Below are 72,089 nucleotides of genomic sequence, written 5' to 3'. Positions count from 1 at the left end.
CCTCCAGATAAGGGTCACTGGTGAGCCTTCCAATTCTGGATTGTAGTTCATTCCAAATAAGTCAAGTTGACAACCAGGAATAGCCACTACACTGGTCCAAGGTCATCCAGCAGGCAGATAGTAGATCTAACTGGGAAGAAATTATTTTAGCTATCATTAAGTTCAAGGATCAGCAAAATGTATTTTTTAATAAAGTATAAGTGTATAACTTTAGGCTTTGTGTTGGGTACAGTTATGAGGCTTTTAATCCAGTTATGAGAGAGGTTAAAAAATGATCACTAAATATCATGTGTTCAAGTTCAGCCTAGACACTGTAGTCAGCTACATATTATTTCAACAAAAGCTTAACTGTGTTGAAATGTTTTTAACTCTGCTCTTGTAAGTAAAAGGAGCCATAGATATATAATATATTAGCAAATAGCATAATTTATAAGCAAATCAGAATAGTAGGAATGCAATATTACAGCGTCCACATCAATCATTTACACACAGAAACATTGATGCCCAGAAGAACAGGGAACAATTTACAGTATCACAGAGAAGCAGAACTCTCACTGGTCTCTGTCCCAGATGTTTTAATTATACCCAATTCAAAAAGTTTCACCAATCAATATGGCAACAAACTACAACATAGTACAATAAAAGAAGTATAAAATCCACTTAATAAAAGCCTTAATATTATGTTATAGGCCTTTATGGACAATGCAGGCCAATTTTGAATTGGAACTTTCCTGCCTTTGGTGTTTTGCCTTGATGTTGTATGCATGGCTCTGATACTAAGCAGAAAGATTCAGAACACATCTCATTAAGTGAAGTCAGGAATGAGAAGACACTGGAGCTCAAATTGTCACAGACAGGACGATGAAGCTACCTGAATATTCTATTACCACCAGTGAAAAATTTAATTGTGTGGATGCAAGACACAAGCCCTTGCTCCAATCCCTCCACCTGCAGCTACTGTCCAGACTCTTTCGAAGGTTTCACGTAGACTCGTCCATACATTCCCTAATTGGAAAAGACACGTTTTCACTCTCTCCATCTCTGTGACCAAAATTCAAGGCCTCTGAAATCTCGCTTGAAATGTGATTGACCACAAAATTGAGTAACAAGGCTTGCAGGGTCTCACTCCTTGGAGCATTTTTCATCAAATTTCACTTAAAATTTTATCAAATAACAAAGCCACCAAGAAAAGAAAAGCTTTATGATGTGTCAAAGAAACAGCGAAGAGTTGATGGCAGAGGAAAAGAAAGTATCTAACAGCTGTCGTGATTCATAACAGAATGTTAGCAGCCAGTGTTTACTGCATATTTAATCTATGTCAGAAATTGCACTGAGGAGTTTGTAATTGATCCTCAAAAGCACAAATAGAGATGTATATGTTCCGAGAGGTAAAGTAACCTACCAGAAGTTGCCCAAAGTGGAAATATCATGGCTGGAATCCCAGCAGCTGACCTGAGAGTGTGAAAAATTGACATAACTCCAGAAAGCCTAAGTTCTTAAAAGCAGACCCAATGGCAGCCCCTGAGGTCCCCTTACCAGGTGATTTTGAATTGGATTCTGTGAGCCTGTTGCATCAATTTTTAAGATGTGCTTACTATGTCATGTTCCCTATAGTATTGGTGTTTACATCAATGAGTCAGCACACTAAGTGCTTAGCAACATAATTACTATAGAAGTAATATTACTAAAAGTTTAAATATATAAACATGGTCTGACATATACCTCTAAGACCATTAGTCTTTCTCAATTGACCAGATGTAATTTTTTTTCTTTTTACTCATTTGCTTTTAAGAAAAGGTCTCATTTCACAGCCCAGATTAACCTAATGCTAAGGCAGTCTCCATGCTTCAGCCTCTTAACAGTTGGTACTATAGGCTTGAAACTACCATGTCTAGATAGCTATTTGATTTCAAGTTAAGTAAACATTCCTATCTTCAACCAGTTGGAATACTACTCTGACAAAGGTCATATGGTGATACAAAGAGGTACTGCCTCCAGATATCTATCCAAAGACAGCGCCTTTGTCAGCCTTTTAAAATTGTAATGAAACATCCAAGGCAGAGTATATGTGAAGAAAAAATGTTTATTTAGTTCATGGATTTAAAGTTTTAAAGATCAAGGTCAGGGAGCCTGATTCATCCTACCGTGAGAATCACAGAGGGCAGCAATCATGATGGGCACACATATGGAAGCCAGCAACAGCATTTTCATCTAAGAAGTGAGAATGAGTGTGAAGGTAGGCTTGCTCTTTCTTGAAAACTGCCAAAGGTCAAGCAAGAATGACATCACGCTTTCAGTAACTTAAGGTTCTCCCCCTCAGGACTCACATAAAGATTCTGACAACTCCATAACTGCAGGAAACCAAGACTCCAATCACAAGGCCTCCTGGGGGAACACTCAAATCATATTCAAGCCATACAGAGAGAAACCCAAGAACCTTCTAGTCCTGTTCCAACTGTTTCAGCTGGGATAATCTCACCATGCTTCATTAGACCTTCATGGACGCTTCATAGAGCACTGTTCTGAGCAGCCTGTAAAATAGCTAATGGGGTCTTCACCCCTGATGGAGCGTTAAGCCTTCTGGGGGGAAATCACTAGAAAATGACAGAACTAACACTAAAGTTGATGCAAGAAGCCCCAGGGAAGCACTAAAGCTGGATATCAAGCTCAAGGAGTGTCTTTTAAAATCTAAGTGTTGGTTAGAACAAACAAAGCCAAACAAACAAAAAAAAAAACCTACAAAACTCAAATGTGCCAGGAAGGAATGTCATAAGATAAAACTGTGAAGTATACAAAGTAGAACTTTAAGACAGACAATGTGACTAGAACAGTCATCAAGGGGGACTAAAGGACAAAGCTGAAGAAGAAAGACTAGGAAGGGCAGTCGTTGAAAATGTTCTAAAGGAGGTAGGATGTTGTACAGGGTAGGATGGCACCACCAGGCCATCAGATTGTCATTTTACAAAGATTGCTCTAGGTCTGAGATGCAGTGCAATAGAAGCACATCCACCCAACATATAATCTTTGTGCAATTCCTCGTATGAGAGAAATGAAGGGGAAGGCACTAAGAAAGACAGAAGAAAGAAGAGGAAGAGAAGACAAACAATGGGACAAGGGTAGGAACACTCTGGGTGTACCTTCTTGCATCCTTTTCCATCCTATAATATTTTCTCCATATATAAAACACACCTCTGACCACTCAGACATTTAACAGGAAATCAGGAAAAATGGTTACTTTAATTATAACCAGCTGGTACATATTTACAGTCTTCTACCTCCCTTTCAGTCTATTCTAATTAGTAATTGCTCAACCATTGTTGACCTGTCCTATCACTCCCTAAAACCAAGGCTGAGTCTTTAATCCTTTTACATCTTCCATGTTGGTGAGGAGAGCTTTGTATAATTAGGTAATATTGGAAAAGAAAATGACACAAATTATTCTTGTCTTTTTGTTTTCCTCATTTATAGCTGATCTTAACCCACATTGCTTTATGTGGATTTAAAAATGCAATAGTACATCCAGGATAGCACAAATAAACCAGAGACAGAAACAGGCTGTTGGCACACATAGTGTCATCACTACTAGCCCAAATGATTCAGGACAATTATAAAAACACGGGACCTATAAAATCAGAAAGTGAAAAAAGGAAAGGTGAGTCAGCTGGGAATCGATGGCAGGTAGGCAGACTCCTTAACAAGAATAAAAAGTATAGCCAAACAAATACTATTGTTCTGCTAAAGGGACATAGCAATAAAATGACTCATAAGGACATTCTGCTACATCCATAGATCAGTGTCTCACTCAGCCATCATCTGCAGAGCATCCTTCTATAGTAGTTGGGAATTAATATAGAAACACACAACTTAACAATCTACTGAGAGTGAGAGACCTTGGAATACAGTCCTCACAGGGGTGTCTGTCAAATCCATCTCCTCAGGGATCAGGGAGCTATGTGGAAGAGAAGGGAGGAAGCTTGTAAGAGCCAGAGGGGATGGAAAACACCATGGAAACTGCATCAGACACTATGAAACTGACACTCATATGAACTTACAAAGACTTTGGCAGCATTCATAAGGCCTGCATAGATCCAAACCAGGTGGAGTCACAGTGCTAAGCTGGGAGTTGACACAAGCCCTTATCTCTAACCAAGAATTTCCAGTTAACAGCTATTCACAAAGGAAAAATTAATTTTGGCAAGCAAGTCTCACTGGGTATACAACCCACACTTATGCGCAGCAGCAGATGGCCAACAAAAAAGGAACTCAAAGGTATTTTTGGAGATTTTTTTTGTTTCATATTGTTTTGTTTGTCCATTAAAAATTTTTTACTGGTCTTTTGCTTGTATATGGTTTTTATTTTTTTTTTTTTTTTGGTCTTATGGAGTGAGGGGCCATGCAAGTGCATGTCCTAACACTGCCACAGGTATATGCATTTCTTGGAATCTTTCTTTGTTTCTCTTTTTTTCTTGTTTATTGGTTTCTTTGTTTTGTTTTATTCTTGCTTTTCTTCGCTTTATATATGCCGGTTTGTTTTTTTTTGAAAAAGAAAGAGGATTTCTGGAGTAGAAAGGGTAAGGGGTCAGGGAGAAGATGGGAGGAGATGAGGGAGCAGAAACTATGATCAGATTATATTGTATGAAAATATATTTATTGTCAATATTTTTTTTTTAGAAAATAGCTCACGTGAGGAAATGGCAGGCTATGTCTGGAAGGAATAAGCATACTCTCTGACCTGATGGCTCAGTGCACAAATGGCCACTTCTGTCACTCATCAGAGAAACACTTTGCAGGAAGGCAGGTAAAAGGCAGGTCATTTGCCAGTGAAGGGTTAATTAAACCAGTCCAGGTCTCAGGGAGATGGTGGCAGCTGTGACATTGGATCACTTGCTAGAAACAGCATAAAAACAGTGCCAAAGAAAGGCATTGCATTCACATGAGCATATGACGTGCCCATTTCTTATGGCCTAGTGACATTTCCTAAAGCGACTCAATGGAGTACACCAAAGGGGGTGTTATTGTAACTCAGTTCCTCAATGGAGTATAAAATTCCCATTTTTCCCCAAGTAGTTCTCTGATTTAAGAGGTGACTTGAATGTCTCTTCTGTGACTCATAACAGTGCAAACACTAAGTCGCTCTGAACCTGAGATAGATAGGTAGAAGCTGAATATAAGATGAAGGGATAGAATATAAGATAGGAGGGTGGGTCTGGAGTCTGAAAGGATGGGCAGCCCAGCCACTTGGTAAGGGAGGAGAGGAAGTCAGACAATAAGAAGTCATCCCAGGTTTGTGTTAAAATAGAAAAAAAAATAAAATCACTAAAGTCCCTCATACTGGCATTACTGTGACTGCAATGGAATTAATGTTCCTTAAGAAGAAAGAGAGTATCCATAATCTATCCATGCATGGGGCTGGAAGGATAACTTGTTCTTACAACAACTCAGATTGACTTCCAACACCCATACAGTGTCAAAACCATCTGTAACTCCAGATCAAGGGGTCTGATACCCTATTCTGATCTCCATGGGCAACAAGCACACATGTGGTACACTTACAAACATGGAGGCAAAACACTCATAAACATAAAATAAAGCTTTAAAATTTAAAAGAAAAAAACCTATAATTTCTTCAGACGTTTAGCACATGGCCCTAGAGGCAACAGTTAGTGAGACCTCCAATGTTATATGTTGAAAGCTACTATTAGTACATTTTTCTGCAGGTGCATAACCTTTGTTATTGTAAACCTTTTGCAGAGTTTGCAAATGGGTCAGGTTGGAAGTCATGGAATCCAGAAACAACTACTAGAAGAGAAAGAGGAGTTTTTTGTGTTTTAGATTCATGAGAACATTTCTTCAGTTTTCAGTAGAGCTAAATATGAGTGAAGGGTGAGAGAAAGCTTTACTGCTGCAGGCGAGTCTTTGGTCCTTGAATAAACCTTTGAGTACGCATCTTTTGCTGTGCCAGTCAATGGAGTTGAAGGCTGAAGGATCTTGACATGATGGCATTGATGATATGGATACTGATATAGGTCATCATAGTCATAGCAACAGCCACCTATTGGTTTTCTTATGAGCCAGGCCCATTGCTCCTATCATTTATGATCTTATTTTCAGGAGGTCACTTAATTTCAATACCTTCATCTTCATTGGTAGGACCAGGAATGTATCAAACACTCTTCTTGAAAAGTTTCTCCCTCAAAATATGGACTCTAAAATTTGCAAGATATTATACAGATCTGGTAGGAACCTGTGTAGTTTCAAGCAATCCCAAACAGACTTCAATAAGATCCTTTGAGTACTGAAGGGTTTGTTGAGTCCAGAGCAGGGTGGTTTTGCATTTGTATATTAAAGGATGAAAGCATGCATACATTATATCTGCCTCTGATATGTTGACAAATTGAATGCCATTTCTTTCTTTTTGTCTGTCAAATGCCCAGTCCAATATAGAAACCAAATAGGAAGATGTCCAACCTCATGCTGGTTAGGACATAAACCTTTTCAGGTTTCAAAGTCTGGATACCAGTAACCTCATCAAACAGCAAAGCTCATTGGATTTATTTTCATTTGAAGTCATTTGACACACAGTTCTACCTCCACTGTGACATATCTTATCTCACCTTCAAGGTCTCTTGTATGGACTTTGATCCTTCCTTTTCTATGTGTGGTTTCACAGTGCACATTATCTATAGTCAGGTCTAGCCAGTCCCAAGGAGCTATTTTCACATGGCTAAACTAGAATGATCTAGGACTGCAAAACATACACTGGGAACTGGGGGCATGGGCTCAGCAGTTGAGAACACATACTGCTCTTTCAGAGAGCTGGGGTTCAGTTATCAGCACCCACCTGGTGGTTCACAACTGCCTGTAACTCCACTTCCATAGGACCCAATGACCTCTGTTAGGGTCAGTGAAAAAATATATATACTCTGACATGCAAATCTTTACTCATACATATAAAACAAAAATAAATTTTAAAAAATGTATTGGGTTTTGAAGTCAAAGTAGGAAAAATATTAAATATATTAGTAATTTATATTAGTTATTGTTTAAATGATTTTTAATATATGAAATAAATCAAAATAGAACTTTAACCTCTGTCATAGGATCACGAGAAGACTGACCTATCCTGCGATTGAATTTTGAGGTTCACATTACATGTCTATCAGACAGTGGTCGTCTGTGTGCTTCCAACGCAGTGCAGTCCACAAACATGCATCATTTTACCTGGAAATATATCAGAGATAGAAAATGGAAGCCCTGTCCCTGACTGCCAGATTCAGATCACCATTTTGATTAATTTTTTATAATTTTGGCATATTTCTCTAATGTTGGTACTATTAGCATCTGCAGTTGTAGGTCATCTATGTCATGTATACACCTTGACCTACTTTTTAGTACAAACCATAATTTATACTTATTGTATGATTCTCATCATATCTAGGAGAAGAAATGTATACTTAATGGATACTGAGTGAAAAGCTACTGACATTGTAGTATTTCACACAATTAGCATCTTCCAAATAACTACAAGTCTTTTTCTTAACTCATTGGTACCAAGAAGACCATTTATATGTATTTGTACCAAGTAGAGAATAAGATGACACCATTGGCAATTTAAAAGTTACTGATTGTGAAGTCGGATGATTCCACTTTGTGTACACATAATAATTTTTATCTGTGTTCAAGAATATTCAAATTAAATACATGGAAAATAGTTCGGTTTAATTATCAGATTAAGCTCACTTATGTACTTTATAGCTCTATCTCAAAATTACATTTGGAGAATTGAAGGAAGAACTTACTAAAATTGTTCATTTTCATTGTCAGTTTGAAAAGCGACATAAAGTTACATTCACAAAAAAATAGCACATCATTTCCCCCTTGGAGTTGTCATCTGTCACCAAATCTGTTCTTTTCTTTTATTAAAGACTTTTTAAACATTTTTTGTGCGGATGGGCTGTCTGTGCATGCCACTGTGCATGCACAGAGATCAAGGACAACTTATGGGAGCCAGTTCTCTCCTCCCACCATATGAATTCCAGCGATGGAGTCATTTACCATCAGCTTGGAGGTAAGTTTCTTTACCTGATGAGCCATGTTTTAACCCTGCTCTCTATTTATAAACAGGGAAATAACTCTAGAAATAGACATCCATATCAGAAGTAATTATAGTCAAGGTTTCCATCAGTTGTGTACATTTTATGGATGAGAAAATGAATTATGGAAGAGGGAAACTAGCAAGTTGGATACAGTCAAGGGAATTTGCCACAACATTCATATATACTGGTGTTCTGCAGAAAAATACTGTAAGCTCATTGACACTTGAGGGAAACATTGACCAAAACCAACATGGGAGAGGAAAATACTTTTTTCATCTTAGATTAGATATGAGATTCTTATTTGATCCAAACTTCCCATTCGCTTGTAGTAATGACTGTAACTCATACATTATTATTCTCTGTGTGTAATATACAGAAGAAGTCCAACATTCCTTATTTTGTAAGGACAAAAGTCATCAGAAGATTGCCTCTTCATTGGTACCTCTGGAAGCATGAGGGTTACCCCTGAAGGTCAGCTGACCCCAAGGAAACAGATCCTGAGTGTCAGAGCCCCTTCTACTATGGCACTTCTTCATTTCCCTTACCAGTACAAGAAAGACAATGAGAAAGGTGAAGCTGTGGACAATCTGATAGTTCTCTTTAAGTGGGTTTATATAGTCTTTGGCAGTGTTTCTGGTACCAGAGTGCTTCACCATAAATATTTCCAAGTGGATACAAGCCTTTTCAACTCTTGGATGTCAAGAGTACCATCTTATGTGCATGTTTTTATACCCGGCAGAATAGGATGACAGAAACAATTTTATCCAGCAACTACATGACAGGCAAAGAACAGTACCCTAATCACAAGGAAAAAGCACCCTAGACCAAAGAGCTGCCTCTGTTTTAGACTATTAGGTGAAGTATAGTAGAGTTGGGACCTGCTGCAGAACTCCATCTGCATGCCAGAATGAAATCACCAGTGCTTCCCGGTATCTAAGGTAATGGTCTGTAAGTCACACCAGTTTCACTTATACACACACATACATAAACACATACACACTTAGGACTTATAACAAAATAAAGAATGTAAATAGGAGGAAAGAGTAGGAAGGAAGATGTGGGCTTGAGTTAAGCATATTCTAGACCGAGAAAGACAGAAAACTGGTATTGCTATCAGCTCAGGAGATGAAAGAAAGGGTCAGTAAAGGCGTTGGTAGCTTGGGCTGGAGGGGATGGGAAGTAATGAAGGGGCAGGATGGTTTATTCTAGAATATTCTAACATTGCTCCTTCCTCACGGTTCTTAGCCCCCTGGAACCACCAATGTTTGTAGCTTACAAACACCAACTGGCATTTTGGTAGCAAGGGAGGCAGACACGGAGCTGGAGGCAAGTATTATCTGTTTTAGTGCTGACTGTAATTGTGGTCTTTGGTAATTATTGCTTTTTTAAAAACTGGCTTGTTTTTAGCAGCACTGTGCATAATTTATTGCCTGTGGCATATCAATTGGAAGAAAGCTAAAACTTTAAATACTGGCTAACAAAATGAAAGCCATTTTATTACACAAAGGAAATTAACAAAAATAAACAAATACCCACAATTTACAAAGCTAGCCTTTACTTTTGCTCCAAACATTTGTAAACTACTTTCAACAACTCAGAAAACTCTAGCCACTTTAGAAGACCATTACTCCCTCAGAATTCCTACTTCTGACCTTGGTAATAACAAATAATCCACAGGCTTTAGTCTTCTACCCTGCTACCACCTCCCAAATATATATGCCTATAAAATCCCAACCCAGCATGCATATTGCTTTCTCTACTTTTGATCTATCGAAGCCAATTAAGTAGTTAAAGATCATTTGCACAGTCAAAATCTTTGCTAAATAAACAGCATTTCCATGGCCCATTTCAGCCAGAATGCGTAAAAAGAAAATGTCCCAAGGATATTGTCTTATATTTGTATTATGAATATAGAGAAAATAGTAAGCACAATAGACAATTTTTTGGATGATAGCCTTGGAACTGTGCAGCTAATGTTGGGACACACACACACACACCCCTAAGTGATCTCCAGGCATTCCCTGTTGCTTTCATATCATCCTCTTCTCTAAAGAAAAAAAAATCCATTTGGGAGACGAGAGATGGCTCTGCAGTTAAGAGCACGGAATGCTCTTCCAGACACCCTGGTTGGATTCCCACACTCCACATGACCACTAACTTCTATTTGTAATTCTAGTTCCAAGGTAATTCCAGTGCCCTCTTCTGGCCTCAGTGGGCTCTGCATGTATGTGATGCACATACAGACACATACATGTCTGTATGTGCATCACATACATGCAAGCAAAACACCCATACATGTAAAATGAATAAATCTAAAAATCTTCTTTTCAAAACTTTCATCTTGATATCTCAGGAGACAGTAACTCCATGCCTTTTTCATTATAACTGTCATTCAGTGACTTCCTCCCAAGTCCCCAGGCAACCCATTTCTCCTAACTTCCAAGCCTTGTCAGTCATAGCTCACACCCACCCTTATCCTGCCTGTCTTTTGGGTTCATATGCAAATTATCTTTCAAATTCATCCATCTTTCAGTGCTTTGGATTTTTTCAGCAGCTGTCCTCCACACTAACCCAGATACCTCTCTTTGGTCCCACTCTGATAAAATTCTTCTCTGATCCCAGTTCCACGCTTCCCTGGTCCCTCTAGTTCATTCCTATTAGCATCTCAACCCCAGCAGAAACTATAATTCTGACTACTCAGCCCTGTTTCATTGGTCATCAACTCTGACATCCTCTTTACCCACTTTAAACCATCTGGTCCTTCCGAAAGAATGCAGACTCCTTTTCATACTATGATCTCTTACCAATTCTGTTGAAGGGCATCTCCCCCCTCCACTACACCCAAGTACTCATGCGACTAGACCAAAATGTGCAACCACTTTAGAGGATCCTGCTACTAATTTGTGAATTACCTGTGGTGGTTTAATGGTGCCAGACAACCCTATCCTATATAGTACATTGTATTATATATTTGCTACATGTCACATCATAGAGTATAAGAATAAATATTCTTATTACATATATTCTAATTATTTTCCCCTAGTTTATTTACTTTTCCACTGGACTCAAAGACTACTTTGTAACTCTCTCTTCTATCTGGAAACTCCACGCCTCCTTTATTCTCCTCATTCTGATGGCTCTCAATCTATCATCACTAAAGAGTAAAAACAGCCACATTTTACAAATTCATATGTTCGACATGCCCACGATCCTGAGTTCTGCTTGTATATGAGTTCTCTACTCTACCTATGATCTTGCATCTACTGCCTATTGGCTCATTCCTACAATATGTATTTGCTACTATTATTCCCATCTTCAAAACAATTCTGATTATAAAAACCCCTTTTTTTACTTCAGTTTTCCTCTCTGCTACTGCTCTGTGAGAAACACACACACACACACAACTAAAACAACAGTGTCTACTCACCTCCATCTTTCCCTCGGGCTTCTTGAGGTCACTTGAATCCTGTGTTCTCCTGCCACTTTATGAAACATATACTTCTCTATCTTTGTTACCAGGGCATCTCTATTTTGTCACCAAGTAGTTAAATCTGATCTTCCCTTGTCCTTGTTCTACCGACTAAACAACGTTTAAAGAGATGATCCCTTCCTCCTCAAAACATTCCTTTCTCCTGATGTATAGAGGATCAAGGTTTTCTCAGTGCTGCTATATATTCTCATCACTCTACCTATCTCCTCCTTTTTTTTTTTTTTTAACAAAATCATCCTGTGGTAATACCACATGGCTTCTTACATTAAGAAAAAAAAAATTCATGTTGAGTTTTAAAAGTGCATCTGTATCCCAAACTTCTTTAGTATTTAGGCTTGTAACTATAAACCTCCATAACTTGTATATCATCAGGCACCTCTGATCAATAACTTGGAAAAATTATCACTCGAAGACCAAAGTATGCACAAGAAAGAAAGGCAACAGATAGTGTGATTTAACAATATATATTTAAATATGTCCTTAGTTCAGGTTCTCAGTCCAAGAGTTCAAAAAAAAAAAAAACATACTTAGAGTATGCAGAGGACCTGCCTCAGCTTGGGAGAAGGTCCTGAGGAAGGAGTGTTTGGGAGCAGCACAGAAAGTACTAGGAGTCAGTGATGGATTTAAGCTGACAGCTCTGTGTTCTACTCGAGGTAGCTCTCTGCTCAAGTTCGTTCTCTCTCTCTCTCTCTCTCTCTCTCTCTCTCTCTCTCTCTCTCTCTCTCTCTCTCTCTCTCTCTCTCTCTCCAATAGCTCTCTTCTCAAGATAACTGTCTCCTGCAGAGCAAAGCCCAGTCTTTTATTTTATATAAGCTCCTTCCTTAGGATTTGAATATCAATTCAACCATTTAATCCAGGTTCCCATAGGTTCCCTTATGATCTTAGCCTCTTGCCTCTAAGCCAAAGCCACATGGTGGAAGCTGCTGAGTTCTGCTGCTTGCTGGGGCTGAAACATGGCCCCCTTGCTCTATTACATGATCACCAGTTTTCTGTTTCCTAACTCTCACTGCCTAAGCTTGGCTGTCCTGGAACTTGCTCTGGAGACAGACCTTAAACTCAGAGATCCACATGACTCTGTCTCCTGAATGCTGGGATTAAAGGTGTGTATCACCTTGCCTGGACCTAGGCTTTTCTTCACCTAGAACTTGCTCTGCATTCCAGGCTGGCTTTAAACTAAGAAATCTGCTTGCTTTTGACTCCTGGGATTAAAAGTGTGTTCTACCATGTCTGGACCTAAGGTTTTCATGGTCTCAAGATCTGGATCAAAAGCTTGTGTCTTCTAGTCTCAAAATCTAGATTACAAGTGTGGCCTCCATTTCTGGATTGTAGTTCATTCGAGATTAAAAGTCCAAACTATTCCTTGATTCCTTGTTCAACTGCAGATACAAACATTAAGATTAAATGGATGGGATCTTGCCCTGAGATCACCACTCCCTAAATCTCTTTATCACCTTCCTTAATATCTTTCTAACAAAGCTAAATTATTAGTTCAGCTGCCTCTGTTCTTTCAGGTCCATGAAGCCCCTCATATAATTCATATTGCATCCTTATATTTTGCATAGTTGAGAAATCCTGTAAAGAACAGTTCTTACAGTAATTTATGTATTCTTGAACCCATGTTTTCAAAGTTCTTTCCCACAGCTTTAAGTGCTATCCTGAAGGTCATAACCACCATATTGTTGTGGAACACCAGATACATTCTTGCTTTCTGAAAGAGCCATGCAGATCTCTGATTTCAAGGTCTGTCTACAGACCAGGTTCCAGGAATCATGTTGTTTCTGATTATCATGGAGTCATTAACCTTAGCAGGGGGAATATTCCCTGAAGGGGAAACATAAAGTAAAATATATTCATTATTATACAAACAATATGTATAACCATTAGCATTCAAGAAGCTTCACACCCTACTGGCTCTGTCACTCCATGACACTGTCCCTTCCACAGCCATGCTGGACCTGGCAAGAACATCCTGAGTTATAGGAAAATTCTGTGTTAATTGAGCTGAGTTCCTATATAGTTTTAACCACTAGAACTCTTCTGGGGAGAAGAAGACTAGAGTTTGAGATCATCCACCAATCACCAGCTAAGACTGAGGAAAGAAGATCAGAAGTTCAAGGTCATTCGTGGCCACAGTTGCCAGACTTTGATACATGATATTCTGTCTCTAGCTACCTAATGAATTAAACAGAAAAGGAATTCCATTGGAACTCTTGAACCATGAAAGTGGAAGTTCTATGTTCTTGCTTTAACTCATTTCTTGCCAAATGCATCTCTTCTACTTGGAGTTCCTGAATTTGGCTTTAATTACAAATTCATAATTTTAAATATAGCACTTTTGTGAACTGTGTAAGTCATCTGGGTGAATGATCACATATGAAAATGGATCATTGCTCTAGTGAATCTTTATTTATCCAGGATGAAGTATAGGTGGATTGCAGCTATGTGGACAGCTGGCACCGGAAGTGTGGAAAGCCTTGTGATGTCAATCCCTTCACTTGTGCAGTATGCTGTAACATCAGATACTCTCAGAAGTGAATTAAACAGCAGGATACACAATTGACTTCAGCCTAGCAATGAATAACATTGGAAAATGCTCAGTTACCTTTTAGGGATCACGTCATGTAGAACTTGAGAATGAAAACACTCAAAGAGAGAGGCAATGCATTCCTGAAAAATATGTAAATGCTTACCAATAGAAAAATAATAACCATGTATATGAGCCATAACAAATACATTTTATCTCAGAAAATAAAGTTTCTCATCATCTCCAAGAAGAAAGAACTGAAGGTTAAAATAGAACTGCATCCTAAGTGTTTTCAAATTTGTCATATACAATCGTTGATATATAATCTTCTTACATTTTACTTAGTATGTGTTGTGTATGTGCCACAGTGTATGTGTAGAGGTAAACTTTGCAGGTCTTGGATCTTTCCTTTTACCATCTGATTCCTTAGGATTGATGCCTGGCAATCAGTCATGATAGGCAAACACATTTATCCACTGAGTTACATTGCTGCTCCTGTTATGTATAAATGTTCTCTAATTTATCTCAGTAGTAAAATCACATCAAGTTCCTGTATTAGGATATGAGTTTTATTGTTCTCACATCATCACATTTCATAACTTCCACAAAGCTCCATGTTTTAGAATTGACACTATATCTGATAGATGGTAGACAGACATGAAAGAAGGAAAGGTATAGATATTAGAGACTCAAAGGTGTGGTCTGTGAGCCAAAATGAAAATCTAAAGGAAGTCATGATCAATAGCAGGAACACTGTGGAGGCAAACAGAAATGATGGTACTTAATCACTACACAGCTCTTTTCATGAGACACCATTTTAGGGGTGGTCAATTCTTTTTTTCAAATGTAGTGCCACACATTAGCACAGTACTATAGAGACTATAGTCTCAGTGCAGACTATAGTAACTAATATGTAGTATATATGCTTTGTTGACCCTGGAGACATATTTTAATATTTAGCCTTAGAGCAAGTTTCCAGGTATGAGCCACCAGAAGGCCTTTTGAAGAGATTACCAAGCCATCGAGGAAAACAAAGGTTCAACAAAAACTATTGAGTATCCTAGAGGGAAGGGAGTCTTAATCTTGTAGTTAGTCACAGCACTAGTTTTTAATAGAGTGTCTAGTTTCAGAATCCGGTTTCCCAGGATAGGGATAGCTGCTGTGGCTGAAGTCATCAAGTGGCTTCCAGGTGAGAGGACAAAAGAGCAGAGGCAATGATGCTGAGTGACATAAAACTGATACCTTGACCTTCCTGGTTGGATTCGATGACCTTAAGTCCACTAGATTAGAAAACAGAAGTTAATAATTTCAGGCTCCACTCCATTCTGTGTCACTTTGAACAAGACATCTGACCTTTCCGCAGCTCACTTTTTCTCCTCTCTAAAATGATAATGATATTTGCCACCTGTCTCTTGGCACTTTGTGGTTCCGGATCTTTTCCTTTCTATTCTGCACTCGTGCCACATCCATGCCGCTGCATGCCATGTACTGCACTCAGAGGTTGGCTTCCCAGGTGAGCTAATATGTGTGTCATGAGGGCGTGTCATAGTTTTGTGTAAAGCTATTCTTATCTGCAGAATTTAGGCTCCTAGAGTCAACTCCTGATGCCCTAGTGCTGAGCACAAAAGCATGAAATGCCATGTGCAGACACAGAACTGATCGCTGATAGTCGCACATTGTAGGCTGCTTTTATTCCAGTCTTTCAGGGTAAACTTATTACTCTAAAGAAAGTAGTATTTCCTGAAAGTGATTGAAATAGAAAGTTTTTTTCCTTCCTAGGAATCAGTTTGGCTCCTTTATTTAGTCAGCTTGGGAAGCCATAAGAAAATAATATAGACAAGAGAAATAGATTATCTCACATACTTGGAGATGGAAAGCCCAACATCAAAGTTTGGGCCAATGCTTTTTCTGGTGATGCTTCACTTCTGGCTAGAGGATGCTTAATTGTTTACTGTGCCCTCAGAGGCAGTCCTGGGTCATTCCCTCACCTCATCCAGACTCACATCCCATCCCCACTCCCACTCTGACAGAGGAAGAAGAGAGAGATCATTTCACTAATGATTCTTCATATAGATATAATCCTTTAAAATGACGAAATAGAGAACTGATTATACACATAAATGAAAAGGTATAAAAGGTAAAATTTGTCTTCAATTAGAAGAATATGTGTTGTTAGTGGTTCCATTCTGCATAAATAAATCAATAGATTTTATGTAAACTCTTAAAATTCCAAAGCCATTGTAAAAGAAAATAAAAGAAGTCAAAAATTAGGCTTGCTGAATACTACAGCAATCATACTTCTCAGGGGTACGTTTGAAGGAAGTAATTCAGTGTGCCAAAGACACACCTGCATTTCAATGTCTACTATATTACAATTCATAATAACCATAAGTAGCAAACAACCTCACTGCCTACAGTTAGACAAATGGATGAAGAAAATCTAATAGATGTACACAATATAATATAGTACCCAGACTCTAATAGAGAAACTCTGTCACTCATGACAACATGGATTTGGCCCAAAGGGCACTGAGTTAAGTGAAAAAAGCCAGGCATGTTTTATCTTTACTTAGATATGGAAACTAAAAATATCAAACACAAAACTTGAGACTGAAGTTGTCCTCATCAGAGCCTGGGGAAGGATAGAGAATGAAGACGTGAGAAGTATTAACCAAAGGACACAGAATTTGAGTTAGGCGAGGAGGAACAAGCTTTAATGATCTAATACGGAGAATGGGAACTATAATAAATAGTGCTGTGTTGAAGAACAAATAGGTGTTAAATGTTCTTTGCCCCAAAGAAATTATCAGTATGAGAGTCTGTAGACCCATTTGTAAGTTGCCTTTAATAACTTCATAATGTAAATATATATCAAAGCATTATACTGTGCATCATAAATATTATATTAGAGCTGGGGACATGGCTCAGTAGGTAAAGCATATGGCACTCAAGCATGGGGACCTGGGTTTTTGGATAATTAGCATCCATATAAAAGTCACCCACATACGCAAGCATACAGAGAGAGAAAAAGAGAGGAGAGAGAGAGAGAGAGAGAGAGAGATAAAGATCCTAGTCTATTCTGACTCTAATAATATACAAATATGCCAAAGTCTGTTACTGACCATAACCTCAGAGTACAGCTTGCAGATATAAAAGTCAGGCTCACCTCTAGCCTCAGCACTCTTGCCATCATCAGAACAGTACATGGAACATATACTCTATACCTCCATCCCAGCATTCATTTCCCTAGGTCATTAGTAGTCCCAGGATTCATTTCTTGTCACCCCTGGTTCCTATTAGGAAATGTGTGTGTGTGTGTGTGTGTGTGTGTGTGTGTGTGTGTGTGTGTTAAATTTTACTCGAGGGCCAGGCCCTCAGTAGATTCAAAGTAAACCTGGAATGCTTGTGCGGTGGTTTTCATTAAACAGCTGACATTTGTCTTATAGAGGTGAGTTTATCTTACCACAATTCTTCATTGCAGTCATGGGAAAATAGCAGCAGTTACCCGGTGAAGGTAAATATTATGGCAAGATAAATATTAACTTTTAAAGGAACCACTATAGCTGGTTAAGAACCACAAACGGCATCAGTTGTATAAGGTTTACACTTTCCTAGAGTCTCTGGATGACAGTTTTGTGAACTAAATCTGTTCTTCTCATAGATCTAATACCAGGCCAAAGGTGCTCAGTACTTTGCTCAGTACAAAGAGATGGCTCTGTAGCTATGGCCGGTATGCAGTGAAGAAGGGCTTCTACATGCTCCGCCTCACTCTATATGTCTGTTTCTCTTCTCACTGGGCTCAGGCTTTCCTTGTCTCTGAGAATTAAATCAGAGGCACACAGAAAGCGCTGCAGACCTCGTGTCTGCTTTAGCAGTGTCGGAACAAGCCAGAAACTTGCAAGGTTTTAGTCAGAATGTGACTTGGGGATGCCTGCAAATTACATATCTGCTGTTTGCTCCTCCTTGTAGCTGAGGGAACAGACTAGAATGAATAATTAATCGGCCCTGCCTCACTCACCAGGCTGGAGGAAAGGATACGGGAAGGTTGTGTTGGATTATGCTCTGTTCCCAAGAATAGCCTATGAACTATTGGGAGAAGACTTTACAAGCTGGTATCTCACTAAAGGTCCTTTCAGCTTGCTAGTCACCCTCAAAAACGTAGTTTTTCCTGTCTTCAAGTTAACCACCTTTACAGGCGCCCGTAGAGTAGAATGTCTAAAAAGTTTTGCCGTGCAAATGCTTAAAGCAATATTGCATCTGCAAAAGCAACCCTCTACTGGAAAAACATGTGCTGTGTGGTTGCTGCTTGCTTTCCCCACTCCTAGAAATTCCCTGCCAAAGGGGGGAAAGGTGAGTCTAAATAGAAGACACGGTGTTAGCCCCATGAACATGCAGACATTGGCTAATGATGTTAATGAACAGGAATGTTTTCAAAGAGGGGTGTGTGTGTGTGTGTGTGTGTGTGTGTGTGTGTGTGTTTAGGTGCACACGCCTGAGCATGCATGCTCATCTGGGACTGTTTAGGGAGCAAATGATTCATAGAAAATACTTCCAATGGCATGAGAAAACTATCAACCTGTAATGTCCTGACAGCTTCGGGTGTTCACTGTTTACTCGCAGGTAAAACAAATCGAAATGATCAGTCAGGGAAAAATTCTTGTATATAAATTGCAGCTCGTATTTCTGAATAAAGATAAATATTTATCTAAATAATATATGTAATTTTATGCCCGCCCCCCCCCCAAAAAAAAAACCCAACTATTGGAGATATATTGTTCCTAGCCTGGTAGTAATCTCATAGATTCAAAATGATTTCTAGGGACTGGAAGGGGGCTCAGAAGTAAACAGCCCCTCCTGCACTTGCAGAAGACCTGACTCCAGTTCTTAGCACACCTGAAAGAATCACCAATGGTTACTCACGCTCCAGAGACTCCAGTGCCTTCTACTGGCCTCCCAAGAAAACTGCACACACACACACACACACAGAGAGAGAGAGAGAGAGAGAGAGAGAGAGAGAGAGAGAGAGAGAGAGAGAGAGAGAGAGAGAGAGTAAAATTTTTGTCTAAAATTTAAAAAGCATTTAATCACAGAATCAAACTGCATACGGTGACAGGAATTTCTTCATTCCATTTCATCCCCCAAGTACGGTGGTTCTTTGTCCTTCTGTAGAAGGTTTTATTTACTGTTTAGAATTGAAATATCATTGCAATCAATTCTTATAACTAGACCATTGATAGAAAAAGATAATGATGATGACACCTAATAACACTGTCAACAGATAAAGGTGATTGATTATGAATTAGTAAGTTGGGAGATAAACAATGAAGTGCTTTCTTTGCATTTATATTCTGGCTCCAAAGCACAGAAGTTTAGAAAACTTGGGGCGATGGTTAATTCTTGGAATTGGTACATAGACTTCCAAAGATACTGTATATATATATATATATATATATATATATATATATATATATATATATATATGCAATACTCACTTGTGAGGAAAATTGCTGCCTACTTAGAAGGAAGAAAGCCAGCTATAGCTTTAAGAGTTTTACAAGTAGAATAAACACAGATGAGAGCAATCATGTTTTCACAGACTGCTAAAGATGTGTTTGTAAAAAGACCTTGTGGTGATCATGTAAAACCTACCACATTGTAAAAACCTACTGTTTATGTAGAATGTTACCAAAAAAAAAGAAAAAAGAAAAAATCCAGCTATGAAGAGGAAAAGTATAAAAAGAAATAGTGACGCCCTCCTCCCCGAGGCCGGGCTGCAGGAACCTGTGAACCTGTGAGCCATGAGTCTCCTGAGATAAATGAGTTCATGAGGGTTCACTTGTGTTACAAACTGCAAATCGGGTCTGCTGTAAGGTAGTTTCACGTTTGGAATTTAGGGTTCCCCAAGGGTTCTGCTTCAAAGAAAGAGCCATCTATAATGATGAGTAGTGGAAAGCCATACATCAAACAATATCTTTATGTGCTCGGTTGGGCTTTAAATCACTCTTTCACCACAGAGAAATGACAATAAGATGGCAGACTTTAATTCAAGCACCACAGGAAGTATTTAAATAGTGATAGTGATAAAAACAGGTCAAGAGAAGGCAAAAAAAAAAGAACCCCTGAAGTCAGAGTCTCACAGAAGCACACCAAGGCACTGGGCACTAGGAATTTTCTCAGGGAAAGAACCACCTTTTCTGGTTTAGGTTTGTGAAAATGTTCCGAATTTTTACTTTGATGGTAAGGCTTTTGGTCTGTTAATAAATCAAATAAACCTAATGTATCAAAAGATGATGAAAACACCCATGGCTTTGAACAATCAAATGTTAGGACCAACCATAGACTGAGCCAGTGACTGTTAGCTTGGCATATCTGAACTGGAGGAAGCAGGCATGTGCTTGGTAGCCAAATGAACATCAGGCACCTAGAGGCTAACCCTGAACACTCACAGCGCATCCTCTGAGATTCATCTTCGTTGCCCATTTCGTTTGGTGGATCCGCCCATTGAATAATTTTCTAAGCCTGCATCTTTTCATTGCTAACCGTTTTTCATCTACATTGGCACAGCTTTTCACCTACGAAAGTGAAATGCTGAGGCGTATTGGTCTTTCTGTTAAAAATCTGAGAATTACCAGCAAGTTGCATTTATTTGGAATATTCTGGGGAATATTGGCTAGGGGTGAATAAAATGAAAAGAAGGGCTCTCTCTATGGGTTTTTTTTTTTAATGAACTCTTCTCCCGAAGAAATTTGACTTCCTTTCTGAAATCTCCCCAGTAGGAACCATAGGAAAACTGACAGGGAGCTTCTGCTTGGTTTTTCTTGCTGCTAAAACATATGTTGTTATGTCATGTCCTAAACAGAAAACTGAAGCATCCCTTTCAAGTTCTCAGCACCACTGACACTTCCAACAAGTGCTCTCATATTGGTTTTGGTCTTATCTGTTCCTAACAGACAGCCTCATGCCTTGGAAATTTGACCTGAAATAAAAATTCAGCCCCAAGTATCTGCTGTCAATTGTGCAGAAAATAGGAGATGACAGCAAAGTCACTTCTGCATGCTGAATTAGATCTCCCTCCAACATCTTCTAATGTCATTATTAGCACTCAGATACACTGTGTCAAAATGTGTCTGTGTAGGGAGACGGACTGGGCAACTCGGAGTGTTCCTCTTAGTCGATTTGACAAGCCATTTTTAATATGCACGTCTGCATAGGGAATTATTTAGGAAAGGCTCCTAACCCGTCACAGAGATTTATAGATGAAGATATTCAAATGGAATGCAAACCATCAATAGGGAGTCAGCCTTTACAATCCAGTTTTAATTAGAGACTCGCAAATTTGGGCAAGACAACTTTTGTTTGGGTCTCACAGAATCCAGAGCCCATAGAAAGAAACTCTGCTTGAGATTTCTGTAACTTTCAGAGACTCTCAAAGCTTAGTGGTTTTGATTCAGGATATTTCAAAATTGTTCCTTTGAAGATGAATCTTCTATCTTCTGGGTGAATCTCAGCTACTTGTGTGGAATTATGCATAAGTAATGGAATGAATCTGCAAGGAGCCAGCGCCCTTCCTCTGTCTATTATAGGATGTTGTATATGGGAGAACAGGTTACTCTTTCAAACCCCATCACCAAGTATTCACTGTAAAGATATGGATATGTGTCATGAGTCTAATAAAACTATCTAGAAACGTATGCAGTATATAGTATCTATACATGATGAAAACTATGTCCTTATGACTGCATACAGAAAGCATATGATAAAAAGATGGAAATGTCAGTCAGCAGACTTAAATATAACATAAAAGAGAATATTTCTCATAGATTCCATTATCTTAAGAAACAAAACAGTGTATTTTAAAATTAGTAGTACTTATACTAATTGAATCTGAAGGTTTTATCCTCAGAACCTTGAGACTAGTTCAGTTAAAGGAAAACACATATCCTTTGAAAACATTCAAGAAAATATGTTGAGACTATAGGGAAATGTCACATGACCCAGCAACCCACATTTTGGAGACCTATGCACAGGATATGGAATGCATATCAGTATGACGTCCACACCTATCTCAGCCCCCATTCATTGCAGCAGTACTTACAACCAAGATGTAAAATAAGTAAACCTTAATGGCCTTCAACTGATGACTACTCCGAAATGTAGTATATACTCAGGAAATGGGGCCTCAGCGGATAATTCCCTTGGTAAACTGACCACTGTACAAGCACGAGGAACTGAGAGTGAATCCCCCGAACCCGAGTTAAAACATTGGCATGGTGAAAAACATGTCTGCAAGCCCTTCACATTGGGTGAGGATGAGTGGAGCCTGGAACTCATAGCCAGCTATTCTAGCCATTCAGTGAGTTCAATGGGAGACCCTGTCTCAAAAAATAAGACATAGAAAGAAAAATGTCTATTATCCCCCAGCCTCCACATACACACATATACATGTATGTACATATGCTCATGCACAAATACAGACAGATATATTACACACACACATACACACACATACACAAACATACACACACATACACACACACATACACACACATACACACACACACACACACATACACACACACACACATACACATACAAACACATACACACACACATACACATACAAACACATACACACACACATACACACATACACACATGAAGGCATGAGCTGGGAATGTACCACGAACCCCACCATTCCCCTCAGCAAACTCTGTGCTGCAACCTTGCAAGTTGGACACGGCAGAGTTTCTATCCCTAACTTCAAGGGCTACAGTCTTTACCAGTCATCAGTGTAGGTCTGCCTTACATCATTTGGGTTTGGTGCCTTTAATTCAGAGAGACTCTCCCACAAAGAAAGGGATGTTTCTATCTCTGGAATCCAGCTTCTTCAGGGGTTGAGGGGCTCTTCTGATCCCTGTGAATATTTCTGAGGGAGCTTTTGTTTCTTCCCTGAACAGTGTTGAACAGTTTCTGATTCAGCAGCCCTTCCACCAGGAATGGCTTTTTGTGTACTTGTTATCTCTATTTAACATGTTCACTTAACATCGCACCTTACCCATTAAACCATCAAAGTTTCCTTAGCTGAAAGTAATTTCCGCTCTCCATGTACCTTTTTACCCCCATCAGCGTGCAGTTACATCACATTTTATGTCATTAGAAGTGACCTCACATGTAGCTTTCTCTTATACAATGGTAGTGGATACTTTCTTTTATATGATTAGTTTTGCTTTGATGCATCAAGACCATATCAAGGAGAAGGAGAGAGGAAGGGGTGAGAAACAGGCACATGTGTGTGGTTTGCAGTAGCTGTTCCTCTAATTGGTTTCATTGAACAAAATAATCATTTGTAGTGAATATGTAACAGAGGCGACTAAATCATGCTACCCAATAGACTCAGCGCTCTGCAACCTACTTTGTGTCAGGTGGATGTCTTCATGAGTGATGACACATGCTAGACCTGAAGGCTGGAGTTCAGAAGCCATATTTCAGATATGTTGAGATAGCTGAATCTCCTCCATGAGTCAGACCCAATTCACTTACACTAACATGGGGAGGTTTCACAGAAGGCAGGGACCCAGCACAAAGCATGGGTTTCCATGGTGATGGCCCAGTGACATCATCAAAAAACTCCTTTTGCTCATCCAGCCTCCTCTCCTCTTTCAAGCCTCAGCTTAAGAACCCTTTAAAGAAGGCTTGCCCCATCTCCCATATTAAAGTGTGTCTTTCGCACGTACACATTTCTCTCCTATTGCTAGGCAGTATATGGTACTCATGTTTTTTTCTTATTTTTAAAATAAATATAATTGTACATAACTATAATTATACATATAAGGATCATAGTTTTCTTTCTTCACTGGGTGACCTGGTGGAACATTTCAGAGTCATGGATACGGTCTCTATATAAGGATGGTCTATCTATTAGAGGAGCACTAGCCACGGTGCCTACTGAACACTGTAAATGTAAATAATATGATTAGCCAAATTTTTTTATTTTATTTGGGTTTAATTAATCTCAGCTTAAGCCTCTGCATTTAGGCAGCCATCACATTGGTCCCCACAACTTTAGGGTGTACCCTAAAGCTAGGCACATGATAAATATCACATCTTAAGTATATAAGCCAAATATAGTAAATAGAACTTAGACAAATGAATGAATAAAACTAGCTCATGTATCAACGTGAGGATATTTTTATTTGAGTTTTTTGTTAGTGGGTCTTTTGTTTTATTTTGTGGTTGTTTTAATTAATTTCTTATCTTCCATAGTACTGAAGCCAGAGCTCAGACATGTCATCCAAAAGTAGGTGTTTGTAACATTTTGTACTAGCATCTTGGCCTTTTTGCTATTGTTATAAATAGAGATCTATTAAGGTCAAGTCAGTTTGACTCCATCCTTGCCCTTATCAAAAGACAGTCCTCAGTGGCTCCCTCTTATTTTTATATGCTTAATGCTTCTGCCATTTGGATGGCATTTGTGTATATCAATTGTTGGTCTTTTCTCCATGTCTAGTATAAATGGTTGAACATTTAGAGTTATGTGGTTGATATGCAGAGAAATGAACACATAAGAAAAAGGGAGTCTCCCTTATGTTTGGGTAATTCACCCTTGGTACACAAATGCATGTGCGCACACACACACACACACACACTCACACACACACACACACACACACACACATACACAAAGAGAGATACAGAGACACAGAAACAGAGAGAGACAGAGATAGATCTGGGAAATTCAACCCAGGGTCTTGACAAACACTCTGCTGTTAAACTTCCACCCTAACCCAAGTGTCCAGTAGCCTATAAATTATTTTATTATTATACACACAATGTAATATCACCTCGCTCTAATTAATGCTGAAATGTTGCATAGAAGATTTCACTTTTTATGACTTATTCTAGGCCTCTTATAATCACTGTTGACCCTTATAAAGTATGGGGTGTAAATTTTATTTCTGACTCTAGAAAACAGCTAAGTAAATGATGGTAAAGATAAGGGAAAGAACAAAGACATTGTTCTGCCTTTACTGTCAAAATTCTACAGCTCAAAGTCCTAAGCCTTGCTTAATTATGTCAAAATACAGAGAGAAAATAAGAAAGATTAGGGATAATGTGTCTCTTGCTTGTTGTTGCTGGTCCCTTTCTTACTCTGAGTCACATAGGCTACATCGGGCTGTGATCAAACACTGAGATGGACATTGGTTTCGTTTTGTTTAATAAGGTGCATACAAAGAATCCAGTGTGAGCTGAGCAATGTTACCCTCACACTGTAACAGCTTCTCTTGGACCACAAGCATCCATAAGCTAGTCTACCTAACAAGGGAGTTTACTGCTCCCTCTGTGGTCAGGTTTCTAGTTGTGGGCATGAAGGGAATGCACAGGAAGTGAATTCAAGGGAAGACTTTACACAGGTGGACTTGGAAGAGGACCAAGTTTTCATTTGGCAGCTTTCTGGAAAAAAATAGCACTCTCTGTCAAACAAAGCAGAAGCGTCCTAACCACTTGGCTGTGGACCACAGCTAAGAATCTCTACGTACCTCAGGTACCCTCAAGCCATCGGGGCAAGCAGACAGGGCACAGAAGAGCTAAGCGAAGGCAGAGTGGGAGGTGGAGACTCCCTATAAATAGTGTCATTTTCCCTGAGCACCTTGTTTTGAAAATCTGAGATGTACTTCTCTAGACAGAAAAAGGGGGAAAAATGTCTTTGAAACATGTACATATCCATCAAGCATCTCTGATGTTCTCTAACAACAAGCCTTCTCTGGCCATCTCTAAATAAATAACCTGCTTTATACCTGGCCTAATGTGACCAGCACTTCAGGCCTACTGAAAAGTCGAGCTAAATCAATGTCTTTACTCCCAGCAAAAAAAAGTGATGGAAAAATACCTCAGAAAGAAGAACAAGAGAAGGACCTACCCGACTCCAATTTCAAATGTAGTTTAATTAACACTTCCTTTACCCACACGTGTGAATTCACAATAGCTTCCTTAATCTTCTATAAAGAGTCTTTAAAGATTTAATTTCCTTTTTCTTCCATAGACATATATATCAAACTAACTCGCCCTAAAACTAAAGCAAGCTGTGATGATATCAGAAAAGGCACACTTGATGCCCATGAGGTTCCACCTGGGAGACAGTAATACAAGCACTTAGTATAACTCCTGCTTCCTTCAACCGCCCAGAGAGACTTAAAATCCTAACTGTCTATGCTACATGGCACACTCAGAATTAGTCTGAATACTGAGTCAGCTGACAGGCACTGTGACCCATGGATGGATCGTGAGGTTTCTCTCAGCCTCTCTTACTTTATCTGTGACATGAGGAAAAGATATCTCATTGAGAGGATAACAGGAAGTGATGTTACCAAACCCCCTTGGAGGACAGCAAGATAATTCAGTGGCTCTAGGGCCTTCTGCCAACTCACCTGCGTTTGATTCCCCAGACTCAGGTGATGGAAGAAGAGAAAATGCTGTAGCAAACTACCCTCTGACCTTCACATGTGCAACATACCATGTGCACACCCATTCATACACTTAAGCTCACAAAATACACAAAAAAGCAAAATGTGATTTTACATTTTTTTTTTTATAAACTGAGGGCAAAGGATGTAGCTCAGTGGGTAGAAGCACTTACGTAAGCACTGGACATGAGTTCAAATCCCCAGCATCTACACAAAACGCTGAGCAAATTATATGTGCTTGTAGCCTTAGAGATGTGCGGAATAGAGATAGGAAGAGGTCCCTAGATACCAGCCGAGCTCTGGGATCAGTGAGAGACCTTGTCTCCAAGAAATAATGGGAGAGTGATAGAAAGGATATCCAATTTCCTCCTCTTGATTCTGAACCCTCAAAGGAGCACACACACACACACACACACACACACACACGAGCATGTGCATGCATGCAACACACACATACAGAATACACTCAAAATAAAAATAAAGAAATAGTAACATTTATACTAATAACATGTAAGAAGTATTCAAAAACAACAATAACCTTAAAAACAATTCTGATCACACCTTATTTATGCTTAAATAAATAAATAAGCCAAATCTTAATTTCAATTTTTTCTTTAATTTTTTTATTTTAGCAATGTATGTAAATGTGAAAATCTCACTTTCTTTTGAGCATGATAAATAGCTTTAAGGGTCCATGAACTTGTCAGTAAATCTGAAGCATCCATACGTGTCAGAACAAAACGTATCTCCCCTGTGAAGTCAACTTCATTGGAAATACTTTTCATGTCTCATTTGTTTGTTTGGATGTATCTGGAATTCCATCTACAGTAGCAGGTGTGAGTCTGCTGCCAACGAAGTCGAAACAGCATTACGAAGACTCTTAATGCGAAGCGCAAGTGTTGATAACACTATGGGATCTATATCTCAAAAACAAATTAACACGGCACGCTGCCAGGACATACAGACAGAGATCAATGAAAAGATGTTCTCACCAATAGAATATTGAAAGGCGAGCAATTGTACACCCGTGCCCTCAAGACCTTTCCAGAGCAAAGCATGTTTCAGTACCGCAAAGTTGCTAGGAATTCTTCCTTCGGTCTGTCCTTTCCTTTCTTGTTGTCTTCCCTTGCTCCCTCTCTCCCCTCACTCCCTGTCTGACTCCTTCCTACTCCCCTCTCCACCACATTCCTTCTGTCCCTTAACACAGGACATCTTTCTTTTTTTTTTTTTCAATTTTTAATATTTTTATTACATATTTTCCTCAATTACATCTCCAATGCCACCCCAAAAGTCCCCCACAGTGCCCCCCACTTCCCTACCCACCCATTCCCATTCCCCTGGCCCCGGCATTCCCCTATACTGGGGCACACAAAGTCTGCAAGTCCAATGGGCCTCTCCCTCCAGCGATGGCCGACTAGGCCATCCTTCGATACATATGCAGCTAGAGACAAGAGCTCCGGGGCTCTGGCCAGTACATCATGTTGTTCCAACAATAAGGCTGGAGATCCCTTTAGCTCCCTGGGCACTCTCTCTAGCTTCTCCATTGGGAGTCCTGCGATACATCCAATAGCTGACTGTGAACATCCACTCCTGCGCTTGCTAGGCCCCGGCATCGTCTCACAAGAGACAACTATACAGGACATCTTTCAAGTATCACTAGAACCTTCCAAAAATGTACCTGTGGATGCCACAATGGGAAGGAAATTGCCTATAGCTTATCTATCCCAATAATAAGAGGGAAACACTCTCTGAAATAGTCTGTGTGTGTGAGTGATTGTGAGTGTGTGTGTGTGTGTGTTCAATACATGGAAACGTGTATGTCTGCATGAGTGTGCACATGTGCACTAGAATCTCAAGCTGTCTAGAGGAGGAAATGTTTGAAAATTTAAGTGCTATGATATTTGCAATATTATATATATATATATATATATATATATATCACATATATAGAGAGATAGATAGATAGACAGACAAAGAGTTGAGTGGGTTCTAGTAGCTACTGCTGTTCCAAAGGGATCCAGGGTACGCTGGTGGGGCTCAGGGAGGTGAGAGGGAGGAAGATGATGCTTCGTGGACTGTTTGTTTTTCTTTAAATCTTCATTATGCTACAAGGGGGATTAACATCTGTCTCAGATCTGTTCATTATATGCATTCATATCCTTTACCTGTCGTCTGAAGAAATATTATGTAATTTAACATTTTCACCGGGATATCTTTTATCTTTTCAGCACAACACAGCTCTGCACCCTGCTCCTGCTTTGTTGCTGAATGAAGGGCTGCAGATGCAGCCACCGAGCACAAGAAAATCTGGAAATCCACAAGAGTCTCAGGGAATAAATAGGTGTAGTGGCAGGGCAATCGTCTGACAGTGACAGACGTGTCTCTGCTCTGGTTTATTGGTCCATTTTAGTATGTTGTTGTTGTTTGTTTTTTTTTAAATCGGTATTCTTGTGAAATGATTTCTTAAACCACATCCAATTAGCTAGAAATAGGGGAAAAAAGAAAAAACTCCATTGGATAAATTGATAAGTCACACTTTTCTAAAAATCCAAATTGCCTTTTGATTGGTTTTTCTGGTAATTGCTTCTGGATAATCAGCAGCTTTCAGCACTTTTTTTTTCCTCTTGTCAAACACAAAACAAAACTACAGAATGAAAGCAACCATTACAAGCAGTTTCAGATTTTTTTTTTCAAAACCAGTTATAATTAAAGGGTTCGCAGTTGCTATTATTTTGCTTGGGTTATTACCAACATGATCAATTTTGTGATCTTCACAAAGGCCCCCACCCTGACATCAGAATAAATAATCACATGTGGTACTTACAAGTGACATGCCCTCAGGTAGGGCAAAGTTCATGAATCAAATGAAAGTAGGTCTGCAGTGTACCACCCAGCATGCAAGGCACACGGTCCATGTCTCATACAACATTTCCTTGAGCACATTGTCCTTGGAGCGTTGTCCCCGTTCCCCACCCCCACCCCCTGCCACTTTTTTTTAACCCACTCTGTAATCAGCCAGCATCAAAGTTTGCCTTAATTATAGAAGGTAATTACAGAAATCATTTTCTGGCTCCACACAACCTTCACAGTCTCTAAGCTTTTGTCATTTTTGGAAGAAAAAAAAACCAATCCCTTGAGGATACTTTAGTCAGTGACTCCAGATGCTGGATATAATCTCTCTCCTTAGAAAGATGAGTCACGCTTTGTATGGCATTGCCGTATGCGTTGCTCTCATCCTTGAGGAGATCTATACATGGTAAATACTGGTTTTGTTTTTCCAAGGGATGTGGTAAGTATGAACCAGGAAGAGGGGAATTAGCTAATGGTTGAAAGCCCTGACAGAATGTCAGCCATGGTGAAGGGATGGCATCCCTAACTCCTGAGTTAAGTTCTACACTTTATGATGGTGATGAGCTTCAAGTGATGGGAGGTGAGAAAAGGGTTTGTGATTACCAGGGTAAAGTGCTAATCTGTACCTCAGAACCTGCCGCATCCGCCCCCTAACATTTACTCTAAAATGCTTTCAGCTCTTAAGTCCTCCCTCCAAAATTAGTAGGGGGTTAAAGTAGAACCCATTGGGAGGTTACATTTATTTAATATTCAGCCCTTTCTTGGATGAAATATTGCAGTCTATCCTCATAGGTATTTGTCAAACCATTAGAGTAATGGTTTATAGCTATTAAATGAAATTGCAGTTCTGTTTGTAAGTTCCATTTACACAGGATAAGCAAAGTGCCTTCATTTAGATTTAAAATACCTGAAATCTTAGAGCAGCACATGAAGATTATGTAGAATGTTAACTACTTCATGGCCATGGTGTGTGTGGATGGATGACACACCATGCACCAGTTGTCTCTGCTCCTGTAAAACCAGCCAGTACCAAGGTCATACTGTGCCATTTGTTTCTTGAGGGTTAAACAAACTTGCACAATTGGTCTTGTGTGTGTGTGTGTGTGTGTGTGTGTGTGTGTGTGTGTGTGTGTGTGTATGTGTGTGAGAGAGGGGGGGTAACAACTTGCATCCTTTTTTTTTGTTGGTTGTTTTTTGTTTTTTTTTAAGAATCAAATGAAAAGGTGCTTTTGATCATTGTTTCCAGCAAAGGAATATTTGATACAATTCCTCCTAGTAAGTGGAGAGTCACACCCACAGTTGAAAACAAAGCTTTCCTCTGAAACTTTCCACGTGCCTTTCCTTACTGCACTTTGCTTCAGAAGCAATTTGTAAAGATGCTGCTGTGTACACAGAAGCAAAGATAAATTAAGTCTTCAGAATGTCACCCTTCCTGCTAGGTGATGAGTTTGGCTGCTTTTAATAAAAGAGATGCTCTTGTATTCAAATGACTAATTACAAAAACTCCCATTTTTAGTCCTAAGGGAGCCCCAGTTTGTGTCTCTCCCTCAGAGAATGAGTGGATGCATACTAATTGTCATAGTAGACTACTCATTGATCTCAGTAGATTCTTACGGACAGCTCCTACTATTGACTATTGGAGCTATGCATGTATACATACATGCATACATATGTACACATACATGCATACATAGAGACTTTATGCTTAAAAATAATATGCTTTGTGTGTTGTAAGATGCCTTGGCTGGAGACCCTTACCCAGATAGACCTTCATATTGATTAGCCAAGTTGCTCTCTTCAAGTATGTGTGAACCATAAGCGCATAGCTTAGCAACCAGGAAAGAACTGGATTCCAGGCATCTCTGTCCCTTGGCCACTTCTCTGGAGTGGAGCTCAATCCACAGTAATTCAAGGCATCTCTAATCCATACTGGCAGACACACAAATGCACTGCTCCAATCCTGCCCTGTGCGAAGTATAATTGACCGATAACCTCAGCAACTTCCCCTTTTAAATCACCACCATGTTCACATTAGAATCACATCTCCCCTAGATACTAGTAGGTACATCGGGGTTCTAATCCAAGCCCATTACAGTGGAATAGAACCAGCTTCCAAAGCACTGATATAACTTGTGGGCTTCTGTAGCCTAAACAAAAACAGTGGAATAGTACGGTCAGGATTAGAGTCATCTTGTCCTCCATTTCTCCTCTCTCGTGAATCAGAACAACCTTAAGAGCTGATGCCTTTCACAGCCTTCCTTTATATTCTTCCTTCGTCCTTCACAAACATTTCTACTTAATCTTGAGCACATCTGATTCTGCCTTGAGGTTTCCTTCTTGGAAGATTAAACACAACAAATAAAAGTTCAGTCTTTCATTTTAGTGGACACCGAACAAAGCATTTCACTTTTATTTCTCAAGCCCCACCCACAACAGTGCTATGAGGAAAGTGTTTTCTGTATGCTCTTGATTTCACAGGCAAAGCAAATACAGGCTTAGAAAGGATATGTGATGTCCCCACCATCACAGGGATGGGGTGAAGCACCACTGGGCTTTCAAAACAGTTCTTTTCCAGCTGCTGTCTTGATTTCCTCAGCCACCGTAGCCTTGTTCTATTTTCCCCCTTGACAGGACAGACAGAGAAACCATCAGGTGAGGGGAACGTTTTTTCTTAGACAACTCCCTTTAACTGCAGAAAGATCACCTCAATATTCCATTAATAACTTTAGCATAATGCACTATTTATTATTATTAATATTTTCAGATAACAATTCTGTAATAACTCTGATCTCACAGTCAGGTGCACAACTAACAGCAGAAACTAAATGTTTCATTTGATGGCAATTATCATCTGGGAAATTATCAGTCTGGTCCAGAAGACAAGACATTTAAGGGATGACTGTCTGCACAGGCTAGCAGGGCACACTACCCCTCCATGGCTCTCAGGTACTGGCCAAGGCCAGAAGGTTGCCTAACCAGAGGATTATTTATTCCCCACAATAAACACAAAAATGATACAAAGACCTGGACTAGCTTCTGACTTGAGACCCTTGTGAGTTCATAAGAGGACTGAAGATCCCATAGCCTTAGAGATAAAGAACTATATTCTGAGAGTTTTGGGGTTGTGGCAGGTCTCTAGAAAACTTTTTCATCTGGAAGCAGATGAGGACACAGGAGCTGTAGGTGAAGCTGTGTGGAGGACATCCCAGAAACAATCGCAGTCTCCATCTATTGAAATCATGTATGCCAACTGCTGAATTGAGTACTTTGCTTACATGCATGCAATAAAGCTCTTAGAAACTCTCTCAACAGTTCCACAAGGTCAGGGTTCTTATTGTCATCCCAATGTCAAAATGAATGAAACTGAGGCTTAGGCATTTTAAACAACTTCTTCAAGGTCATCTAACTAGTAGGACATAAAATAAAACTCAGAACAAGGACTTCCTGTTGCCAGGGCTCAAGGTTATTCACTAGGAAATATTTCAGCTACATTTTGATTTTCAAGCATTCACCTCTGCTTGAGCAATATATTTCTAACAATGTGTTCTCAAGGAGACCATGTGTTATTTTAATAACATCAAGCAAAATGAGTACTGGACCATACAAAATAGAGTCTTTCCAAAGGATTTCTCTTGTGCACAGCCAAGACACCCCCCCCCAACACTTAAAGGTACAACAACTACAACAAAAAGTGTATTTTAATACAAAGGTTCGATATAGCTTGTAATGATTTTAATGAGAATGCAGCCCATAGGCTCAAATGTTTGAATACTTGGTCCCCAGTTGGTCGACCGGTTTAGGGAGAATTTGAAGATGTTAGATTGTTAGCAGAGGTGCATCACTGGAGGCAAGCTTTGAGGGACCATTCCCCTTGTTCTCTCTGCCTCTTGCTTACAGTTGGAGATGTAAGCTATCAGTTTTCCCTGTCCCCATCCCTCTGCTCCTCCCTCATGGACCCTAAAACTATGAAACCATGAGTATAAAAGTAACATTTATTCACCAAATGTCATTGTTATCTCAGAGGCTTACTGCTGAATAAGTTCACTCTTTCTACTTCTTTCTGAACTCTGGCTGGCTCATTCAGCTCAGTTGTTCTGGCCCAAACTCCTCTCTAAGCTGACTGATTCAAACTGGCTTCTCTCAGCTCCTCACTGAATTGTTCTGCTTGGAAAAACTACCTCTGAATTCCATGTACTAAACTGCACTGACCACACTCACTAAATGAACTAAATGGAACTGCACTCAGCTGAACTCTACCACATTGCCTGAATTCAAATGAACTGTTCTCACTGAATAGCCCTTCACCTGCAACCTGTGTGTATTAAACTGTCCTAGTAAAACTGTTCTCTCTCTCTTTCTCTCTCTTTCTTTCTCTTTCTCTCTTCTCTCTGCACTGCTCTTAAGTAGCCTCTCTTCCCAATCTGTTCTCCTAAGAGTTGGGTAACTCCTCTCTCTGACTCATTCTGTGAAATCTTTCCCTGCTTTATCACTTTGTCTGCCCCTCAATTAGATGTCACTTTCAAACATGGCTGCTTCCTTCTACAAGCTAACCTTACACGGGAGATGTCTGTATTCCAGCCAGAGGGATGAATGGTGTGTCATCTCAGCTGGATCACGCAGACCTTGAAGGTCTTTAGATATGGTTTCTTGCTAGAATAGCAACAATCTGGATTAAAATTCTTCTCCACTGACCCCAATAAATGCTTTTATTTAAAAATTGCCTTGGTCAGCTATTTTAGCACAGCAATAGAAACCCTAACTAATACACAGCTTAATAAAATTAGCTTTTATAGCTCATCTTGGGTTTTTTCATATTTAACATACCTTAGAATCATTTGAAGGGCTTGCTAAGGTGCAGGTTGGCTATTGGCTCCCGGATCTAGATTTTTCCTTTACTAAATCAGAGAAGAAAAAGTAACAAGTTCTTAGGTCAGAATGAACCTGCTGGACCACAGGAAACTTTAAAACACTCATGATGGAGAGCCCTCCCTTCTCTTCCTTCACACCTACATTGCACTGTTACAGTGATGACAAAGGAGCTCAAGATTCTTAAGTAATGAGATAAAACATCAGTTCTAGAAAACAGGCTGAAGTGAAGTTGGAACCCTTGGTCTGTTGATTATCAATGCTATAGACTCCATCTAAGCACATATGCCAGAGAGAGCAGTGGATATAGTTGTGTTATACAGTAAAATGAGCCTGGGGGAGAGTGTAGTCTGCCCTTCTATTAATGTTTCTTTGAAAACTTCAAACTTTGAGAATAAGAAAGGTGAAGCAACTACAATACAGATTTTTCTCTGCATTAAGAAAATCACAGCCAGGTCCCCAGCTCATCCTGCTCTACTCTCTTTAACACTGTCTGTTAAGATGTTCTCTGGGCAATTAATCTTCAGGGTGCCTGTCTTCTTTCAATAATTAACTTGCTAAGTACCAGACACTGTTAGCAGCTCCACCTTGCTTATAGACCCTTGTACCCATCTTCTCAGCTTCACACCTTAGGCAGTGGCATGTAGTCAAGGAAGAGGGTCTAAATGGTGTCTCTGCTTGCCTGGGCAGAGTTCACCACTCTATGAAGGCTGTGGATAAATGTGCATAAGAAACCAAGCTCACCTTGGAGTCATGTCATATGCGGTTATTCTTGAACTGGAAGGTGTTAGACAATTTCTCTTCTCCACACTCACTTGGAACATTGCGTATGGGCACTGTCTCTCCTCTGGATTTCTGTTCTCAGCTCTGCCTCAGCAGCTTCTACATTTGAAGGGAACACAGCACAGCTGACTCCCTGACTTAAGTCTCTTCCATGTTTTCAAGACGTTGAGGCATGGATTCTTTTTTAAAAAATATTTCTGTATTTATTTTATATGAACTACAAAAGATTTCAATCTTCTTTGCAGCTATCAAACCATTATTAATGAGCGTTATCTGAGTAGTGCCTTTTCTATGCATTTCCACCATCATTTGTATTTTTTTTCAATTTTTATTAGATATTTTCTTCATTTACATTTCAAATGCTATCCCAAAAGTCCCCTATACCCTCCCCCACCCCCTGCTCCAAAATGACTTCACATTCCTACTATTTATCCTGCTATCTGGTCACTAACTGGAACATCCTCTTCCTCTTCTGCCACAGGCTGCTTTAATAACCCATCTATAGAAATGTCTTTTCTTTTGGCTCAAAATCAGATATACCAGATCCTAGATCTCAGGAGCCATTAATAAAGATTTCTAAGTAGTGTCTCTGAATATTTTCTCTGTTTTTCTTTAAACTTAAATAGAAAGGAGAACATTTAGACTCTATTACATGGCCACACAAATCAAACTTATCTTCTAGGCTTTGAAGAAAGTTCTTCCTTTGCTATGGTAACAGCATTGCTTCTAACTTATGGTCGATAAAGGTATCTAGAAGTACCTCACCAGATGACTCGGGTGGGAGTGTGGAACATTGTTACAGCTGGAATCTGTTTAGACAAAGGCACAAAATGATAGTTCTGAGTGTATTCTTGAGGGACCAATACCAGCCTAAAATACCAGGTAGGTCAGCAAAACAACAGTTTCTACCCTTAGAATAGTTACTACACTTACAACAGTTTCTACTTCTACAATCTAATAAACCTTCAATATGTGGCTATGAAGCAGCCTTAATAAATAATACTTACCTTGTGTTACAAAGACTTAGTGGGTATGAAGTAGATGATAAAACAAATAGTTTATAGCTGACGAGACATATATGCTCACCCCTCTGCCCTTACAAAACAACTCTCAGCAAAGTTAGAAAATAAGTATGAAAATGCATTTACATTTAATAAGCAGCCCTAGGAAGTCAAGGGATATGTGGGTTAAAGAAAATGAAGATACCAGAAAATCAGGATGGTGAGGAATTTTCACTTTATTTTTTTTAATTGGGTATTTATTTCATTTACATTTCCAATGCTATCCCAAAAGTCCTCCACACGCTCCCCCACCCACTCCCCCACCCACCCACTCCCACTTCTTGGCCCTGTCATTCCCCTGTACTGAGGCATATAAAGTTTGCATGACCAATGGGCCTCTCTTTCCACTGATGGCCAACTAAGCCATTTTCTGATTCATATGCAGCTAGAGACAGGAGCTCCAGGGGGTACTGGTTAGTTCATATTGTTGTTCCACCTATAGGGTTGCAGATCCCTTTAGCTCCTTGGGTGCTTTCTCTAGCTCCTCCATCGGGGGCTCTGTGATCCATCCAATAGATGACTGTGAGCATCCACTTCTGTATTTGCCAGGCACTGGCATAGTCTCACAAGAGACAAAGGAGAGAAACGAACCAAGTAGGAATAGTCTCACAACAAAAGCTGCATAGAAAGACAAGGAACTGGAGAATTGACCAGCAACTTGTAGACAGAACAGTGCTTCTGTTTGAATATGGTTTGATACCAAATTCACACTGGATCTTAAGAGAGGAAACTTGATCCCACAGTGGTATTCTAAGGTGAAATCTTGGGACATGATTAAAATTAAAGTCATTGAAGTGGTACTGCCATTTTTGAAAGCTTCAGAGAATAAAGGAAAAAGTGCTCTCTCTCTCTCTCTCTCTCTCTCTCTCTCTCTCTCTCTCTCTCTCTCTCTCTCTCTCACACACACACACACACACACACACACACACACACGGGCATGAGCAATGCTACTTTAGGACTCTGAGGTTATGATTATCATGAGATGTAGCCCCTAAACCTTGTACCTCCATAAACTGGAGCCAAAAGGAGCTCTCCTTAAAACTTACATTAAATTGGTGAGATGGTTGTGTGGATAAGGGTGCCAGATGTCAGCCTGATCTGAATTGCATCACTGCAACACAAATAGGAGGAGAGTCCCAACTCTGGCAAGTTGGCCTCTGACTTCCGGAGGTGCACTGTGGCTTGCATGTTCACACCCATGTCCACACAACTAGCAAATGTAAAAATAAATAAATAAATAAACAAATTAAAATCCTCTGTCTGATCTGGGTCTGTGGTACAGTATTGTTATCATCATCCATAAGAGGGCTGATACAAAAGGCAATTGCATCTTCATTCAAACAAAGACTGTCTGTCCTGACCACACTTCCAGATACCGTCAGTACCCATGTACTTTTCTAAAATGAGTCCTGACACCACAGACTTTTGACTAGAAACCAACAATTTACATAATTCATAACAGTAGCAAAATTACAGTTATGAAGTAGCAATGAAAGTGATTTATGGGTGGTGGTCACCACAGCATGAGGAGCTGTGTTAAAGGGTCACAGCATCAGGAAGATTGAAAACCACTGATCCAGAGAATCTCTCAGTTCATCTATATTCAAAAATATGCCTCAATATGTTCTGATTATTTCCTTCCTTGTGCTTAATTTTTTACTGTAAGCTCTAAAACTTTACCAAGATCCTTTCTATTTCCAAACAACACCTAACCACACTTGTGTGTGTGTGTGTGTGTGCACATGCATACATGCACATGTCTATCTTCCCCATACTCTCCCAGTGTCATTTGTCATACAAAGCCTTCTGAGCATCTCAGATTTACTCCTTCCTCTGGGCTCCCACATCATTATGTATCATTCTCGCCTGACAGTACTTGCTTTTGTCTTGTATTTCCTTATATGCATACAATCTATTTAGGATCTAGGTCCCTTTTATAGATTAGCTATTTGTTGTTGCACTAATAACATCCGATATGATACCCAAGTTACTAAACACAACTCCTGTGAGGTGAATACATGACTCCCTAGAATTAGGAGAAAGTAAGTAAGTGTGCAGAGGATAGGTTATGCCCTGTCCACTTGACAGGAGTATAAATCACTAGCAAGTAATGAACATAAGTTGAAAAAAAAAAGAGTAAGATGCCTCAGGTCAATCTTCAGTGCATAGAGAAATTATTTCAATTTTTTATTCCAAGTAGGAGCTTGGCAATACAGTTTCTTGTAGAAATATTTTAAAAATTAATTGGAAGGGAGAAAAGGCTGAAGTTTAAAAGGTTAGTAAGACATAAAGGTCAGAATTGGGTCCCTAAAAAGATGGGGAAGAAGTCCCTCAAGGTAGTTAATAAACTCCAACCATCCCTGGGACTCCTCCCATAAATGCCACAGGATACAGACACCTTTCCACTAGGCCAGTTCCACCTCAAATCTCTGGAATGTCTATACAGTCTGCCTAGAGGCTTTCAAATACAGCAGCAGCTTATAAAAGAGTCATAAACAGCCACTAACCAGGAGCTCTTCTTGTTCTCAGCTGTGGTTTTGTAGGGACTGCTCTTGATTGCCTATCCTGAATGACATTTATTGGGAACTCCCAATAAACTAAAATGTTTTCCTCCAACAGTGCAAAAAATACCACATTGGTTTTCTCGAAAGATAATGACAGCTATTGCTGGGCTGTAGCATTTGGTTCATCATCCTCTACCTAATTCCTAGATGTTAGTATTTGAAAAATACCTCTGGCTAATATGGTTATTAAAAATTCATAGGTGTCAATAAATGTCTGTTGAATGAAGGATTCATTAATATATTTTAATGATGTTGCATGATCACAAATTTCAGGCCGAAATATTCTGGAGTATTCACCCTTTTTATTCCTTGGTATAATTTATAAACAAACTGTCTAACCACTAAATGATTGCCTCCAGTCATAAACAACCAGTTCAATTTTATATGTGTATATATATATATATATATATATATATGTATAATTTTTAGTACTCATAAGACATTTATCTCACTCTGTATTCAAGTGAATTAGCAAGATCAGAAGTATCCTGTTCAGAGACTCTGGAGTGGCTAAAAATAGATATTAAGTGACTTCAGGAGCAAAATAATTCAACCACCTTTATCATTTTCCTAAGTTACAAAACACAGTATGCATTAGCCTATAAATGCTCCTACATTGAAACCTTTCACACTCTGAGAGCTAGAATTTCTGGCTATTTGGCTACTCTAATTAGTGAAAACTAACAAAGCCCACCCTGTCATCAGATCAGCAGTTCTCAAAGAATAAACTATTGCTAAAAATAAGTCAGATGTCAGAGTATGACTTTACAATACCTTCTGTTTGGTCTGTTTGTTGAAATTACTGAAAAACCATACTAGATATCAACCCCATTATATCTGCACAGAAAGATGGAGTGTATCTGATTAACTCTTAATCCATCCAAGTCAGACATCTCCCTACCTTGAGTCTGAACAGCCAACCTGAAGTGGGAGCCATAAGAGAGAATATTTTGGGGCATGAGATAAATGAAATCAAAGGGGAGTTTTTAAACATTAAAGTTCAATATCTCGTGTTTGGCAAACACAAGTGATGTTAGGAGATGTGACAAATCTCTAATAGCCTTCACAATAAAGTAGTATAGCACATGTGTTCAGCAGGCTTTCCAGGGTCATCGTATTGCTAAAGTCAACCCTGGTTGAGCCCTGATGCTTCTAATCTTATTTTCTTGGTATTCTCTGTCTGGCACTGTCTTTCTACTTCCATGATTGGCTTTTATCTTCTTGACTCTGCTCTTACTGGGTGGTAAACAAATCCCTGCTGAGAGGCAAACAAACCTCCAGGCTAGGTAGCCTGCTGGGAGTTGAGTTGACACAGTTATAAGAAGTCTAAACTCTTGAAGAGATGAGGAACCTTTAAAGTGAGAGCAAAACATGGGGGCTTTTTCTTCAGTTTCACCATTTGTACTCAAGATGGCTGCAAAGATGTCAATAAGAAAGATAGCTACAGGCAATGGAACTGGGAGGGGAGCTTAAGCAAAGCAATGATCTTCAAAAACAAAAACAAAAAAAATTCTTTTCTTTGAAAACAATAACAAAGCCTCAAATCAAATATTATTTCACACCATCACCACAGTCTCTAGTATTGTAATAATACTCTGCCATATACCTAGGATAATTTGAGGTCTACAAAATTCTTTGAATCTATTATTTGATTTGATGACCACATTCCACCCCACCACTGTCTTCAAACTACCCTTCTCTCCAGCTAAACTCACAGTCCCACAGACAAACCCTACCCAACCCTATCTTTTTGTGTGCATGCAATACAAATTTCTCCCTCTACTGGACTATCCAAATCTTGTGTATTTAAGATCAAACTCAAAATACAATTTTCTCTGAAAAGCCTTCCCTGGTGAACCATCACGAGAAATCTAACCTTCCTCTACAGACTACAACGATCAATATCCAGGTTGTTACTTGATAAAACAAACTCTGAGTCTTCTAAGATTTGTTCTATTGTAGTTTTTAAATTATCCAGCATTTTTCCACCTTGACTATGAAGTGATGAAAACAGGCATGAGAATATTTACGTACATAAGTTTGAATAAGCTGGGCCTGATGGATTGGATTATTATTGGTGACAATGAGGATTTGAATGTGAAACTGTCCTTCAGAAGTCCATGCAGTGAGTGATTAACCCCTGGCTGATGTAGCTCTGTGTGGAAAGCATTGGGCTTTAGGAGATGGGAACCTAGATGAAGAAAGGTCAGGGTGGGTAATACCCATCCTTGAGGACCATGCCTGGTCCCTGATGCCTTTCTGTCCCTCTGCTTCCTGTCAGCTGTGGCAGCAAGTGGCTTTTGTGTTAGGGTGTTCTATCTCATCATGGCCCTAAAGGCTATGAATTGAAACCCCCAAACCAGCCAAAACATAAGACTGTCCTTCACAATTGTCTATACCTACAATTTATCACACCTACAAAATCCTAACAGAACCAACTATAGTTTGTTCCTGGGATCCATCAGCGGGCAGCGAGGAACTCTCCCCGCAGTGAAAGGACCAGTGTTGGCAGAACAGGAAATGGAGTTGGCTACAGCAATCCATGTCTATGGGATATAAGAATCAGAATGTAGAGTCTGTACAATCCTGGCCTACACCTGTCTCTGTTTTAAAGGTAGAGATCCTGCCTTATTAATAGAATTTACTTCAATGAATTAAATAAACAATAGAAACGTTAGGGAAGGAATCCAACCAGTAATTAAGGATCACCAGTAAATAACAGAAAATCCCAACAGGGAATTCCTGGAAGACAGAACCAAGTGAACAGAGGAAAGAAACACTGGAGACTAACATCAGTGAGAACACCGCAGGTCTATTCTGAGACCAAGTTTCCATACAGGTGGTTTTCCATGGGAAGAAGAATGCAGTGATGCAAGAGCCAAGTGAATGACCAAGGGACATCTCCAGGACTTCTTTTCTTAGTTTATGGAGTAGCATAATCAAATCTGTATTTTTAATTAACTGGAATTCACAGCAGAAGGAACTGCATATAGCAAAGAACCCATGAGCCCACGATATTCATTCAGCTAGACATCCCCACCTCTGTGTGTGTGGGGGTGGGGGGTGGGTGTGTGTGTGTGTGTGTGTGTGTGTGTGTAAGCCAGAGGATATGGCTATCTCTATTTCTATCTACTTTAGTCCCTTAAACTAAGATGTCTCACCTAAAGCTAGTTGTATCTAGTTATCATCCTGTAAGCCCCAATAGTCCTGGGTCTACCTCACCATGCAAGTGTTGGGTTACAGACAAGCTTGAGTTTTCCATGGTTGCTGGGAATCCAAACTCAGGTTCTTGTCCTTCCTGTCCTCAAAAACGAGGTATTGTATTGTGGGCAGTGGCAAAGTCTTACACAGTCTAGCCTCAGTACTCACACACTATCACTTTTACTTTTCCAGGAGACTATCTGTCACAAAAGCCGAGGCTGATACACTGGGAGGGAAACCACACAGGGACATCAACACTGAAAGAAGAAAATCGATGTCCCCTCTCTTAGAGGGTGGCTAATACAAGTGGTATATAGGCTATTAAATCAAGTATCTCATGTTTTGGCATGCTGTGATTTTTCTGAAATATTGTATAAAAGGCAATGTCATTTATATTATTAAATAATCAATACAGAATATTTTAGGCACAGAAATGTGTGTGTGAGTGAACTTCTACATGTGTATGTGGGCATGTTCACATATATGTGGGTATAGCTGTATAGGGTATTCATACACACATGCTTACTGCTCTGTATATGTAGAATATGACATAAAATCTCTTTTTCCATCTGAGGTGGAGCCTGTCACCTGAACCCAGAGCTTGCTGATCCAGTCAGTCTCTCAGGCCAGCTTATCTTGGGAATTGTTCTCTCCATCCTTTGAACCCTGGGATGATGAGAGACATCTATACTTGCCCAGCTATGGTACAGTTGCTGAAGGTCCTCACTCTTGCATAGAAATTGCCTTACCCACTGAACCATCTGCCCAGCCGCTGAATCATTATTATGTTTAGAGGTATTTAGGAAGAAGAACTGAGTTGTACAGGTTCAGTCTCATCTTAAAATGTCATGGGAAGTTGCCAGCCTTCTCATGTCAGCACCAAGAACTTCACAAACAATTATGAATCACCAATCCATTACAAAGTCCCCAAATTAGAGCAATACAACATTCTACAAATGTGTGTGTGTCCATATTGGAATTCAAAAACAAATTCCTGTATTCCATACCCATTAATCACTACAAACATGTTGAAATTTAAGGAAAATATTGCATGAACATCACACATGGGCTGATATGGGTTGAAAAATGTAATCTTTAGTGGGACCAAAGCAAACTGGAATCTCAAGGGTTAAAAATATTTTGCATTCAATTGCTAGTTCACTTCTTGCCCTCTGATAACCAGGAACAAAATTGCTTTTCTGTTGCATAAAGTATCTTTCAAATTCAATTGCTTATCTCCTCATTCATTCAAGTAAGAGAGACCTCAGATTTACAGGAACCAGAGCCCATAATACAAATATAGTATATTAACCATACAGCAGACATCTTCTGAAAAAATAACCAAAACACAGTCTATTGATTTTAACCTTCTATATCAAGGTATTCTCCAGTGGTCTCAACTGGATGCTAGCTATGAGAAATTCCAATTATTTGAATTTCTATATATAGGATAAGCATTTAGTTATCAACACACACCATAAAACATATTTTCATCTGTTATTAAAGCACTATTACTGTGTGGAATTGAATGCGTTTCTACTGTGGGCTCAACGGCCGCAAAGCCGGCAAAGCCAGCGAGGCAGTCTTTTCTATAGGAGATTCCCTTGACAGCGCTGTTTTCTGTGCACTGTCCTGTAACAACCTTTGAATTTGCTTTTGGGTAAATAAAATAAAACTAGTGGAAATAGTTTTGACATCTCCTCCTTCACTCTCCCGAAACTCTTTCTACATAATTATTCATTGCTCTGGCTCTCATTAGCCGATCAAATGCTATAGATTGTTTCTCTACAGTAAACACCGAGCTGGTGCCTGCCTGTGAGGGCACCCAAACACATCCGGCCAGGGTGATCGCTTACAGGATTCTGAGCTCACTTAATTTTAGTAAAATATCAAACAGTGAGACTGAGATGTACCCGACTTCTTATCGCACTGATTCCAATTTTGATTAAAGCAAGTTTGCAGACTAGAAAACGGAGCCAAATGAAATGTGTTCCCATGATGGCCTGGGTGTTAGTGATACCAGCCTTTGCCAGCCATCTCCTAAAGAGCGTCGCTGCTCTTCATGGTTCACAGACTAGCAGAATTGGAGCTGGATAGAGAAGAGAGATGGCTGAGAACGCCAGAAGGAGAAAGAGGGACTGGTTTTTATCAGGAAGGAAAAATAATCTAATTCAGTATCCGCTCCCTTTGACAACTAAGTAGCTGGTTTCCAAGACTCGGTGAGTTTCTCTTTCCCTTCTAAACAACTTGAAGTGGGGAGGGTGGGAGAGCAGTAAGTTAGTGGGAAGGGTTGGAGGGAGGAAAGGGAAAGGAAAAATGCCATGATTATACTTTAATTTCAAAAAATATAAGCATGTTAAGAAACAAAAGAGTAATGCAAGTTCAGATATAAACCATGTGACTTTCGATTTAATATAAAATTTTGTAACGCTCGCATAATTTATTTTAGATGATAACAGTAGAAACATAAAAAAAAAAAATGTAAGAAGGTGAAAAGTCATGCACAATCCTGGAAGCAATAAGTGCATATTGTGAAGTTTCCTATTTAGGTGTTATTTGCATGGTGACATAAGGACATTCATACCATTCTATACACTGCATTATTAAATGGTGTTTATTGGTTATTAGCATTCCCTCATGATATGTCATCTAATTTGTAGCTGTGATATAATTCATGCAGGAGTGGACTGTCATTTTTCTGAGCATGTTTGGGTTTTTTTGTTTTTTGTTTTTTTAGTATAGCTATAACTGTGATGAGTAACTTTGCATGCTCATTTTGGTTTGTACTTTTAATTGTAATATCTGAATGAGTTTAAGTACTCATTCTTCGATGATTTATTTTTAATTTTGTGTCTTTGTCTCTGTGTCTCAGTGGGAGTTCAGGTAGTTGTGGGTGCAGGGCCTAGGGGATCCGAAGAAATAATCAGGTGCTCTGGGGCTGGATTTATAGGCAGTTCTTCGTGAGCCATCCAATTGTGAGCGGTAGGAACTGAACTCAAGTCCCAAACAAGCAGTACATGTTCTTTACTGCCGAGCTATCTTTCCAACCCCTGGACTAGAAGTTTCTAACATTAATTTATTCCTGTTGCTATGCTCTTTGATATAATTATTTCTGGAAGAAACAATACAACAAGAAGACTGTGGAAGCTCATAAAGTTGAAAATAGACTGCATTCTCTTTTATGCTAAGTCCTTGATATCTTTACTGTATTTTATAAACTTTTATTGAGTTGACATATAAAACTCACAGACATTGAAATGCTCTAGTTTTTACTATAACAGCTCAATGAGCTGACAAATGACTGTAGACACATAGTCATACCCTTATCAATACATAGAAATTCCATGCCAGGAAGAGACAGCTACTGTGACCTCACACTGTGTCACGTGTGGTTCTTCTAGAATTCTATGCAGTGTAGTTTCACCTTGCCTGCCTTTTTTCCCTCACCTCGCCATGGTGGTTGTGGAACTCATCCATCCATAGAACAATGCTAAATTCATTTTCATTATAGAGAGGTTGTAGACAAACAAACTAGAATAGATCTGTCCACTCTCCTGCTGATGAAAAGTTAGTTGGCTAGTTTTCAGCATTTGGCTATTGTGAATGGAACTGCTAGGAAGCTGCTGTCAAGTCACTTCAGGTTTACCCATTCATTTTCCTTGGGCGAAATTGAACTGCATAATTTGTGAGTCATAGAAGTTACATTTCTCTGTGTAAGAAACCAATCAGACATATTCTAGGTGGTCTGCCCCATTCTCCTCCCTCTCCAATGATAGGTTTTTACTACTCTATGGGCCTCTCTAACTTACATTCCTCTTTATTTTAGCCCTTCTAGTGGTATGAGTCGGCATCTACCTACCTACCTTTATATGTTTACTTCCCTGAAGACAAATGTGTCAAGCAGGTTTGTTTTGTGCTTATTAAAGGGTCCTAGATATCTGAAATTTGACTGAGAACCTTTTACTTTGAGTAAAAATCCTCTTATATAGATTCAGGCCTGTGTTTAATGTACATTTATATTTTATCAGAGTCCACTATTTTCATTTTCCAGTTATGTTCTTATGGGTAATTGTAAGCCGGTGTGTCTAATCCCAAGAAAATGCATCAGATTGTTTTTGAAAAATTATTCTTGTTAATCCTATTTTAGACATCTTTTCTACTGAGGTGGTCTGAGTAGCCTCCCCCAATTAATATGGGAGTTTAATCCCCAATATAATGGTGTTGACAATTGTAGATCTTAAAAAGTAAGTCACACTATGGTTGAATAGTTTTATGATACAGCTTACCAAAGAGATTTCCATGTTTTTTTTGTTTTGTTTTTGTTTTGTTTTGTTGTTGACATTGTTGTTGTTATTGTTATTGCTGTTGTTGCTGCTGCTGTTGCTGTTACCATTGCTGTTGCTGTTGTTGTTTGAGTTTGGATTTTGCCCTCTCGTTTCCTGCCATGTGAGAATGTGACTAAAAGCCTCTCACCAAATACCAACTACAAGCGTCATAATCTTGACCTGATCAGCTTGCAGAACTGTGAGAAACAACTTTCTGTCCTTTGTAAATCACCCAGGCCTGAGCATCTGCTACTGAAGTGTGAAGTCACTAAAATACCCACCCAATTACTCTCCTATAATGTAGAAGCTTTGTGATTTTAGAGTTCATATTGAAGTCTAGGACTCATAGGGATCTCACTGTTGAGTCCAGCATGAGATACACAGACAAGCTATCCACTTGGGTTGTCATGAGCTCTTGAGCCATAATTATCTTTCCCCCATGGAATTGCTTTACCATCTCCCCTGAAAATCAGTTGTGTATTGGCATAAGTCTATTTTTGATATCTCTGTTCCATTCTACTGATTAACCAGGAGCAGTGCGAGGAGCAGTTATATTCGTTCAAAGCCTACAATTAACTATTTGTCTTCTAGTTTCCGAATCTCTGTACTACCACTGGCATTCCCATGTACTGACAGCCCACCCAGCTCCCATGTATCCTAGCCATCCGCTATAGTAAAAGCCAGAACCACATGACTCATCAGCTCCTCCAGCACCATGTCTGGCTGTATGCATCCAAGATTCCTGCCATGCTGATAATGTACTAAACCTCTGAAACTGTAAGCAAGCATCAATTAAATGCTTTCTTTTTATAAGAGTTTCCATGGTCATGGTGTATCTTCACAACAATAGGACACTGACTAAGACAGTCACTATGTAGTCACTGCCTCCGATCCAGATGTGTGTAGAGAACATTTTATGATGTTCATATGATATAAATCAACTAGAATCTGATTTCTCAGAATGAATTTAAACAAATGAAATGCGGCTGCCTTGATCATGAGCCTCAGTTGCCAGTGCAAATCATGTAAACACCTTAGAATTCCTGACTGATCTTTAATTCTAAAGAAGCAACACTTGGTGGGCTCACGAATAGGGCCTGCTCACCAAAGGACAGATCATTATTAGAAACTCAGAACTTCCAGTTTTAGGCCTCATTCTCTAGAAATGGGGATAAGGAATAGAAATGGAGTTATCAACTCCACTAGCCTCCATGAAAGTCCCCAAACTACAGGGTTCAGGGTCCTCTTTGCTAGTAAACAAGAACACATATGTTAATGTATGTCATCTCCTAGAAGACACTAACTGATTATATATCTTTACTTTCATTCTTTGAAATAGTCCTTGTAATAAGGCAACAGTGGTAAGCAAAGTGCCTTGGGATCTTTGAACCGCTCTAGTAAACTATCAAGCCCAAGGAGAAAGCTGTGTGAATCTCCGTTCTAAGCCAATTTGAATGCAAGCTGTGCATGACCTGGGGCCTTGCAAGTTGTTATCGGCATCTAGAAGTGGGTGAAGTCTCAAGGAACTGAGCCTCTAGCCTGTGACATCTGATGCTTTCTCAATGTAGAGAGAAAAAGAACTGAGTTAAATTTTAGAGAATCAAGATAGTGTTATGAGTTTGTGCGATGTGGGAGAAAACATATATCTGCTATTAGAAATGAAGTATTTAAGATGGTATAAGGATCCCATCCCCCAACTCTAGCAGGTATCCCTACTAAGTCACAGAACATGCCTGCCAGAAAACCAGGTAGTCTGCCCACAGAGCTCTCTCTCTCCTCTCTCTCTCCTCTCTCTCTCTCTCTCTCTCTCTCTCTCTCTCTCTCTCTCTCTCTCTCTCTCTCTCTCTCCCCCACCTACCTCAAAGGCCCAGAAAATTATCTTCAACAAAATCATAGAAGAAATGACTTCTAGCCTAAAGAAGGAGATGCTCAGCAGTTTAGAGCACTGGCTGCTCTTCCAGAGGTCTTGAGTTCAATTTCCAGCAACCACATGATGGCTCACAGCCATCTAAAGGAAATCTTATGCCCTCTTCTGTCATTGAGGTGCACATGCAGCAGAGCAATCATGCATTATATAAATAAATAAATAAATAAATAAATAAATAAATAAATAAAATTTTAAAAAGAAGGAGGAAGAAGAGGAGGAGGAAGTGGAGCAACAGCAGTAGCAGCCTATAAAGGTATGAGAAGTATACTGACATCAAATGGATTGGACCAGAGAAGAAAGTCCCCCAGACATCAACACCTAGACCTACATTCACCTCAAACAGAGATGCATAGTCACCAGCTGACAGTGGGCCCCATTACTGAGGACAACATCCACACAACTCATTGAACATGGAGAAGTTGAGCTGGTGCCTACATTGAGCCTTCACCCCTATGTTCTAGTCTCTTTGGTGTCAGAAGGTAGTATGTAGGCTACAGAGAAAGAAAAGTGAACACCAACACAGCCACAAAACTTTTGAGCTATGCTCTGTCCTACCTGCAAAATACTCTAGGAGGTACAGAACTTGTGGGGCTTAGCCAAGCAATGTCTGATTTGATTTAAGGCTCACTCCATTAGAAGGAACTCACAAAACACTGCTTGGGTGACCACAAATCACAGACTAGGTAGCCTAGAGACCTAGAGTAAAACCAAATATAAATGGTCTTTTTTTTAAAGCAATTAAGTGATTGCTATCCTCATAGATCAGTACCTTATTCAGTCATCATCCGAGAAGCTTCCTAAAGCAGCAGATGGGAACAGATGCAGAGATCCATAGCCAAACACTATGCAGGGAGAGGATCTAAATTGGAGATCTTGATCAAATTCCTCCTCCTGTCAGAGCTCAGCAAATCCCACAGAAGAGGGGGTGCAAATATTGTAAGAGTCAGAGGGGATAGAGGTCACCAGGAGAGCATAGCCCTCTGAATCAACTAAGCAAGGCACATAAGAGCTCACACAGACTAAAACAACAAACACAGGGTCCATATGAGTCTAAACCAGGTATGTTGCATATATATTATGGATATTAGCTTAGTATTTTTACAGGACCCTGACTACAAGAACAAGTGGGTCTCTAATTCTTTTGCCTGCTCCTGGCATTCTTTTCCTACTGTTGGGTTGCTGTTTCCAAATTCAATATGAAAGTTTTTGCTTCATCTTATATTTTGACATATTTGGTTGTTATCTCCTAGAAGCCTGTTCTTTTGTAAGGAGAGACACAAAGGTAGTAAATCAGAATGAGAGAGGAAGTGAGGAGGAACTGGGAAGAGTAGAGGGAGCGGAAACTATATAATCAGGATATATTGTATGAGAAAATATTATATTTTCAAATAAAAGAAAAAAGCTTAAGATCAAAAAAAGAATGTTTTGAGTAGAGAAAATAACTAGTTTATTTCCTTATATACATGTGTTGATGTTATATTTCCCTACAAGTTACCATGGTAGGAAACTGGGACCCAGTTTTACCTGAACCCAAATGGAATGTTGTTTCGTTGGTGGAATAGAAGATGTGATCTATCACCTTTCTTCTCTCGAGACATTGGGGTGTCCACAGTTTCCATACTAAGATGCTGCATAAGCTTCGCTCACATAGAGGAAGACCTTGTGCTGAGCCACACAGATGCTCAAGTGTCTAAAACGGACCTAAGGGCATCATTTGGACACCGAAAGCATCTGCAGCATCTGCTCAGGTCATCAATACCACATCTTTAATCTACTGTAGAGATAAAAAGCATGGGCACAAGAGTATAGACTGAGACACGTGACCACGTAGAGGTACATCTTATCCATCACCACTGCAAGGATTTGGTGATCTGGGATAAAAGTAATTAGTGGTAATGAGTTAACCTTTTGCACAATGATTACTTCTATGCCTCCTTAGGTAAATGTTGATACCTCATACTGAAGTGATAGAGTGTGCTGGTCTACTTTATTTATGTGGTTCTATAGTTGACACTGTTTTTTCACTATAATAATATTCTAAATATATTATATGTAACAACTTAATGGATTTTCATAACACTGTGGAAATAACTATAGCGTAAATATCATCCAATGAACGGATTTGAAGCACAGAGAACATCTAAACAATTGCTGTGATACTGATGTACAACACATAACCCCCACAACAAAACCAGAATGCAATAATAACACCACCTATTTCTCACACTCATATGCTTGTAGTTCAGTGTGGGGAACTAATCTGGGGTCACCTTCCTGGGTTCTAGACTATAGATGAGGATCACCCCAAGCTGCAGATTAAATTTAGCTTAACTCAAGAATTCTCACACCAGCAGCTATCTGGACCATGCTTTTCTCATGGATAGTGAGAAATAAACACACAAGACCCAATCAAGCCAAGTCTATTTGACATTGGTGTTCTGTTTTGGTAACTCTGAGCAAAGAAAATTACATAGCCAAACTCAGTTCTGCTGTGATGGAAAAAATATAGCTCCCATAGCAGGGGGTAAAGAAGGTGACATTTTACAGGACACAAACGCAGTGCTTGCTTTGCACTGTTAAACTATCCTAACTCCTCAGGGGAGGCTATAAGGAACTGGTGAGGATTAGAAAGAAACTTACAACTAACTTCTTAGAAATACATTTCTGAAATCTATCTCCACTAATTATGACTTGTGGACAAGTAAGAGAATAGAGAAAATTATTCTGCTTTTAGAGGGCACAATTCAAATCATAAACTACAAATAGCTAGGTTCTAAAATGATAGACAGAAAGAGACAGAAAGTGTGGTTTCACATCTGGGCAGTGCCACTGGCTGGTGGCTTTACTCTGGTCTTTGGTTTTCTTCCAGCCACAGCTTCACCATGAAAAATGAGGGAGAACTCTTGGTGAGCTTGAACTTTTTGCTTTTAATAAGTTCCCAATGATCTGAGACCCTTTCCAGTTGAGGCCTCAGCCCAGTAGCAGGTAGGAGCTGGCAGTGCAGAAGGTGGGTGAATATTAGCCACTGCAAACAAGAACAAATCAATCTGAGACCTACATTTCACAAACAAAAGTGACCACAATCTTGTTGACAACAATTAATTTCCTTTAATCTCTCCATGACTTATAAAAACTGAATTTCTCGCAAACACTCCGATGCCTCCTTAATCCTGAGGATGTCACTTAACAAAAAGTTAGCTGAGTCAAGAATTTCAAACACACCCTTCTAGTGATATCTGCAGTTTGCACAAAGTATTATTTGGCTTTTGTGAGCTAGTCTACCAAAGGGCAATGAAATATCATCCCAGGAACAACTCAAATATCAAAGAAGAGAGAGGAATGCCTCGTTGACTTTTCCTCCTCTGTAGTTGATAAAGTGCTATTAGGACTATTTTACAGCAGAGGTCTTTTAAATGGAGAGATGCTTGTCCAATTGCTATATGTCTACTGCTCTATAGGCACTATGCTTAAACATAAGCTCCTTGAGGCTAGGAATATATATTCTTCCCATGTGTATCTCTTTCAATCTTGTTGGTACTTTGCATGTAGGAAGCTTCAAATAATTTTTGTTAAGTGAATGAATGAGCATTTTACAAATGAATTTCAGTGAATGTTGCTCTCATAGCCATAAGAATCATATTGCTTAAACATACAGTGGGTATAATGTGTGGCCTAAAGATCTCAAGCAAAACCATAAAGTTCATAGTTAATCAGTGATCAGACCACAGGAGATATGGATAATTCAAAGACTGGTTGGACACTCACTTAGAGATCACAAAATTCAATGCATAAAGGATTTACTTTCTCCATTGCCAGAAGAGCCAAGGTGGATTTAAAGTTGAGAGATCCAGACAGTGCAATAAAATCCAAGTTCAAGTACTGACTAGAGACTCCTGGACCAGTGCATCCAATTTTAGGTAGAAGATAACGTGTATGGTTCTTGCTATATCAAATATTCACTATGTAAAATCTAGTTAAGAAAAAATTGATTTTAAAATGGGCCAATGAATGTAATTAATGATCCTTTTGGTCCCTTAGACTGAACCTGAACTTGGGATTTTATTGTCTAGCTATAGAGTAAATCTTAAAGAGTAAACTATGCTACTTGGTGTTTTGATAATAAGCTACCTTTTATGTAGTGTCTGAATATGCTAAGTGTTCTGTCTCTGTCCTTTTAATTACACATTACAAATTACAAAAGAAGGAAGGAAGAAAGGAAGGAAGGAAGGAAGGAAGGAAGGAAGGAAGGAAGGAAGGAAGGAAGGAAGGAAGGGAGGGAGGGAGGGAGAGAGGGAGGGAGGAAAGAGAGATGAAGGAAGATGAGATAGATAGATAGATAGATAGATAGATAGATAGATAGATAGATAGATAGATAGATGATAGATAGATAGATAGATAGATAGATAGATAGATAGATGATAGATAGATATGCACATATGTGTGTAAAACCATACAAAATATTTTTCACAATTGCCCTGTATTATGCTTATCTTCAAACTTGAGTTTAGCCACATTCAGATTAGTACCTTACCCAGGGTTGTACAACCAGGAAGTATCTAAACACTCAGTAAGATTGCTATATGCAATGTCTTGGTTTTCTGTCCTACCTCATATTTCACAAGAGGCCAGAATACAGCAGTGCCAAATCAGAGTTTACCTGTATTTACATGGAGAAAGACCTGGCTTGCTTCCACTTCTCATTTCACCCCTTTTTATACTCCTCCACTTAGGCAGGTTGGCTTGACTTGTCTTTTCTCTTGTGTCTAAGTCCTCACTCCACTATCCTTCTTCAGCCACTCTCTGAGCACAAGCCACTTGTTCATAATTAGTACCATCTTGGTGGATACTCATTATCTTACTATAGTGACCCCCCCCTCCATTTATTTCAGATCTGCCCTCTCCAACATCTGTGACCAATGTGTGTTCGGCCAGTTGGACAAACATGGCTCATGCTGTCTCATCGCATGGGCCAAGCTGTACCTTCCATTCCATCCCCTAGCTTTGGAGGTACATATAGAGCTATGCCCATGGCATTTTCCTGGTGGAGCTGCTGGCTGAGTTGTGCTTTTAAAATATCTACTGGCTCTGCCTCAGTCCCAGGCAACAGTGTGCTTCATGAGAAAAACCTTGCAACTCAAATAACAATAAGATCTTGTTCTCCAGATCCAATCTGGCTTTCATCTACTTGGCAAGTCCTTTATTACCTCTGATAGAAACTCTGGGTTCTCTGTGGGAGTCAGAGGGGATGGAGGACATCAAGAGAACATGACCCACTGGATCAATTAAGCAAGGCTCATATGGGCTTATAGAAACTGAAATGCTAATCATTGGGGCCTGTGTGGGTCTGTACCAGGTCCACTGTTAGCTTGGTGTTTTTATGGGACTCCTAACAGTAGGAGCTGGGGTGTCTCAGCCTCTTTTGCCTGTTCCTGGGGCTCGTTTCCTCCTATTGGGTTTCCTTGTCCAGCCTCAACACAAAGGCTTTGGCCTAGCTTATTGTATCTTGGTTTTTCCTGTCTTCCTGTCTTATCTCAGAGACCTGCTCTTTCCATCAAGAAAATGGAGGAGGGGGTGGATCTGGGAGAGGCAGGAGAAGGATAGATTAAAGGAACGGAAGGAGGAGAAATTGCAGTTGGTATGTAAAAAAATTAAAGAAAAAATATAAGTCATTTGAAACCTTAGGTAAAAAAAAAAAAAACAAGAAAGAAAGAAAGAAAAAGAAAAAGAAAAAGAAAAAGAAAAAGAAAAAGAAAAAGAAAAAGAAAAAGAAAAAGAAAAAGAAAAAGAAAAAGAAAAAGAAAAAGAAAAAGAAAAAGAAAAAGAAAAAGAAAAAGAAAAAGAAAAAGAAAAAAAGAACTCTGCCGCAGAAGGTGCCCCAGACCTCCTCAGACCTGAGCAACCACTTCCTTCTCATTTCTTCCACATAATCCTCAATTCTCTTCTTCCTACACAACTTCCAGTGAATTTAAGCAGATGTACATTGTATTTAAACTCCAGAGAAAACAACCACATCTTCTCTTCTCATTTCACAGTAGAGACTTTAAAATCAGCTTTTCTCTTCAAGACAAAAAACCTTGAGATCAATGGACCTGAACACATTTCTCACCCTTATGATTTTTTTCATTTTTTATTAAGGCACTTTTATTAGATATTTTCTTCACTTACATTTCAAATGCTATCCCCAAAGCCCCCTATACTCTCCTCCCATCCTGCTCCCCAACCCACCCGCTCCTGCTTTCTGGTGCTGGCATTTCCCTGTCCTGGGGCATATGATTTTTGCAATACCAAGGGCCTCTCCTCCCATTGATGGCTGACTAGGCCATCCTTTGCCACATATGGAGCTAGAGACACGAGCTCCAGGAGATACTGGTTAGTTCATATTGTTGTTCTTCCTATAGGGTTGCAGGCCCCTTTAGCTCCTTGGGTACTTTCTCTAGCTCCTTCATTTAGGGGCCCTGTGTTCCATCCAATAGATGACTATGTGCATCCACTTCTGTGTTTGCCAGGCAATGGCATAGCCTCACACTAGAGAGCTATGTCGGGGTCCTGTCAGCAAAGTCCTTCTGGCATATGGAATAGTGTCTGGGTTTGGTGGTTGTATATGGGATGGAACCCTGGGTGGAGCAGTCTCTGGATGGCCTTTCCTTCCATCTCAGCTCTGAACTTTGTCTCTGTAACTCATTCCATGGGTATTTTGTTCCCCATTCTAAGAAGAAGTGAAGGATCCCCACTTTGGTCTACCTTCTTCTTGAGTATCATGTGTTTTGCAAATTGTGTCTTGAATAATCTAAGTTTCTTGGCTAATATCAGCTTATCAGTGAGTACATATCATGTGTGTTCTTTTGTCATTGGGTTACCTCACTCAGGATCTTATCTTCCAGACACATCCATTTGCCTAAGAATTTCATGAATTCATTGTTTTTAATTGCTGAGTAGTACTCTGTTGTGTAAATGTACCACATGTTCTGTATACATTCCTCTGTTGAGGGACATCTGGGTTCTTTTGCACCTTCTGGCTATTATAAATAAGGCTTCTATGAACATAGTGGAGCATGTGTCCTTATTACAAGTTGGAACATCTTCTGGGTATATGCCCAGGAGAGGAATTGCTGGATCTTCCCGTAGTGGAATCACCATGCCTGACCTAAAGCTGTACTATAGAGCAATCGTGATAAAAACAAAAACAAAAATCAAAGCAAAACATGGTACTGGTACAGGGACAGACAGGTAGACCAGTGAAATAGAATTGAAGACCCAGAAATGAACCCAAACACCTATGGTAACTTGATCTTTGACAAGGGAGCTAAAGCCATCCAGTGGAAAAAAAAGACAGCACTTTCAACAAATGGTGTTGGCACAACTGGCAGTTATCATGTAGAAGAATGCAAATTGATCCATTCTTATCTCCTTGTACTTTCTTATCTCCTTGTAAGGTCAAGTCTAAGTGGATCAAGGAACTCCACATAAAACCAGAGACACTGAAACTTATAGAGGATAAAGTGGGGAAAAGCCTCAAAGATATGGGCACAGGGGGAAAATTCCTGAACAGAACAGCAATGGCTTGTGCTATAAGATTGAGAATCAACAAAAGGGATCTCATAAAATTGCAAAGTTTCTATAAGGCAAAAGACACTGTCAATAAGACAAAAAGGCCACCAACAGATTGGGAAAGAATCTTTACCAATCCTAAATCAGATAGGGGACTAATATCCAATATATATAAAGAACTTAAGAAGATGGACTCCAGAAAATCAAATAACCCTATTAAAAATGGGGTACAGAGCTAAACAAAGAATTCTCAACTGAGGAATACTGAATGGCTGAAAAGCACCTGAAAAAAATGTTTAACATCCTTAATCATCAGGGAAATGCAAATCAAAACAACCTTGAGATTCTACCTAACACCAGTCAGAATGGCTAAGATCAAAAATTCAGGTGACAGCAGAAGCTGGCAAGGATGTGGAGAAAGAGGGACACTCCTCCATTGTTGGTAGGATTTTTTTTTCATTTTTAATTGGTTATTTTATTTACTTACATTTCAAATGTTATCTCCCTTCCCAGTTTTTCCTCCACAAACTCCTTATCTCCTCCTCCCTCCCTGATGCCACTATGAGGGTGCTCCCCGATCTTCATATCCACTCCTGCTTCAGTGCACCAGTGTTCTCCTCCATAGGACCAAGGGGCTCCCCTCCCAGTGATGCCAGATAAGGCCATCTTCCACTACATATCCAGCTGGACCATGGGTATCCCCTGTGTAGTCGTTGGTTGGTAGTTTGGTCCCTGGAAACTTTGGGGTGGGAGGTGTCTAGTTGGTTGATATTGTTGTTCTTCCTATGAGGTTGCAAACCCCTTTAGCTCTTACAGTCCTTGCCCTAACTTCACCATTGGGGTCCCTGCACTCAGTCCAGTGTTTGGCTATATACATCTGCATCTGTATTGGTCTGGCTCTGGCAGAGCCTCTCAGTAAACAGCTATACCAGGCTCCTGTCAGTAAGCACTTCTTGGCATCAGCAATAGTGTCTGGGTTTGGTGTCAGCAGATAGGATGGATCCCTAGGTGGGGCAATCTCCGGATGGCCTTTCCTTCAGATTCTGTTCCACTTTTTGCCTGCATTTCCTTTTGGTAGGAGAAATTCTGAATTAATATTTTTGAAGTGGGTGGGTAGCCCAATTCCTCAACCCTTGCCTATGTACTGGAGAAAGAGCAATTCTCAAATTTATATGGAATAACAAAGACAAAAAACCACAAAAACAAAACAAAACAACAACAAAAATAACAGAATATCAAAAACCATTCTCAACAATAAAAGAACTTCTGGGGGATCACCATCTCTGACCTCAAGCTATACTACAGAGCAATAGTGATAAAAACTGCATGGTTTTGTTACAGTGACAGGCAGGTAGGTCAATGAAATAGAACTGAAGACCCAGAAATGAACCCACACTCCTATGGACACTTGACCTTTGACAAAGGAGACAAAACCATCCAGAGGAAAAAAGACAGCATTTTCAACAAATGGTACTGGTTCAACTAGCAGGCCGCATGTAGAAGAATGAAAATTGATCCAATTTTTAGTAGCATTTTTATTTTTTTTAATTTTTTATTAGATATTTTCTTTATTTACATTTCAAATGCTATTCCCTTTCCTCATTTCCCCTCTGAAAACCTCCCTGTCCCATCTCCCCTCCCCCTGCTCACTAACCCACCCACTCCTGCTTCCCTGACCTGGCATTCCCCTACAACGGGGCATCAATCCTTCACAAGTCTAAGGGCCTCTCATGCCATTGATGTCCCTAAAGGACATCCTCTGCTACATATGTGGCTGGAGCCATGGGTCCCCTCCATGTGTACTCTTTGGTTGGTGGTTTAGTACCTGGGAGCTCTGGGAGTACTGGTTGGTTCATATTGTTGTTCCTCCTTTGGGGCTGCAAACCCCTTCAGCTCCTTGGGTCCTTTCGCTAGATCCTCCATTGGGGAACCTGTGCTCAGTCCAATGGTTGGCTATGAGCATCCACTTCTGTATTTGTCAGGCACTGGCAGAGCCCCTCAAGAGACAGATATATCAGGCTCCTGTCATCAAGCTCTTGTTGGCATCCACAATAGTGCCTGGGTTTTGTAACTATATATGGGATGGATCCCCAGGTGGGACAGTCACTGACTGGCCTTTCCTTCAGTTTCTGCTCCACACTTTGTGTCTGTATCTTTTCCCATGGGTATTTTGATCCCCGTTCTAGGAAGGACTGAAGTATCCACAATTTGGTCTTCCTTCTTCTTGAGCTTCATGTGGTCTATGAATTGTATCTTGAGTATTTTGAGCTTCTGGGCTAATGTCCACTTATCAGTAAATGCATGTCATGTGTGTTCTTTTGTGATTAGGTTACCTTACTCAGGATAATATTTTCTAGTTCCATCCATTTGCCTAAGACTTTCTAATGAATTCATTGTTTTTAATAGCTGAGTAGTACTCCATTGTGTAAATGTATCACATTTTCTGTATCCATTCCTCTGTTGAGGGACATCTGGGTTCTGCCCAGATTCTGGCTATTATAAATGAGGCTGCTATGAACAGAGTGGAGCATGTGACCTTTGTGGAGAGCCATGCCGTGAGCAATTGCCATTATAAGATGGTGCCGGCCTCTGGTGTGCCTAACTAGTAAACAAGCCATGTGCGCAAGTGCAAGAGTGAATTCACGCCTAGTCACTGCCCATCTCAAGGCATAGTAATGGGGTGATGGGCGAGCAATGAATCAGGAGCTGACACGCCACATCAGGTGCTGAAACGTCATGGCTGAGGGCTATATAAGCAACGCCATTTTCCGGGGTCTGGGTCCTCCCTCCTGAAGAAGCAATAAAGCTTTTTGCTGCAGAAGATTCCGGTTGTCCGAGTGTGTTCTTGCTGGCGAGAACGATAGCTTGGGACAAGTGGCACCGAGGAACCCGGGAACTTTATACCATCACACCAGCGCAAGGGAGATTCCCTGTTCGCGGGGCAGAATCAGAACTGCAGGACATTAAGGCTCTGTAAGGTACGTACAGTCTTGAAATTTCTCCAGAGTTAGATGCCCTTTTGATTGTTTTCATGGTGATTATTCCTTCCCTTTCGGTTTTGTTTTGCTTCCACCGCTGGAACTGCTGACTGGTTCTCAGTCGCAGTCAGGCCTGGACAGTGACCAGTATTGCTGACTGGTTCTCAGTCACAGTCAGGCCTGGACAGCAGTCAGGCCGGGACAGCGACCAGTATGGGAATCTCCCACTCTGTAGTAACGGCCTTATGGTCGGTCTCGAAGCAGTGTGGCCTGAAAATCGCCACAAAGACTATAGAGGGATTTGTCAGGGAGATAGACCATGTGGCACCATGGTATGCTTGCTCAGGGTCATTAACTGTCGCCTCATGGGACAAACTGAAAGGAGATCTAGTTAGGGAACAGCAAAACGGCAAACTTGAAGCAGGGACCATGCCATTGTGGAAACTGGTGAGATCATGCTTAACAGACAAGGATTGTCAGCAAATGGTTGAAGCGGGGCAGAAAGTTTTGGACAAAATTCAAGACAGTCTATCAGAGACAGAGCGGGGAGAGAGAGTAAAAGTTGAGAGGAAACAAGGTACACTGAAGAATAAAGACCTTTCCACGGGCCTTGAGCCTGAGGAAATGAAATGTAAGGGACAGAATGCCCTGGTAGAGCTTAGAAAAAGGGACGGAAAGGGAGAGAAAAAGAAAGATCGAGCTGGAGAGGCACATAAGGAAAGGAGCCTCTACCTGCCATTAGATGAGTTCAAGGCACTAGCTGTCAGTAGCTCAGAATCGGATAAGGAACTTAGATCCTCTGAGGAAACAGACTTAGAGGAAGAAGCGGCAGGCTATGAGGGAGAAAGATACCAGCCAGATGAAAGACGAGTTAATCAGTTACAGAATAACATGAAAGCAGCTAGAGACAAATGTCAAATCGCTGCGCGGTCTCCAGGCCCTCAACCTCTGGGTCCTAGTGCACCTCCGCCCTATGTGCAGAGGTATCATTCATACTCATTCATTTCAAAAGAGAAACAGAGAAAAGTGCAGCAAGCATCTTTGAAGGTGCCGATGGCGGACGCTTTCACGCCCTGGTGGAGTATATACAGATTAAAGAACTTGCGGAGTCAGTCTGTAACTATGGAGTCAATGCCAACTTTACTGTAGCCCAAGTCGAAAGGCTTGCTACTCTGGCAATGACCCCCGGCGATTGGATGACTGTAGTGAAAGCTGCATGTCAAGCTTTACAAACTATAGAAAAGGCCTTACAAGATGCTCAATTACAACGCATTGATGAGTCAAAGTCATTTGAATTGTGCATATTAAAAACTGCATAGTTACCAACAGCAGTCTTGTGGCAAAATGGACCCTTATTGTGGGCCCATCCTAATGCTTCCCCTGCAAAAATCATTGAGTGGTATCCTAATGCAGTTGCTCAACTCACACTTCAGGGGGATAAAAGCAGCCATTACTCATTTTGGGAAAGAACCTCATATGCTAATTGTGCCTTATACCTCTGCTCAAGTTCAAACCCTGGCAGCAACAACTAATGATTGGGCAGTCTTGGTTGCCTCCTATTCAGGACAAATTGATAATCATTATACAAAACATCCAATTTTACAGTTTGCCTTAAGCCAAGCCATAGTGTTTCCAGTAGTAACAGCCAAACACCCACTTCCAGACGGGGTAGTAGTGTATACAGATGGATCCAAATCTAGCATAGGTGCATATGTAGTAAATGGCCAAGTAACATCTAAACAATATAATGAGACATCACCCCAAGTTGTAGAGTGTTTGGTAGTTCTTGAAACTTTTCCGGGACCGCTCAATATTATATCTGATTCCTTATATGTGGTTAATGCAGTTAATACACTTGAAGTTGCTGGCTTAATTAGACCCTCTAGCAAGCTTGCTCACATTTTTCAGCAACTTCAGTCAGCCCTGTTACATAGAAGACATCTTATGTATATTACTCATGTTAGGGCTCATTCTGGCCTTCCTGGCCCCATGTCTCATGGAAATGACTTCGCAGACAAAGCAACTAGAATCGTGGCTGCTGCTCTGTCCTCGCAGGCAAAGGCTGCAAGGGAGTTTCATCAACGCTTCCATGTGACAGCTGAAACTTGACGCCGCTGTTTCACTTTAACCAGGAAGGAAGCTCGTGACATTGTCACCCAATGTCAAAACTGTTGTCAATTTCTGCCTACTCCTCATGTAGGGGTAAACCCCTGAGGCATCAGGCCATTATAGGTCTGGCAAATAAATGTCACTCATATTTCCTACTTTGGAAGAAATCAATATTTACATGTTTCCATTGACACCTGCTCCGGTGTTATGTTTGCTACGCCTTTAACAGGGGAGAAAGCCTCTCATGTTATACAGCACTGTTTAGAAGCTTGGAGTGCTTTGGGCAAGCCCACAATTCTTAAAACTGATAATGGGCCAGCATATACCTCTACTAAATTTCAGCAATTTTGTCATCAAATGGATGTCACTCACCTGACTGGCCTTATAATCACAATGCCTTAAAATCCTCAAGGACAAGGCATTGTGGAACGTGCCCATCATACACTCAAGTCTTATTTTATAAAACAAAAGGGGGGAGTTGATGAGACTCTGCCCTCAGTGCCAAGAGTAGCTGTATCTATGGCACTCTTTACACTTAATTTTTTGAATCTTGACGAGCAAGGTCGCTCTGCAGCTGATCGACATAGCTCAGACCCTGGTAGACCAAAAGAAATGGTGAAATGGAAGGATGTCTTATCTGGTCTGTGGAAAGGCCCGGATCCTATTTTGATAAGATCCAGGGGAGCTGTTTGTGTTTTTCCACAGAGTGAAGACAATCCATTTTGGCTGCTGGAACGACTCACCCGCAAGATAGTAATCAAGGATGGTGTGGAAGATGCTGACCTCCCGAGGACTGCTCCTGAACCTGACAATGTTGAACTTGTCTCAGGTTCCTAGTATGATGGGTGAACATAGATGGGCCATTCTCTCGACTTTCCCTAAACCAATGCCAGTTCACCATGATGCTATAGTTTTTCCAAAATTCTTTACTACTAATAAAACATTAGATTTACCATATCTACCCTATGATCCTACCCGAGCACCATTAGGAGAAAATCGCTCTTTATTAGAACAAGGTTCTTTATGTTTTCAAATTAATGGACCAGGAAAATGTATTAACCTCACAGCCCAAGCTTTGGGGAGGTTTAATGAGCACCTAGGAGGTTGGGTGAGCACAACCCAAGATACTTCCAACGCAGATATAACCTTTACAAATCGGACCTTCTGGCAGGAGGCAATTTGGGTTAATGGTACATTTCTACCACCTAATTTTTCAGACAAAGAACATCCCCACCAACCAAAAATAGCCCCTCATTGTAGCTTGGAAGATGAAGGGCTAATCCTGCCTTTGTCTGATTGTCAATCCTCCATCACTCTTTGGGCAGATCAGAGTAAAACCTTTTCCTTTTCTCCCAACATGATGGCTGACCCAGAGAAGGAATTTGTTATGAAAAAAGGACTTTTCATACAGGACTTTAGAATGCATCCCTTTCACAAGTGGGTGCTTTGTGGAATCAATGGCAGTTGTACAGAACTCAATCCTTTGATCTTTATCCAGGGAGGAGCAGTTAGAAAGGCTTCTTTTACTGGCATCTCAAGATTTGCTCTGTATTGGGGAATACATGCTGCCTCCCTGGACTCTTATGGATATACTAATACCAGTGTAGAGATCACTGGGTTCAATAAAACTTTGGTAAAGCAGACTGATTATCCACCTACCCCAGTCTGTGTTTACCCCCCTTTCTTGTTTATTCTTTCAAATGATTCATTTGAAGTCTGTTCCAATGATTCTTGTTGGATTTCTCAATGTTGGGATGTAACAAAGGACACCCGTGCCATGGTGGCATGGATCCCACGTTGGATCCCTGTTCCAGTGGAAACACCCTCCACCTTATCCCTGTTTCGACAAAAAGAGATTTTGGCATTACTGCTGCCGTAATCATAACAATTTCAGCCAGTGCAGCTGCTGCTATAGCTGCAGGGTACACTATAGCTAGTATGGTTCAATCAGGCACAAAATTAAATCAGCTTTCAGCAGATCTGACTGATGCCATCACTGTCCAAACTTCTGCTAGTACCAAGTTAAAGGGAGGGCTGATGATTTTGAATCAGCGCCTTGACCTGGCGGAGGAACAGATAAGCGTCCTATACCAGTTGGCCCAGTTGGGTTGTGAAAGAAAATTGGGCACTCTGTGTATTACCAGTGTCCAATATGAAAATTTTACTCATGCAGCTAATCTGTCTAGACAGCTTTCCTTGTATCTTGCAGGAAATTGGTCCAAGGGATTCGATGAGACTCTTGAGGCCCTGAGGGTGGCAGTTTTAAAGATCAACTCAACGTGAGTTGACCTGTCATTGACAGAGGGCCTCTCCTCCTGGATTTCATCTGCATTTTCTTATTTTAAGGAATGGGTGGGGGTAGGTTTATTTGGTGTTGCCACCTGCTGTGGACTTGTGTTCATGCTCTGGTTGGTTTGCAAGCTCAGAACCCAACAAACAAATGACAAGTTTGTGATAGCTCAAGCACTTGCTGCCATAGAGCAAGGGGCCTCCCCTGAAATTTGGCTATCTATGCTCAAGAATTAGTTGACATTGGTGGCTGGCCTCTTTTGTAGAGTTCGCCCTAGGTCATTTAGTAGTTACTGTCACATAGCACTGTGGTATCCAGGAACGGGCAACTTTCCTCATGCACAGATCAACCTAAGACACGGGGCCTGGTGGTGATAGGGTTACCCTATGACAGAAAAGGCTGTGACATTAGAGGAACGACCTAAGACAGGAGCCACAGCGGATGGGCATAATTACACAGACCTAGTCCAGCCTCATTTTAATAAAATAAAAAGGGGGAGATGTGTAGAGCCATGCTGCAAGCAATCACCATTATAAGATGGCGCTGGCCTCCGCTGTGCCTAACTAGTAAACAAGCCTTGTGCGCAAGTGTGAGAGTGAACTCATGCCTAGTCACTGCCTATCTCGGGGCGTAGTAATGGGGTGATGGGTGAGCAACAAATCAGGAGCTGACACGCCACATCAGGTGCTGAAACGTCATGGCTGAGGGCTATATAAGCAACGCCATTTTCCGGGGTCTGGGTCTTCCCTCCTGAAGAAGCAATAAAGCTTTTTGTTGCAGAAGATTCTGGTTGTCCAAGTGTGTTCTTGCTGGCGAGAACGATAGCTCGGGACAGACCTTATTACATGTTGGAGCATCTTCTGGGTATGCGCCCAGGTGTGGTATTAGTGGGTCCTCAGGTAGTACTATGTCCAATTTTCTGAGGAACCACCAAAATGATATCCAGAGTGGTTGTATCAGCTTGCAATCCCATGAACAATGGAGGAGTGTTCCTCTTTCTCTACATCCTTTACAGCATCTGCTGTCACCTGAGTTTTTGATGTTAGCCATTTTGACTGGTATGAGGTGGAATCTCAGGGTTGTTTTTATTTGCATTTCCCTGATGATTAAGAAGGTTGAACATTTCTTTAAGTCCACTTGGACTTGAGCTTTGTACAAGGAGATACTAATGGATTAATTCACATTTTTCTACATGCTATCTGCCAATTGAACCAGCAGCATTTGTTGAAAATGCTGTCTTTTTTTCACTGGATGGTTTATCTCCTTTGTTAAAGATCAAGTGACCATAGGTGTGTGGGTTCATTTCTGGATCTTTGATTCTATTCCACTGATCTACCTGCCTATCACTGTAACAAAACCATGCAGTTTTTTATCACGATTGCTCTGTAGTACAGCTTGAGGTCTGGGATGGTGATTCCCAGTTCTTTTATTTTTGATAATAGTTTTCGCTGTCCTGGGTTTTTTGTAATTCCAGAGGAATTTGCAAATTGCCCTTTCTAACTCTATGAAGAATTGAGTTGGAATTTTGATGGGGATTGCATTGAATCTGTAGATTGCTTTCAGCAAGATGGCCATTTTTACTATATTAATCATACCAATCCATGAGCATGGGAGATCTTTCCATCTTCTGAGATCTTCTTTGATGTCTTTCTTCAGAAACTTGAATTTCTTGTCATACAGATATTTCACTTTCTTAGAGTCACACCAAGATATTTTATATTATTTGTGACTATTGTAAAAGGTGTTGTTTCCATAATTTCTTTCTCAGCCTGTTTATCCTTTGACTAGAGGAAGGCCACGGATTTAGTTGAGTTAATTTTATATCCAGTGATTTTGTTGAAGCTGTTTATCAGCTTTAGAAGTCCTCGGGTGGAATTTTCGGGGTCACTTAAGTATACTATCATATCATTTGCCAATAGTGATATTTTGACTTCTTCCTTTCCAATTTGTATCCTTTAGACTGCCTTTTGTTTTTTAATTGCTCTGACTAGGATAAGTACTATATTGAACAGGTGGAGAGAGAGTGGACAGCCTTCTCTAGTCCCTGATTTTAGTGGAATTGGTTCAAGTTTCTCCCATTTAGTTTGATGTTGGCTACTGGTTTCCTATATATTACTTTTACTATGTTCAGGTATGGGCCTTGAATTCCTGATCTTTCCAAGACTTTTATCATGAAAGGGTGTTGTACTGGCTAGTTTTGTGTCAACATAACACAGCTGGAGTTATCACAGACAAAGGAGCTTCAGTTGAGGAAATGCCTCCATGAGATCTAACTGTAAGGCATTTTCTCAATTAGTGATCAAGGGGGAAAGGCCCCTTGTGGCTGGAACCATCTCTGGGCTGGTAGTCTTGGGTTCTATAAGAGAACATGCTGAGCAAGCCAGGGAAGGCAAGCCAGTAAAGAACATCCCTCCATGGCATCTGCATCAGCTCCTGCTCCCTGACCTGCTTGAGTTCCAGTCCTGACTTCCTTTGGTGATGAACAGCAGCATGGAAGTGTAAGCCAAATAAACCCCTTCCTCCCCAACTAGCTTCTTGGTCATGATGTTTGTGCAGGAATAGAAACCCTGACTAAGACAGGTGTTGAATTTTGTAAACTGCTTTCTCAGCATCTAATGAAATGATCATGTGGGTTTTTTTTTTCTTTGACTTTGTTTATATAGTGGATTACATTGATGGATTTCCTTATATTGAACCATCCCTACATCCCTGGGATGAAGCCTACTTGATCATGATGGATGATCATTTTGATGTGTTATTGGATTCGGCTGGCAAGAGTTTTATTGAGTATTTTTGCATTGATAAGCATAAGGAAAATTGGTCTGAAGTTCTCTTTCTTTGTTGGGTCTTTGCAGGGTTTAGGTATCAGAGTAATTATAATTTCATAGTATGAATTGGGTAGTGTTCCTTCTGTTTCTATTTTTGTGGAATAGTTTGAAGAGTATTGGTATTATGTTTTCTTTGAAGGTCTGACAGAACTCTGTACTAAACCCATCTGGTCCTGAGCTTGTTTTGTTTGGGAGACTATTAATGACTCCATCTATTTCTTAAGGGGTTATGGGACTGTTTAGATCATTTATCTGATCCTGATTTAACTTTGGTACCTGGTATCTGTCTAGAAAATTGTCCATTTCATTCAGATTTTGAAGTTTTGTTGAGTACAGGCTTTGTAGTAGGATATGATGATTTTTTTTTCAGATTTCCAAGGTTTCTGTTGTTTTGTCTCCATTTTCATTTCTGATTTTGTTGATTTGGATACTGTCTCTGTGGCTTCTAGTTATTTCGGCTAAGGGTGTATCTATCTTGTTAATTTTCTCAAAGAACAAGCTCCTGGTTTGGTTTATTCTTTGAATAGTTCTTTTTGTCTCTACTTGTTTGATTTCAGCCTTGAATTTGATTCTAATCTTCTTGAGTCTATTTGCTTCTTTTTGTTCTAGAGCTTTCATATGTGCTGTCAAGCTGCTAGTTTATGCTCTCTCCGTTTTTTGTTTTTTGTTTTTTGTTTGTTTGTTTGTTTGGTTGTTTTTTTTTTTTTTTTTTGGAAGCACTCAGAGCTATGTGTTTTCCTCTGAGCACTGCTTTCATTGTGTCACATAAGTTTGGGTATGTTGTGGCTTCATTTTCATTAGATTCTAAAAAGTATTTAATTTTTTTATTTCTTCCTTGACCAAGTTATCATTGAGTAGAGTGTTGTTCAGCTTCCAGGTATATGTGAGCTTTCTGTTATTTATGTTATTGAAGATCAACCTTAGTCTGTGATGACCTGATAGGAAGCATGGGATTATTTCAACCTTGTATCTGTTGAGCCTGTTTTGTGAACAATTATATGGTCAATTTTGGAGAAGGTACCATGAGGTGCTGAGAAAAATGTATATTATTTTGTTTCATGATAAAATGTCCTATAGATATCTGTTAAATCCATTTGATTCATAACTTCTGTTACTTTCACTGTGTCTCTGTTTAGTTTCTGTTCCCATGACCTGTCCATTGATGAGAGTGGGATGCTGAAGTCTCCCATTATTATTGTGTGAGGTGCAATGTGTGCTCTAAGCTTTAGCAAAGTTTCTTTTATGAATGTGGGTGCCCTTGCATTTGGAGCATAGATGTTCAGAATTGAGAGTTCATCTTGGTAGATTTTACCTTTGATGAGTATGAAGTGTCCTTCCTTATCTTTTTTTGATAACTTTAGGTTGCAAGTCGATTTTATTCGCTATTAGAATGGCTACTCTAGCTTGTTTCTTGGGACTATTTGCTTGGAAAATTGTTTTCCACCCTTTTAATCTGAGGTAGTGTCTGTCTTTGTCACTGTGGGTTTTCTGTATGCAGCAAAATGTTGGATCCTGTTTAAATATCCAGTCTGTTATTCTTTGTCTTTTTATTGGAGAATTAAGTCCCCAGTGATATTTAGAGATATTAAGCAAAATTGATTGTTGCTTCTTGTTATTTTTGTTGTTAGAGGTAGAATTATGTTTATGTAGATATATTCTTTTTGGTTTGTTAAAAGAAGATTGTTTTCTTGCTATTTCTAGGGTGTAGTTTCTCTCCTTGTGTTGGAGTTATCCACTTAGTATTCTTTGAAGGGCTGGATTTGTGGAAAGATAATGTGTAAATTTGGTTTTGGCATTGAAAATCTTGGTTTCTCCATCTATGGTAATTGAGAGTTTTGCTGGATATAGTAGCCTGGGCTGGCATTTGTGTTCTCTTAGAGTCTGTGTGACATCTGTCCAGTATCTTTTGGCTTTCATAGTCTCTGGAAAGAAGTCTGGTATAATTCTGATCTGCCTTTATACATTACTTGACCTTTTTCCCTTACTGCTTTTAATATTCTTTGTTTTGTGCATTTGCTGTTTTGATTATTATGTGATGGGAGAAATTTCTTTTCTGCTCCAAACTATTTGGAGTTCTGTAGGCTTCTTGTATGTTCATATGCATCTCTATCTTTAGGTTAGAGAAGTTTTCTTCTGTAATTTTGTTGAAGATATTTACTGGCCCTTTAAGTTGGGAATCTTCACTCTCTTCTATACCTATTATCCTTAGGTTTGGCCTTTTCATTTTGTCCTGGATTTCCTGGATGTTTTGGGTTAGGAACTTTCTGCATTTTACCTTTTCTTTGACTATTGTTCAATGTTTTGGTATCTTCTGCACCTGATATTCTCTCTTCTATCTCTTGTATTCTGTTGGTGTTACTTGCATCTATGACTCTCGATCTCTTTCCTAGGTTTTCTATCTCCAGAGTTGTCTCCCTGTGTGATTTCTTTATTGTTTCTACTTCTAGTTTTAGATCCTGGATAGTTTTGTTCAATTACTTCACCTGTTTGGTTGTGTTTTCCTGTAATTTTTTAAGGGATTTTTCTGTTTCCTCTTTAAGAACTTTTGCCTGTTTATTTGTGTTCTCCTGTATTTTTTTTAAGGGTGTTACTTATGTCCTTCTTAAAGTCCTCTATCAGCATCATGCAATGTGATTTTTAAATCCAAATCTTGCTTTTCCGGTATGTTGAGGTATCTAGGACTTGCTGTTGTGGGAGAACTGGGTTTTGATGATGCCATGTAGCCTTGGTTTCTTTTGGTAAGGCTCTTGTGCTTGCCTTTCACCATGTGGATATCTCTTGTTTCATCTGGTCTTGCTGTCTCTGGCTTGAGCTTGTCTGTCCTATGGGCCTGTAAGCCTGTGTCAGCACTCCCTGGAGACGAGGTCTCCCCTGACAGGGCCCGTCCGTGCACAGAGTGTTGCAGAACATTCCCAGATTCTACTCCACCATTCCTGCAACCTGTGTGCTCCTGGCTAGGCCCACCTTAGACAGACACCAGAGAGAAAATAGTGATCTTACCTCTGAGCCTGGGGGTCAGAACACTTCCCAGAGACTAGTTCTTACCCAACAGGACCCATGTACAGAGGGCTATGGAATGGTCCCAGCTCCTGGGTGCCAAATTGGCCCATCCTTGTACAAAGTTCAAGTCCAAGTGGATCAAGGACAGCCACATAAAACCAGATATGATGAATCTAATAGAAGAGAAAGTGGGAAAGAACCTTAAATACATTAGCACAGGGGAAGATTTCCTGAACAGAATGCCAATAGCTTATGCTTTAAGATCAAGAATTGACAAATGAGGCCTCATGAAATTTCAAAGCTTCTGTAACGCAAAGGACACTGTCAATAGGACAAAAACGGCAATCCATAGACTGGTGAAAGATCTTTACCAACCCTACATCCTATAGAGGGATGATATCCAAAATATATAAAGAACTCAAGAAGATATACTCCAGAGAACCAAATAACCCTATTAAAAATGGTGAACAGAACTAAACAAAGAATTCTCAACTGAGGAATACCGAAGAGCTGAGAAGCACTTGAAAAAATGTTCAACATCCTTAATCATCAGGGAAATGCAAATCAAAACAACCATAAGATTCCACCTCACACCAGTCAGAATGGCTAAGATCAAAAACTCAGGTGACAGCTGATGCTAGCAAGGATGTAGAGAAAGAGGAACACTCCCCCATTGTTGGTGGAATTGCAAGCTGGTACATCCAGTCCGGAAATTAGTCTGGTAGTTCCTCAGAAAATTGGAAATAATTCTACCTGAGGACCTAGCTATACCACCCCTGAGCATATCACCCTATATTTGGGTACAAACTATCAGGTGACCTAACCATTCAGAGGGTTAGTTTCCACATCTCTAAATTAGCCCACTAAACCTGATTAGAGAGAAGACCTCATTAGATTCCAACAATACATACCACACACAGTTTTAGGTAGGTACATTATTGAGATTATATTGGTCTTATCTCTATCTTTGGTGCTTCTTTGTCTTGAATGCATAGTTTAATATGGATATGCATGTGGCGAAGGAGTTAACTGTCAGGAAACAAAGAGAGGAAGGGAGAGATCAGCATCCTGTTACCCACTTCAAGGGCATGCCTTCACCCAATGGCCCCACTTTCTCCCATTAGATCTTAAGAGCCACAGCTTCTAACATACCCCACAAATACAAGCTGTTTACCCAGCCTTTAACAGACTGTTGCTGTGGAAACAAATTTTAGGATTAAAATGTCAAGGTCAGGAACACGAAGGATGCAAAATGAAGCCATGCAGTTTGGTATGAGATAATGAAGTGGACGAGAAGAGAGGAAATGTGAGGCCCTTGGGAAAAAAAAAAAGTTGTGGCAACCTCAAATGGCATCTACAAAGCAATGCCACATCACTTTCCCCAGGAAGGCACATAAAGCAGTGCCACTATGTATTATATCTAATGCATTTATTAACAGCAGGCTAAATTGTAAGACCAGCTTTTATGAAAGCATCTGCCTACCCAAGGGGACCACTAGAGACTTGCCCAAAGGCAACAAATCAAATATGAGGTAGCCTGGGAAAAATGCAGTTAAATATCAGTAACTACACCTACTGACCATCAGAATACCTCTTATGGTTAAACATCCTTAAAATTGAAATTAAGCTGACCTCACTGTATCAGAAACTAAGGTACCAAGGCATTCTCCCAAATACCTATACAAACAAATGGGCTAAAGCTGCAGAAGACCTAATTATCATAATAACACTTGCACTGTTGGAATCATAGGAGGAAATACCTTTAAAGGAAGATCTGGCACACCATGATTTAAGACAGAAAAGGGGTCACCTGACCTCATGAATATGTCACCTGTTTCATAAGTGCTCATTCAAATTTCTTTAAAATCTGGGTTGCACAGCCCTCAAGACTGCTTCCCACCTTGGGCTGGCCCACTCCAGCCTCTCTCTGAAGTGCTTACTTTCCTTGGTTTTTCTTCCGTCCCTTTGCTAAAAACATAAGAAACCCCCACAACATCAACAACATGGGTCTTTCGTAGTCATTCCACATCAACCTAAAACAGATCCCATGGGATGGGCTTAAGGGTTGGCTCCAATAATTGTGAAAACAAATGCCCTTGACCACAAGGGTTGACTCATGGACATGATACAAGCATGCTCCAACTCAGTTATAAAAAAATAAAAAATAATAATAATTCCATAATTCCTGGGATTATTCTCCACCAGGAACATGTAAGTGTGGAGTTTTCAGTGGAATATTTGCTACAGAGGGAGAGCCAAACTAGGGAATGTTTGATAGAGGAAAGTAAAGCTAAGAGGTTTAAATGGCACTGCTTAAATACACAAATCCCACAACCTCTGCTATTACGAGAATATCCATTCTAGTTCGCCTCAGATTTGTTTGCGCTGGTTTTCTGTCACCGAAGGCTGAGACCTCTGACTACCACATTGCTGAATCCTAGAACACAGTGTGCTACGTGATATGTGTGTGGTGTGTGTCATCAGCATTCCTGGGGTCCAGATGAGACTTCCCAGAAGAATATCTCCCTTCTCTCCTCACAGTTCCACCTGAGGTGTTTTCCACTCTTCCCTGCAGTTTCTTCACTGACCTGATGACTGCTTTCTCCTGGGCCCGATAGGACAGTGCAATACATGGTACTCTTAAACTGGGGCTGTAGATCAGGGGTAGAGGGCTTGCCTAGCCTGCATGAAACTACGAGTTCAATCTTCAGTATCATTAAACATATAAATATAAGCCTTGGATTGTGCTTGGGTATGATTCTCATAAACACTGTATGTTCCATTGTAAAGGCACAAAGTCTTTTTGAATAAAGTGGGGTCACTCATTAAGGCATGACTCTTTTGCCTTCCATGTCTCCCCTTCTTTTCCTCTCCCATACCTCTAACCTGTGCCCACCCTACCTGCATAATCACACTCATTCCTCCATCTGGCCTTTCTGAAAGATTCCATCTGTCACTCCATCACTAAATTAAGCTTTCACAATTGCAACCTTCCAGCATGCTCCTTTTCTAAAAAAAGCAGAATCAAAAGCATTACAGGAAGTTTTTCAAATAAAAACTCATTAATCCCCTATTGCCCCCAACTGATACCCCTGCATTTATCCAGTGTTACCTTGGAGCCCAACACTCTTACTAAAATGCATATTCTACTTCCTTCAGGCTACAAGACTTTCTTTGGTCAATTGATT

The sequence above is a fragment of the Mus caroli genome, unplaced genomic scaffold (genome assembly GCF_978045245.1).
Source record: "Mus caroli unplaced genomic scaffold, Mus_caroli_1 scaffold_3, whole genome shotgun sequence".
Lineage (NCBI taxonomy): Eukaryota > Metazoa > Chordata > Mammalia > Rodentia > Muridae > Mus > Mus caroli.
Note: the sequence above shows the minus strand (reverse complement) of the source record.